Source organism: Impatiens glandulifera, chromosome 2 (genome assembly GCF_907164915.1).
Source record: "Impatiens glandulifera chromosome 2, dImpGla2.1, whole genome shotgun sequence".
Classification (NCBI taxonomy): Eukaryota; Viridiplantae; Streptophyta; class Magnoliopsida; order Ericales; family Balsaminaceae; genus Impatiens; species Impatiens glandulifera.
In genome coordinates, this window is record NC_061863.1 from 47025366 (window position 1) to 47097454 (window position 72089).

General features: G+C 29.6%; 4 protein-coding genes across 4 annotated transcripts; all 4 read right to left on the minus strand.

Annotated features, from left to right (window-relative positions):
* Positions 1-30779: 30779 nt before the first annotated feature.
* LOC124924752 (probable inactive receptor kinase At2g26730) lies at positions 30780-33982 on the minus strand. Its single transcript, XM_047464746.1, has 3 exons — positions 33694-33982; positions 32997-33628; positions 30780-30839 (listed from the first exon to the last, which is right to left on the minus strand). Exons 1-3 carry the CDS (start codon positions 33980-33982, stop codon positions 30780-30782), a joined length of 981 nt encoding a protein of 326 aa, XP_047320702.1.
* Positions 33983-47236: 13254 nt separating this feature from the next.
* Positions 47237-49482, minus strand: LOC124927735 (nucleolin-like). Its single transcript, XM_047468196.1, has 3 exons — positions 48785-49482; positions 47975-48233; positions 47237-47824 (listed from the first exon to the last, which is right to left on the minus strand). Exons 1-3 carry the CDS (start codon positions 49079-49081, stop codon positions 47472-47474), a joined length of 909 nt encoding a protein of 302 aa, XP_047324152.1. The 5' UTR covers positions 49082-49482; the 3' UTR covers positions 47237-47471.
* A 3821-nt stretch (positions 49483-53303) lies between these two features.
* Positions 53304-54455, minus strand: LOC124923648 (acetylserotonin O-methyltransferase-like). Its single transcript, XM_047463610.1, has 2 exons — positions 53691-54455; positions 53304-53609 (listed from the first exon to the last, which is right to left on the minus strand). The coding sequence occupies exons 1-2, from the start codon at positions 54396-54398 to the stop codon at positions 53304-53306; spliced, it is 1014 nt and encodes a 337-aa protein (XP_047319566.1). The 5' UTR covers positions 54399-54455.
* Positions 54456-68129: 13674 nt separating this feature from the next.
* Positions 68130-70583, minus strand: LOC124923720. The gene is made up of 3 exons (XM_047463684.1): positions 69369-70583; positions 69015-69283; positions 68130-68940 (listed from the first exon to the last, which is right to left on the minus strand). The coding sequence occupies exons 1-3, from the start codon at positions 70476-70478 to the stop codon at positions 68250-68252; spliced, it is 2070 nt and encodes a 689-aa protein (XP_047319640.1). The 5' UTR covers positions 70479-70583; the 3' UTR covers positions 68130-68249.
* Positions 70584-72089: the final 1506 nt, after the last annotated feature.

Consider the following 72089-nt stretch of genomic DNA (forward strand, 5'->3'; position numbering starts at 1 on the left):
TTTTATTTTTTTTAGTAGGTTAACATTTTAACTAATTAATATATATATATATATATATATATATATATATATATATATATATATATATATATATATATATATATTAGTTAAAAAAAAACATGTTTAGCTAATATTTTGTTTTTAAATTTAGAAAATAAAAATATCGGACAAATTTATTTTGTTTTTTAAATCTATGAAGTTAACATGTTAGCGATATTTTTTTTAATAAAAAATAAAATTTAAATAATATTTTAACATATGAGCTGTCTTAATTGGTTATTTCAAATCAATATTTTAATAAAATAAATAATGTATATTTAAATTATTTTTATTATATTTTTTTTCAAACATAAGGATTGAGATTAAGATTGAATTATAATTTTATAATTTTCCAAAAAATATAAGAATTGAATTCTAATTTAATGTTAACTCTCATTAAATTAGAATTAGAATTAAAATTCCAATCACAACTACAATTCCAATTCGAATTTTATTCATCCAAATATACCCTGAATATAAATGACAACGGTTGTTAATCAAACATATACTATTTCAATCACAAACAATTTAATGTCAATTCTCATTAAATTGGAAGTAGAATTAGAATTCCAATCACAATTCCAATTCCAATTTCACTCATCCATATATACCCTGAATATAAATGACAACGGCTGTTAATCAAACATATAATATTAAATCTCATTAAATTGGAAGTAAAATTAGAATTAGAATTCTAATCACAATTCCAATTCCAATTTCACTCATCCAAATATACCCTAAATATAAATGACAACGTTGTTAATCAAGCATATACTATTTAAAATGTATCAATGAAACCAGATAAACCCTAAATCCAAAATCCAAGGAGAGAAAAGCAAAACATACCGGCTGATTGTTGAATCTCTTCTGTAGCTGAAAAGAAGATTTACATTTTTGTAAGGAAGACCGGTGAAGAAGAAAAAGTTAATTTGATATCTTTATATTATTTTGAAGAAGAAAAGGTTAATTTGATATCTTTAAAAACACACAAATATTACTTTTTTCCATTAAAAAATATTTGTGTGTTTTTATGAAAAAAAAGGGTTTGTAAATGCGTTTCACTTGTCCTATCACTCACATATATAATTTTCTCTAAAAGGAAAAAAAGAATAAAAATATAAGGTAAATAAAAGGAAGGGCACTACAAAGTTTTGATCTAAGAAAAGGAATCCTTATCATTAAAGTCATTCATTATATTTTTTTTCAATATCTTTTGGTATTAGTTTAATTTGATGTGCTGCTTTTAGGTTGTGAGTCATGCTTTTGGCTGGCTAGTCACAATTTTTTATTTTTTTAATTATGTGTTTTGAGTTGTATTTTGAAATCTTATCATTAATTTGGTCTCAACTTGTATTAAAAAACTATTGAGTTTTTAATTATTTCCTAACAAAATTCACATTTTTTAATAAATAAAATTATTCTATCTTTATCTTTTTTTTATAGTTTATTGCTTACAAGCTAACTTTTCAATGAAAATAATGAATTTCTTCATTGAAAACTGAAATATTAAGGAATCTATCTCTTTCCTCCTTAACATTTTTGTCTTATTTTTTTTATAAGATTTAGTTCAGATGAAAATATAAAAATATACCTAACTAACTATAATAAAACACCTAAGATAAGAGTCTAAAAATATGTTTCAGAATGAAACCAATAATTTGGGCTCTGAGTGAAGGGGATAAGAAAAGTTTGATTTAATATATAGAAATGTAAAGTGAGCAAGGAAATGTCCTAATCAAACAACAATGTAGGGTCATATATGTGTGTGAGAATCATGTGTGTCCAATATATATTGAAGTTAATTAGAAAAGGGAGATACAAATCTATAAAAGTTAAAGTAGAGCATTGGAGCAAGATATATATGTTCTCCACTTTTTTTAGTGGATTTTTCTTTACTTTCATTTATTCACCTTGAAAATTCTATTAAATATATATATATATATATATATATATATATATTTAATTGTATAAATTAATAATAATCTTTAGTGGGTCTTCTGCTCATATCTTATAATTGTGTTGCTGATAATTTCTCGAGTCTGTATTCATATATTATTTTGTAGCAAATTAGATGGTGCTATCGGATTTGGAATTCTTTTTATTTTTTTTATAAAGTTTTTTAATTTATATTTTATCTCGAGGCCCTTTTACACGTATCTTTTTAATGATTTTTTATGAATCATTTGACATAACTTTTTCTGGAACCATCAGACAACAATAAATTTTACTGTCGTTCAGAATTCTGGATAGAGATTCTTCCGACACCACTTAATTGGTTTGATCGGTTTGCTCTATTTCATTATTCATTGTTATTGAATTCAAATGTGTTTGTATTTAAAATTTCATTACCATCTTAATATTTGTAAATTTATATTATGTAACTTATATAACTTTTTTTTATTATGTTATTTTCTATTATTTGTAAATAAATGTTTTATTTGTAACTATTTATTTGATTTAATAATAATTAAATCCTTATAAAAAATGGATTTATATGAGAATTATGAAGAAATAGATATACAAAACTTACAACCTTTTTAATAGATGTACAAAGCTTAGAACTCTCTATTTGCACCATTGGCTTCACACTTATTATCATCAAATAAATTTAGAGATAGACTTCAATTGTTACTAAAAGTATAATATTTTTCTTAGAAAACAATTATATACTAAGAATCTATTTCTCTCATTCTAAACACTTTTTGATTTTTTGAAACCATCAATAATTTTTGAATTTATATCCAAGTATTATGTACAAACCTGATGTAATCTATATTCAAATTAGACAAGAATCTAAAAACCAAAATAAAGTTTTTTCAAATGAAATAATGAGTTCAAAGAGGATGAGAAAAGTTTGATTTAATAAAAAAAAAAACTCAAGATAATTTGTTTTGTAATGTTTTTTTATTGGTTTTCAGTACCTTCTTATACACTGAAAAAAATATGATTAAATTACTGAAATTAGGTTCCATATTAATTTTTAAAAATATAAGTGTTTTCTAATGAAGCCATTATATGAACACTCATATTATAAAGAATCTATATATTTTCACCTAAACATTTTCTTGTATTTTTTTATTTAGACTTAGTTCAAATAAAAACTTGACAATAGTTTTTGAATCTATATATAACTAAGCAAGAAAATAAATAAGATCTTATTTAAATCCATCATAGATAAGAATCTCAAAAATTAAAAAGAGAAGTTTGATTTCAGAAAAAGGAAGGTCCTAATTCAAACACTGGCCACCATATGTGTGTGAGTGTTATGGTGACCATAATTATTGAAGTTAGTAGACCCGTGAATGGGGAAATGTTATGGTGACCATAATTATTGAAGTTAGTAGACCCATGAATGGGAAATGAGAAAAAATAAGGGAACATATAGGGTACAATAAAAGCTAAAGTGCATTAATTAGAGGATGATGAATATCTTGTCGTTTTCTCAATGTGGAATTTTTTTCTATCAATTATTCAACTGAGAATTCTAATATGAGAAACAAAGAGGAATATATACTTGAAACATTAATTCCATGGAGAATTTATACAGTTGTGCCAAGATATATCTTATAAATGGTTACTGCACCATATATATAGCCCTATTAAGACAAGTCGAGAATAAATGCAATGTAACCCACATTTCCCCTTATTTATCATTTTCATGGAAATCTTGTCACATAAAGTCATAGCTGCTAAGAACTCTAAGGAGTTCTATCATCTTTCTGGACAACACCGAATACCGAGAAAAGCTATATTGTTTTCTAAAAAAACTTCTTCTAGCTAATGCAAATCAAGAGGTGTTTTCAACACTAAATCTACAAAAGAAAATTATTATGGAAAATATCTTTCATATATGGAAAAAACAAGTTATCTAAATGAAACTACATTGTGTGGAATAAATGCAAAGGAAGCTCAAAACATGAAAAACAAATTATTTCCAACTTATAGTATCACACACCTACTCCCGACCTCTACTCCTAAGAAAATTGATAAGCATTGCAGAACTTTCCGGCACTAAAACTCAAGGAGATGTTCAAAGCCAATACCCACTACAACTACCAAAGCCAAACTTCCTTCACAAAATGCAAAACCACCTTTAATACATAAACTCAAAATCTGACAAAGTATTTGTTACTCATCTTGCCTAGAACGTTGCATATTTAACCAATTTAAACCTCGTACTTCTCCTAAAACAAATTAACTTACATTCTTCTAGTATTTTTAATCAAAAAATGACTACCAATTCAAGAATATCCTTTCAAGATGTACTATCTCTCTTCAATTGTCTTCACCAATGCTTCAAATGATCATCTATAGTTTCTCCGAAAAAAATCGTGAATATCTTTCAATTTGAATTGATCGACCCTCTCATCTATCCCCTTTTTCATTACTAGGAATTTCATTCAAAGACTCACTCCTCTCCTCAATAAGATGACAAGTCAATTATCTCATTAATCTAAACTATGATTCACAATGCATAGATAATTAAGATAGAACAAAAGAAGTAACAAAATCATCACATTCGAATTAACCGAGTCTCCCATCTAGCCCCTTTTTCATGACTAAGAATCTCACTCAAGGATTTATTTATCTTCTTACATTAGAAGACAATGCAATGATTTCTTCTTGATTCGTTTGAGAGTTTCTCTCAAGATATCTCTATCTCAACTTATAAGTGTCTTTCATTAGTCTTCCTCTTCCTAATCTTTCATTCATATTGTGTGTTAATTGAAATTATGTCCATCCTTAATCACCCTCCAACTCAATGCAATATTGCAATTTAGCCCGAATGATTTTTATCAACATGTCAACAATGTTATCATCGTTAAATACCTTTTTGATAGCAGATTTCCATACTCGATCATATTTTTGTCAAGTGTAAAGCACATAATCTCATCACCATCTTCATCTTGACTAGCTATTCTAATATGTTTCTTCAATAACCCTTTTCCAAAGAAAATATCTCCAAACTTATTTTAGCCGAGAATTTCTTCAAGTCAAAGCCCTAACATAATGATTTATTTTTGCTACTTTTGACTATCTCTATGAGTATATCAATAAGAGCTTCAAATAATGTTACTTATGTATGCCAAGACAACAGTTTGTTATAAAACCTCCAATTAATTTTCTACAAGCATAAAGATATATCATTTGTTCTCCATATTTTTCTAGCCAAAGCCTACATAGAAAGAGTCTAACAAACCATGTATATAATCAGTGCACCCTTAACTCATACCTTATAAATTATCATTCTTGGTAGAACTCTTGAGGCATCAACACCCACTTGACAACTTCGCACCAACACTTATCAAAGATTGTCAAACAAACATACTCACAAGGTTTGATGCAAATCCAAATCCGGCCTTTATACACACATATCAAAACCACACTCTTGTAAACAAATCTTAAAGCCACATGCTTTAATTAGAAAACCATTTATATGTTGTATCAAATGTCTTTCACAATCTACAACATCTAATAAGCACGTCACCTTCTTTTTCAACTCCAATTTTCAATCTCCATATTTATTTTATGTCTTTGTTGTAATCAAATGTAATTTGTTTTTGTAGACTACATTGCGAACTTCTATAGAAGAAGACCCGAGTAGGAATGAGATGTAGTTGACTGAGTACGCGTTTGGGTCTCAGGGACATGGGAGAGTCGTGGGTATAGGCTTAGGTGTCACACATACATCTTTTAGAGTAGATGCTCGTGGGAGTTCTTCTAGCACTCCGCGCAGTGACACGCAACAAATACGTGAGGAAAACCGTGCTTTACAAGAGGAGATGCAGAAAATGCGAGAGAAGCGTGAGACTGAGAGACACCAATCACGGATAGAGCGTAAGGAAGCACTAAGGGGCGTGAGGAAGCACAAAGGGAGAGACGACGATCAATAAAAGAGCGTGATCAAATGCAGAATGATATGATCGAGATGAGGGAGTAGATGTCCTTCATATTATCCAAGTATCCCTGTAACTTTCGCCCTCCACGTGCCCTCTTACTTGAGATGATTGAGTGATATTTAGATTGTGTGGTTTTGGATTATGTGGTTTCTAGATTCTGGTTTATGTTGTCTGGATTTAGGGTTTTTGTTTTTGGATTGTGTGGTTTTGGATTATGTGGTTTCTGGATTCTAGTTATGTTTTCTGGATTTTGGTTTTTGGATTGTGGATTGATGATTGATGATTGTGTTTTTTGGATTATATTAATATTTTTGGCAAGATGGATAATTATTATTGTTTATATTGGTACAAATATTAAATATTTAAAAAAAGCAAAAAAAAAAACGATTATGTTTTTTAGTAACGGTAGTAAGCATAATAAAATTATTACTAATACTTAATTAGTAACGATATTAAGCATAAGAAAATTGTTACTAATACTTTATTAGTAACATGATTAAACATAAGAAAATCGTTACAAATACTTTATCAGTAACGATATTAAGCATAAAAAAATCGTTACTAATACTTTATTAGTAACGGTTTTACCTTTGGTAAAACTCTTACTGATGTTAATATCAGTAACGGTTGTATATCCATTACTAATATGAGTTTCAATAACGATTTTAGAAGCCATTACTGATACTATTATATTATCAGTAACACTCGTTTCTGTAACGAATGGTAACAACGATAAATGTCGTTACAATGTCATTAGTAACGGTTGTAGAGGCTTTCAGTAACGACTTTCATCCTTACTAATATTCATTTTTTACTAGTAAAAATATCTAAAAATAAATCACAAAATTTTATTTATGAAAATTGAAATCAAACATGCTTTAAAATCATTTTGTGAAAATAAATGAGACTTAAAAGAAAAGTCTATATATGTGAAGAGAGGTATATTATTTCATTTTTATCGTGCCGATCATCTTCATCTAAATGTATCCACCTAAGTGATTTCTTGCCATCTTCAATTAAAAAGTTCCTTATAGTTGTTTCCACCCGAGAAATCTGGTTTTAATAAAATTAATGAATGGTCTATGTCTTGTTTCAGCCAGCTCTTTTAAACTCATCCAACTATTTACAGTAATTCTATTTGAACAAAATAATGTTTTTATCTATATAGTAAGAGCAAGTGAATCTATTACTCTAAACATAACTATCTATGCTATATTAGATTTTTTAATAAAAAAATCTTCAAAAAAGACCCTACATCAGTTAATATAAACATTAATTCTAAAATAGAAAATTCTAAAATTTTGACTCTCCTAGTTTAAATTTAGCATACCAAATACAAATTCTATAATTTTTTAATAATTCTTTCTCTCTCCTCTCTCTTCTATAATTTTTTAATAATTCTTTCTCTCTCCTGTCTCCTATATAATTTTTAATAATTCTTTCTTTCTCCTCTCTCTTCTTTACCATTTTTAATCTCTCATCTTTCTCTCTTATTATAATAACAGATTTTGGAGTGAATGAATATTTTATAATTTTGTAGGATATAATTGTAAAATTTAGAGTAACTTTGTAAAATTTAGAGTAACTGATGTATTGACTAGTTAAAATTTGAGATACTAAAATAAATGAATAATTGTTTTAAAAGGTGAAGACCCAACCTATCATTTTGTTGTGCTTAAAGCAGTTTGAAGCACCTGCACACTTCATCCTAGCCTTATGCTTTCAAACCTCCCATCATTGTTTTAATGTTTTTTGTTTTTATTGACTAGAATAATTAATTTTTAATAATATTTACGTTTAAATTAATGAATTATTCATTGTTCATCTTTCTAAATGAACTAGTCTTGCAACGGTGCAAGTCCATTTAGATAAAATTAATCTCTAACAAAAAAAATATTAAAAAATTATCGGTTTGATAACATTTCTAAAGTAAAAAAAGATTAAAAAAAATAATAATATCTTGGCACGATAGCCTTTAACCTAGATGAATATATATATATATATATATATATATATATATATATATATATATATATATATATAGTGTTTACTCATATTTAATTCCGAATTTACTAAAATTGTCCAATTTACTTATAAACCATTCTTTTGATGTTTATGTATACTTCACATTGACAAAAATATGTCATATTTATGCTATTAACAAAAAAAAATTACCAACTTTTATGTTATAATTTAACTTCATTATTTTATTTAAATAATAGTATAAGTAAATTAAAATTATTAATCACATTACAAAATCTCAATCCATGATTAGTTCAATTGGATAAGTGTTTGTATTAATTTAGTAATTATCTTAAATAAAATGTATTATATAAAGTTATATTTATAAATTAAAAATATATAATTATAACTGTAATTAATTTAACTTAAATATTTTTTAATGGATATTAAATTTATGATATTTTATCTTTTATTTTAAATTTCTATCACTCAAATATGGTGATTTATTAAACTACAAATCTAATAGGTTGTGAAAATTGATCATACTTATAGTTAGTATATATTTTATTGTTGTTATTAATTAATAAATGAATGAACACTTAAATAATATTTATGTGTGTGTATGAAAAAAGGGTTTGTAAATGCATTTCACTTGTGCTATAACATATATAATTTTCTCTAGAAGGAAAAAAAGAATAAGAATATAAGGTAAATAAAAGGAAGGGCACTACAAAGTTTGGATCTAAGAAAAGGAATCCTTATCATTAAAGTCATTCATTATATTTTTTATGTCAGTATCTTTTTGTTTTAGTTTAATTTGATGTGATGTTTTTAGGTTGTGAGTCATGCTTTTGGCTAATCACAATTTTTATTTTTTTAATTATGTGTTTTGAGTTGTATTTTGAAATCTTATCATGAATTTGGTCACAACTTATATTAAAAAACTATTGAGTTTTTAATTATTTCCTTACAAAATTCATAATTTTTTTAATAAATAAAATTATTTTATCTTTATCTTTTTGTTTATAGTTCATTGCTTAAAAGCTAACTTTTCAATGAAAATAATGAATTTCTTCCTACCAAATTGAAAACTGAATTGAAATAATAAGGAATCTATCTCTTTCCTCCTTAACATTTTTTTTTCTTATTTCTTATTAGATTTAGTTCAGATGAAAATATACAAATACATATAACTAACTATAATAAAACATATGAGATCTCATTTGATAGGAGACTTAAAAAAAATGTTTGGCTCTGAGTGAAAGGGGATAAGAAAAGTTTGATTTAATATATAGAAATGTAAAGTGAGCAAGGAAATGTCCTAATCAAACAACAATGTAGGGTCATATATGTGTGTGAGAATCATGTGTGTCCAATATATATTGAAGTTAATTAGAAAAGGGAGATACAAATCTATAAAAGTTAAAGTAGAGCATTGGAGCAAGATATATATGTTCTCCACTTTTTTTAGTGGATTTTTCTTTACTTTCATTTATTCACCTTGAAAATTCTATTAAATATATATATATATATATATATATATATATATATATATATATATATATATATATATATATATATATATATATATTTAATTGTATAAATTAATAATAATCTTTAGTGGGTCTTCTGCTCATATCTTATAATTGTGTTGCTGATAATTTCTCGAGTCTGTATTCATATATTATTTTGTAGCAAATTAGATGGTGCTATCGGATTTGGAATTCTTTTTATTTTTTTTATAAAGTTTTTTAATTTATATTTTATCTCGAGGCCCTTTTACACGTATCTTTTTAATGATTTTTTATGAATCATTTGACATAACTTTTTCTGGAACCATCAGACAACAATAAATTTTACTGTCGTTCAGAATTCTGGATAGAGATTCTTCCGACACCACTTAATTGGTTTGATCGGTTTGCTCTATTTCATTATTCATTGTTATTGAATTCAAATGTGTTTGTATTTAAAATTTCATTACCATCTTAATATTTGTAAATTTATATTATGTAACTTATATAACTTTTTTTTATTATGTTATTTTCTATTATTTGTAAATAAATGTTTTATTTGTAACTATTTATTTGATTTAATAATAATTAAATCCTTATAAAAAATGGATTTATATGAGAATTATGAAGAAATAGATATACAAAACTTACAACCTTTTTAATAGATGTACAAAGCTTAGAACTCTCTATTTGCACCATTGGCTTCACACTTATTATCATCAAATAAATTTAGAGATAGACTTCAATTGTTACTAAAAGTATAATATTTTTCTTAGAAAACAATTATATACTAAGAATCTATTTCTCTCATTCTAAACACTTTTTGATTTTTTGAAACCATCAATAATTTTTGAATTTATATCCAAGTATTATGTACAAACCTGATGTAATCTATATTCAAATTAGACAAGAATCTAAAAACCAAAATAAAGTTTTTTCAAATGAAATAATGAGTTCAAAGAGGATGAGAAAAGTTTGATTTAATAAAAAAAAAAACTCAAGATAATTTGTTTTGTAATGTTTTTTTATTGGTTTTCAGTACCTTCTTATACACTGAAAAAAATATGATTAAATTACTGAAATTAGGTTCCATATTAATTTTTAAAAATATAAGTGTTTTCTAATGAAGCCATTATATGAACACTCATATTATAAAGAATCTATATATTTTCACCTAAACATTTTCTTGTATTTTTTTATTTAGACTTAGTTCAAATAAAAACTTGACAATAGTTTTTGAATCTATATATAACTAAGCAAGAAAATAAATAAGATCTTATTTAAATCCATCATAGATAAGAATCTCAAAAATTAAAAAGAGAAGTTTGATTTCAGAAAAAGGAAGGTCCTAATTCAAACACTGGCCACCATATGTGTGTGAGTGTTATGGTGACCATAATTATTGAAGTTAGTAGACCCGTGAATGGGGAAATGTTATGGTGACCATAATTATTGAAGTTAGTAGACCCATGAATGGGAAATGAGAAAAAATAAGGGAACATATAGGGTACAATAAAAGCTAAAGTGCATTAATTAGAGGATGATGAATATCTTGTCGTTTTCTCAATGTGGAATTTTTTTCTATCAATTATTCAACTGAGAATTCTAATATGAGAAACAAAGAGGAATATATACTTGAAACATTAATTCCATGGAGAATTTATACAGTTGTGCCAAGATATATCTTATAAATGGTTACTGCACCATATATATAGCCCTATTAAGACAAGTCGAGAATAAATGCAATGTAACCCACATTTCCCCTTATTTATCATTTTCATGGAAATCTTGTCACATAAAGTCATAGCTGCTAAGAACTCTAAGGAGTTCTATCATCTTTCTGGACAACACCGAATACCGAGAAAAGCTATATTGTTTTCTAAAAAAACTTCTTCTAGCTAATGCAAATCAAGAGGTGTTTTCAACACTAAATCTACAAAAGAAAATTATTATGGAAAATATCTTTCATATATGGAAAAAAACAAGTTATCTAAATGAAACTACATTGTGTGGAATAAATGCAAAGGAAGCTCAAAACATGAAAAACAAATTATTTCCAACTTATAGTATCACACACCTACTCCCGACCTCTACTCCTAAGAAAATTGATAAGCATTGCAGAACTTTCCGGCACTAAAACTCAAGGAGATGTTCAAAGCCAATACCCACTACAACTACCAAAGCCAAACTTCCTTCACAAAATGCAAAACCACCTTTAATACATAAACTCAAAATCTGACAAAGTATTTGTTACTCATCTTGCCTAGAACGTTGCATATTTAACCAATTTAAACCTCGTACTTCTCCTAAAACAAATTAACTTACATTCTTCTAGTATTTTTAATCAAAAAATGACTACCAATTCAAGAATATCCTTTCAAGATGTACTATCTCTCTTCAATTGTCTTCACCAATGCTTCAAATGATCATCTATAGTTTCTCCGAAAAAAATCGTGAATATCTTTCAATTTGAATTGATCGACCCTCTCATCTATCCCCTTTTTCATTACTAGGAATTTCATTCAAAGACTCACTCCTCTCCTCAATAAGATGACAAGTCAATTATCTCATTAATCTAAACTATGATTCACAATGCATAGATAATTAAGATAGAACAAAAGAAGTAACAAAATCATCACATTCGAATTAACCGAGTCTCCCATCTAGCCCCTTTTTCATGACTAAGAATCTCACTCAAGGATTTATTTATCTTCTTACATTAGAAGACAATGCAATGATTTCTTCTTGATTCGTTTGAGAGTTTCTCTCAAGATATCTCTATCTCAACTTATAAGTGTCTTTCATTAGTCTTCCTCTTCCTAATCTTTCATTCATATTGTGTGTTAATTGAAATTATGTCCATCCTTAATCACCCTCCAACTCAATGCAATATTGCAATTTAGCCCGAATGATTTTTATCAACATGTCAACAATGTTATCATCGTTAAATACCTTTTTGATAGCAGATTTCCATACTCGATCATATTTTTGTCAAGTGTAAAGCACATAATCTCACCACCATCTTCATCTTGACTAGCTATTCTAATATGTTTCTTCAATAACCCTTTTCCAAAGAAAATATCTCCAAACTTATTTTAGCCGAGAATTTCTTCAAGTCAAAGCCCTAACATAATGATTTATTTTTGCTACTTTTGACTATCTCTATGAGTATATCAATAAGAGCTTCAAATAATGTTACTTATGTATGCCAAGACAACAGTTTGTTATAAAACCTCCAATTAATTTTCTACAAGCATAAAGATATATCATTTGTTCTCCATATTTTTCTAGCCAAAGCCTACATAGAAAGAGTCTAACAAACCATGTATATAATCAGTGCACCCTTAACTCATACCTTATAAATTATCATTCTTGGTAGAACTCTTGAGGCATCAACACCCACTTGACAACTTCGCACCAACACTTATCAAAGATTGTCAAACAAACATACTCACAAGGTTTGATGCAAATCCAAATCCGGCCTTTATACACACATATCAAAACCACACTCTTGTAAACAAATCTTAAAGCCACATGCTTTAATTAGAAAACCATTTATATGTTGTATCAAATGTCTTTCACAATCTACAACATCTAATAAGCACGTCACCTTCTTTTTCAACTCCAATTTTCAATCTCCATATTTATTTTATGTCTTTGTTGTAATCAAATGTAATTTGTTTTTGTAGACTACATTGCGAACTTCTATAGAAGAAGACCCGAGTAGGAATGAGATGTAGTTGACTGAGTACGCGTTTGGGTCTCAGGGACATGGGAGAGTCGTGGGTATAGGCTTAGGTGTCACACATACATCTTTTAGAGTAGATGCTCGTGGGAGTTCTTCTAGCACTCCGCGCAGTGACACGCAACAAATACGTGAGGAAAACCGTGCTTTACAAGAGGAGATGCAGAAAATGCGAGAGAAGCGTGAGACTGAGAGACACCAATCACGGATAGAGCGTAAGGAAGCACTAAGGGGCGTGAGGAAGCACAAAGGGAGAGACGACGATCAATAAAAGAGCGTGATCAAATGCAGAATGATATGATCGAGATGAGGGAGTAGATGTCCTTCATATTATCCAAGTATCCCTGTAACTTTCGCCCTCCACGTGCCCTCTTACTTGAGATGATTGAGTGATATTTAGATTGTGTGGTTTTGGATTATGTGGTTTCTAGATTCTGGTTTATGTTGTCTGGATTTAGGGTTTTTGTTTTTGGATTGTGTGGTTTTGGATTATGTGGTTTCTGGATTCTAGTTATGTTTTCTGGATTTTGGTTTTTGGATTGTGGATTGATGATTGATGATTGTGTTTTTTGGATTATATTAATATTTTTGGCAAGATGGATAATTATTATTGTTTATATTGGTACAAATATTAAATATTTAAAAAAAGCAAAAAAAAAAAACGATTATGTTTTTTAGTAACGGTAGTAAGCATAATAAAATTATTACTAATACTTAATTAGTAACGATATTAAGCATAAGAAAATTGTTACTAATACTTTATTAGTAACATGATTAAACATAAGAAAATCGTTACAAATACTTTATCAGTAACGATATTAAGCATAAAAAAATCGTTACTAATACTTTATTAGTAACGGTTTTACCTTTGGTAAAACTCTTACTGATGTTAATATCAGTAACGGTTGTATATCCATTACTAATATGAGTTTCAATAACGATTTTAGAAGCCATTACTGATACTATTATATTATCAGTAACACTCGTTTCTGTAACGAATGGTAACAACGATAAATGTCGTTACAATGTCATTAGTAACGGTTGTAGAGGCTTTCAGTAACGACTTTCATCCTTACTAATATTCATTTTTTACTAGTAAAAATATCTAAAAATAAATCACAAAATTTTATTTATGAAAATTGAAATCAAACATGCTTTAAAATCATTTTGTGAAAATAAATGAGACTTAAAAGAAAAGTCTATATATGTGAAGAGAGGTATATTATTTCATTTTTATCGTGCCGATCATCTTCATCTAAATGTATCCACCTAAGTGATTTCTTGCCATCTTCAATTAAAAAGTTCCTTATAGTTGTTTCCACCCGAGAAATCTGGTTTTAATAAAATTAATGAATGGTCTATGTCTTGTTTCAGCCAGCTCTTTTAAACTCATCCAACTATTTACAGTAATTCTATTTGAACAAAATAATGTTTTTATCTATATAGTAAGAGCAAGTGCATCTATTACTCTAAACATAACTATCTATGCTATATTAGATTTTTTAATAAAAAAATCTTCAAAAAAGACCCTACATCAGTTAATATAAACATTAATTCTAAAATAGAAAATTCTAAAATTTTGACTCTCCTAGTTTAAATTTAGCATACCAAATACAAATTCTATAATTTTTTAATAATTCTTTCTCTCTCCTCTCTCTTCTATAATTTTTTAATAATTTTTTCTCTCTCCTGTCTCCTATATAATTTTTTAATAATTCTTTCTTTCTCCTCTCTCTTCTTTACCATTTTTAATCTCTCATCTTTCTCTCTTATTATAATAACAGATTTTGGAGTGAATGAATATTTTATAATTTTGTAGGATATAATTGTAAAATTTAGAGTAACTTTGTAAAATTTAGAGTAACTGATGTATTGACTAGTTAAAATTTGAGATACTAAAATAAATGAATAATTGTTTTAAAAGGTGAAGACCCAACCTATCATTTTGTTGTGCTTAAAGCAGTTTGAAGCACCTGCACACTTCATCCTAGCCTTATGCTTTCAAACCTCCCATCATTGTTTTAATGTTTTTTGTTTTTATTGACTAGAATAATTAATTTTTAATAATATTTACGTTTAAATTAATGAATTATTCATTGTTCATCTTTCTAAATGAACTAGTCTTGCAACGGTGCAAGTCCATTTAGATAAAATTAATCTCTAACAAAAAAAAATATTAAAAAATTATCGGTTTGATAACATTTCTAAAGTAAAAAAAGATTAAAAAAAATAATAATATCTTGGCACGATAGCCTTTAACCTAGATGAATATATATATATATATATATATATATATATAGTGTTTACTCATATTTAATTCCGAATTTACTAAAATTGTCCAATTTACTTATAAACCATTCTTTTGATGTTTATGTATACTTCACATTGACAAAAATATGTCATATTTATGCTATTAACAAAAAAAAATTACCAACTTTTATGTTATAATTTAACTTCATTATTTTATTTAAATAATAGTATAAGTAAATTAAAATTATTAATCACATTACAAAATCTCAATCCATGATTAGTTCAATTGGATAAGTGTTTGTATTAATTTAGTAATTATCTTAAATAAAATGTATTATATAAAGTTATATTTATAAATTAAAAATATATAATTATAACTGTAATTAATTTAACTTAAATATTTTTTAATGGATATTAAATTTATGATATTTTATCTTTTATTTTAAATTTCTATCACTCAAATATGGTGATTTATTAAACTACAAATCTAATAGGTTGTGAAAATTGATCATACTTATAGTTAGTATATATTTTATTGTTGTTATTAATTAATAAATGAATGAACACTTAAATAATATTTATGTGTGTGTATGAAAAAAGGGTTTGTAAATGCATTTCACTTGTGCTATAACATATATAATTTTCTCTAGAAGGAAAAAAAGAATAAGAATATAAGGTAAATAAAAGGAAGGGCACTACAAAGTTTGGATCTAAGAAAAGGAATCCTTATCATTAAAGTCATTCATTATATTTTTATGTCAGTATCTTTTTGTTTTAGTTTAATTTGATGTGATGTTTTTAGGTTGTGAGTCATGCTTTTGGCTAATCACAATTTTTATTTTTTTAATTATGTGTTTTGAGTTGTATTTTGAAATCTTATCATGAATTTGGTCACAACTTATATTAAAAAACTATTGAGTTTTTAATTATTTCCTTACAAAATTCATAATTTTTTTAATAAATAAAATTATTTTATCTTTATCTTTTTGTTTATAGTTCATTGCTTAAAAGCTAACTTTTCAATGAAAATAATGAATTTCTTCCTACCAAATTGAAAACTGAATTGAAATAATAAGGAATCTATCTCTTTCCTCCTTAACATTTTTTTTTCTTATTTCTTATTAGATTTAGTTCAGATGAAAATATACAAATACATATAACTAACTATAATAAAACATATGAGATCTCATTTGATAGGAGACTTAAAAAAAATGTTTGGCTCTGAGTGAAAGAGGATAAGAAAAGTTTGATTTAATATATAGAAATGTAAAGTGAGCAAGGAAATGTCCTAATCAAACAACAATGTAGGGTCATATATGTGTGTGAGAATCATGTGTGTCCAATATATATTGAAGTTAATTAGAAAAGGGAGATTAAAGGAACAATGTAGGGTCATATATGTGTGTGAGAATCATGTGTGTCCAATATATATTGAAGTTAATTAGAAAAGGGAGATTAAAGGAACATATAAGTTACAACATATGAGGACGACAACAAGGAGATTAAAGGAACAATGTAGGGTCATATATGTGTGTGAGAATCATGTGTGTCCAATATATATTGAAGTTAATTAGAAAAGGGAGATTAAAGGAACATATAAGTTACAACATATGAGGACGACAACAAGGAGATTAAAGGAACAATGTAGGGTCATATATGTGTGTGAGAATCATGTGTGTCCAATATATATTGAAGTTAATTAGAAAAAGGGAGATTAAAGGAACATATAAGTTACAATAGACGAGGAAGACAAATCTATAAAAGTTAAGAGTAATGATATATACAGTACTTTGTATAACACTTTTATACAGCCCCTACCTCATTTAGCAAGAAAGAGTAAATATATTTTAAAAAAATATATAAAAGAGAAAAATATTTTATTTTTTTTAGCAAATGAGGTAGGTGTTGTATAAAGGTGTTGTAAAATGGTGTATGTATGATTACTCAAAAGTTAAAGTAGAGCATTGGAGCAAGATATATATGTTCTCCACTTTCTTTAGTGTTGATTTTTCATTTCTTTCTTTCCATTATTCACCTGAAAATTTTATTAATAGAAATATATATATATTTTTAATTCTACAATTTAATGTGAATGTGTAATATTATTTTTACATTAAATGATTTCTAAATTTATGTTCTTATAAATAGTTAGTTCATTGTCAAAACTCAAATTCATTATTTTGATGACAATATTTTTAACTATATCACTGAAGAATAGTCTCCACATACAAAGTCATACTTATAAGATCAAAGATCTCCTATTAAATTTCATTCAGTATGGGAGATGCTTTATTTTTATTTTTATCACTTATATTTGAGTTAATATTTTATTTTATTACGACAATTTATTTAAATGAATCGAATTTGTCGTCTTGAGTTTGTAATTTGAATAATACTCACAAATTTTGGTGGGTTTGTTACTCATATCCTACGATCGTATTGCTGACTATTTCTCAAGTATGTATTCCATCTCTTTCTTTGCAGCAAATTAGATGATGCTATCGAATTTGGAGTTTTTTTTCTTATAAAAAGTATTTAATTTATATTTTATCTCGAGGTCCTTTTACACGTATCTTTCAATGACTTTTATGAATTTCTCATTTTTTAAATCATATTTGTAGATGATCAGTTATTATTTGATAGAACTTTTTCAGGTGTTGATTACCAACCCTCAGACAATGATAAATTTTAGTGTCGCTCGAATTCCGGATAGAGATTCTTCTGACATCACTTAATTGGTTTGTTCAGTTTGCTCAGTTTGCTCTTTTTCATTACTCATAGTTACTCACACTAAGTTTCTGGGTTCGAACCCGTTAGACAACAAATTCTGCGTCTGGTTAAGTGTGTTTGCGGGCTACATACTTAATATGTTTTTCATTTCTTTTTTAAAATTTATATTTTGTAACATTTAATTTTTTTATTATGTTATTTTCTATTATTTGTAAATTAATGTTTTATTTATAACACTTTATTTAATTAATAATAATTAAATCCTTATAAAAAATCCAATTAAAACGAATTTATATGAGAATTATGAAGAAATAAATATACAAAACATACCATTTTTTTAATAGATGTACAAAGCGTAGAACTCTCTATTTGCAGCATTGGCTTCATATATATATATATATATATTATCATCATATTAATTTAGAGAGTGACTTCAATGGTTACTAAAAATATAATATTTTTCTTAGAAAATATTTATATACTAAGAATCTATTTCTCTAAGTCTAAACACTTTTTGATTTTTTTGAAACCATCAATAATTTTTGAATTTATATCCAAGTATTATGTACAAACCTGATGTAATCTATATTCAAACTAGACAAGTGTTAGACTATGTTATATTAGTTGATATTTTATTATTATATATGATTAAATGAGCCGGAGATACGGCTCATTAGGTTATAGAATGTTCATGTATACATATACTCTACACAAACTCTATTCAGAGTTAAAAATGAAATTACATTTGACATGGTATTAGAGCCTATCTAAATATTAAACCCTACCGAATATTTTGTCCAATCACCGCCAATATGTCAAATGGTGATGATATTTCTGGCATCTTCGACGCGGAGTTGCAGTCTTCCAATGGCCCGGCCGCGGAGACGAGTTTCGCTCAGCAGCTTGCGACGTTGCTGCAACAAGCAGCGTTTGGTGGAACTGCTGGTTGGGTTCTTACAGGCGCGGCTGGTGGAAGTCAGCCTCCGAATGACCCATTTTTTTAGCAGTACTGATTTGCCCGGTCTCGTTATTACTCCTGTTGTTTTGAAGGATAATAATTATGTTGAGTGGTCAAAATCGTTTCATTTATCTTTGGTGGCTCGTCGTAAGATGGGTTTTTTAAATGGTACTATGGTGAAACCAGGGTGATTTGGCACGATTGGAGGATTGACATGTTGTTTAGGCAATATTAGTTCAATGGGTATTAAACACCATTGATCCTAAGTTGCGTGGTGAGATTCCTTACTGTGATGAGGTGGGCCCTTTATGGAGTCTACTTGAGGAGCATTATGCTGTTTCGAATGGAACCCGTCAGAACTCCTTTCTTCGTGAATTGTCTTCTTGTAACCAGTCTGCGACGATGTCCATCTCTTCTTACTTTGGCGCATTACAACGTATATGGGAGGAGCAAGCTGTCTTATTTCCTCTTCCAATATGTGAGTGTGGCAGACCTCCGACATAGTTGCAGAGTTTACGTGATACAAAACATTATCATCAGTTTTGGGGGGCTTGAGCTCTGAGTATTCTGCTACTCGTTCTGCTTTATTGGCGCAGAAACTCCCCCCATGTTGAACAGTGTTTATCAGACGCTTCGTGAAGCTGAGGATGTCCGTAATGCTGATCAAAATGTCGTCTCGCATGAACTCTTTGCTTTATCTTCTCGCCCTTCTAATGTGGTAGATAAATCAAAGTTGGTGTTTTCTCACTCTAAGAAACTAGGACATGATGTTGCTGATTGTTTTGATAAGCATGGGTTTCCGGAGTGGTTTCTTGAACGACAGCGTAAAGGGTGAGGTGGTGATCTCAGGCGCAGAGGCGCGACAGTTGGAGGTGCCTCAGTTGGAGGTGTGCAGGCTATTGCCGCGGTTCCGAGTTTCGTTGGAGGCTTTGGCGCGGGTTCAACTGGTGTGCAGGGTTTGGTGGCGCAGCCCCCTTCACCCCAACATGGTTCATTCCTTATTCCTGGATTGACTTCCACACAGTGGTAGAATCTCCTTCGCCTAGCTGGTAACGAAAGTTCTTGCACTGATCGTTTGAGTGGTAAGTATCATTTATCTTGGATTATTGATTCAGGGGATACCTTACATGCCACTGGGGTCCAAGACTATTTAGTTGATTGCTTTGTGGGGACGGAGTGTCCTATTTCTCTACCCAATGGTAGCATTATTACTACTCATATATGGGGTTCTGTGTACTTATCTCTTGAGATTACTCTGAAAAATGTTTTATTTGTCCCATCTTTGACCTGTAACTTGATTTTTGTTACTTAGTTGATTGATGATTATCATGGTGATATCTCATTCTCATCTGATTTATGTACTTTTTAGGACCGCAGTACCAGGAAGGTGATTGGAGCAAGTGAACGAAGGGGGGGTCTCTACTACTGGTGCAGTGTTCTGGCGTCACTTTTTGTCTGCTCAACTGAGAGTCTGGGGATTTGGCACAGTAGGATGGGGCATCCTTCAGATAGTGTGCTGCAACATTTACCTGGTGTTAGTGTTACTCGTCATTCTCCTAGTGTTATCCCTTGTGATATCTATCATCAGGACAAACAGTCTAGGAGTATTTTTTATGACAATGATTCATATGCTAGGAGTATTTTTGATTTAGTATGCTGTGACCTTTGGGGTCCTTATGATGTTCCCTCCTCTAATGGAGCACGTTATTTTCTTACTTTAGTTGATGATTTTAGTCGAGTTGTATAAATAATTCTTTTATCTACTAAAACTAAAATTTTCATTGTCTTTATAAAGTTTATTGATATGGTCAAAAGACAATTTGGAGTTGATATTAGACATGTAAAAACTGACAATGGAACATAATTTAATTATTTGAAATCTTATTTTTCTAAGGCTAGTGTATTATTTCAAACTTCTTGTGTGCATACTCCTCAACAAAATAATAGAGTAGAGAGGAAACATCGACATATCTTGAATGTTGCACGGGCTGTCATGTTCCAGAGTTCTATTCTTATTGATTATTGGGGGAATGTGTTCTTACTGCATGTTACTTGATAAATAGGACTCATTCTCGTGTTTTGGGCTTTCGTACTCCTTATAAGGTGTTATATGGTATCGCTCCCACTCTGTCTAACGTGCGTGTTTTTGGTTGCCTCTATTATGCCTTTGATTTACACTCTTGTCGTGACAAGTTTGCTAGTCGTAGTCGTAAGTGTGTGTTTTTGGGTTATCCCCTTGATAAGAAGGGGTGAAGATTATTAGATTGGGAAACTAAGGAGGTTTTTGTGTCTCGTGATGTTGTTTTCTATGAAAATAAGTTTCCTTTTGCCCCTATAGATTGTCTTGTCTCTATTCCTCCCATTAGTGTTGTGAAGGAGGCACTAGACCAAGTTTCGGTAGGAGAGTTCATTGTGTCTAATGAGCTAGAGAGGGATTTGGGCGAAGAGGCTGGTGTGTAGGATTCGGTGGAGGAGACTAATGCGCAGGGCTCTGTTGAGGAGCCTGGTTCGCCGGTTGTGCAGCACGCAAGCGAGTCTAGCGTTGAACAACTGCAATCGAGCGTCAAGCAGCCATAGTTGGGCAAAGGTATGAGGACTCAGACTTCTTCTTCTTGGTTGACTGATTATATTACCCCTCCCCCCCCCTTCGACATCATTCATCTGGCTCCGACCCTTCTTCAGGTACTCAGTATCCTCTTACACATCATTTGAGTTATGATTTATTCTCTGTGAGACATTGGAATTTTTTGGCTGCAATTTTTATAGGCGTTGAGCCCAAATCTTACAAGACAAGCCTCTCGTGATCTTGGATGGCGTGCAGCCATGCAGAGTGAGATATGAGCCTTGGAGGACAATGGAACGTGGAGTTTGGAGGATTTACCTCAGGGGAAGAAGGCATTGGGCAGTCGCTGGGTCTACAAGATCAAGCACAATTCTTATGGGTCAATTAAGCGCTTGAAGGCACGTCTGGTTGTCTTTGCAACCATTAGCTTGAGGGGATTGACTACTCTGAGACCTTTGCTCTATTTGTCAAAATGAGTACTACTCGGGCCTTCCTTGCAGTTGTTGTTGTTCGGGGTTGGCACTTGCACTAGATGGATGTTCAAAATGCCTTTCTCCATGGTGATCTGACAGAGGAAATATACATGCGTCTACCACCAGGTTTTGAGTTCGGTCATACTAACAAAGTGTGTCGCTTGCGTAAGTTTGTCTATGGACTGAAACAGGCGCCTCGTTGTTGGTTTGCCAAACTGACAACTTCCTTGTTTTCTTATGGTTTATTTAGTCTCGTTTGGATCATTTTCTATTTTCCTTTGTGAGCAGTGATGTTGTCTTACATGTCTTAATATATGTGGATGGTATGATAGTATCAGGGAGTGATTTGGGGACACTAGAGGCCTTCAAGCAATATTTATCATCATTTTTCATATGAAAGACTTGGGGATCTGAAGCACTTTTTGGGGGTTGAGGTTGCTAGGAGTACTGAGGGCATTTCTTTGTGTCAACGAAAAAACGTTCTAGATATTATTTCCGAGTGTGGTTTTCTGGGTGCTAAGCCTGCTGGTTTTCCTATGGAGTAGAATCATAAGTTAGGGGAGTTAGTGAGTGCGCAGATGGAGGATTCGTAGAGCTATTGATAGTTGGTGGGGAGATTGATATATTTGTTTTTCACAAGACCTGATATAGCTTACTCTGTACATATATTATCTCAATTTATGTATGACCCATTACAGGATCACTATCAGGCAGCATTACGGGTTATGAGATATCTGAAGAATGCCCCAGGACAGGATATACTCTTAAGGAGTGATTGTGATCTTCGGTTATTTGGATGGTGTGATTTGGACTGAGCATCATGTCTCAAGTCTTGCAGATCGGTTACTGGGTGGTTGGTGTTTCTTGGCTCTTCTCTCGTGTCCTAGAAGTCCAAGAAACAGCCAACTGTGGCCTTATCTTTCGCTGAGGCTGAGTATCGATCTTTACCAGCTTTGATTTGTGAGTTGAAGTGGCTACAAGGGGTCATGGTGTTCCTTGGAGTACCTCAATCGGGTATGCATGTGTACTCAGACATCCAATCAGCTCTTCATATGGCTCAGAATCTAGTGTTTCATGAGCGTAGCAAGCACATTGAAGTGGATTTACATTTCTTACAGGATCATATCCAGGATGGGACTATTGTTGCTTCGCATGTTCCCACGACTTCTCAATTGGCTGATATTCTCACTAAGCCTCTTGAGAAACAATTATTCGACCATTTTAGATCCAAGTTGGGCATCTTTGATTTGCATGCTCCAACTTGAGGAGGGGGTGTTAGACTATGTTATATTAGTTGATATTCTATTATTATATATGATTAAATGGGCCAGAGATACGACCCATTAGGTTATAGAATATTCATGTATATATATATACTCTACACAAACCCTATTCAGGGTTAAGAATGAAATTACATTTAACAACAAGAATCTAAAAACCAAAATAAAGTTTTTTCAAATGAAATAATGAGTTCAAAGAGGATGAGATAACTTTGATTTAATAAAAAAAACTCAAGATAATTTGTTTTGTAATGTTTTTTTATTGGTTTTCAGTACCTTTTTATACACTGAAAAAAATATGATTACTGAAATTGGGTTCCATATTATTTTTTAAAAATATAAGTGTTTTCTAATGAAACAATTATATGAACACTCTATTATAAAGAATCTATATATTTTCTCCTAAACATTTTCTTGTATTTTTTTATTTAGACTTAGTTCAAATAAAAACATGTCAATAGTTTTTGAATCTATATATAACTAAGCAAGAAAATGAATAAGATCTTATTTAAATCAATAATAGATAAGAATCTCCAAAATTAAAAAGAGAAGTTTGATTTCATAGAAAGTTAAAGGGAAAAAGGAAGGTCCTAATTCAAACACTGGCCACCATATTGTGTGTGAGTGTTATGGTGACCATAATTATTGAAGTTAGTAGACCCGTGAATGGGGAAATGTTATGGTGACCATAATTATTGAAGTTAGTAGACCCATGAATGGGGAAATGAGAGAAAATAAGGGAACATATAGGGTACAATAAAAGTTAAAGTAGTAGAGCATTATAGGATGATGAATATCTTGTCGTTTTCTCAATGTGGAATTTTTTTCTCTCAGATATTCAACTGAGAATTCTAATATGAGAATGAAACATGAATTCCATGGAGAATTTATAAAGTTGTGTCAAGATATATCTAATAAAAATCTCTCATTCTCATTACATTCAAAATTTATTGATCTTGAAATGCATTGTTAAGTATTTCCATTGCAACAGATAATAATATTGACTTTGTGCCTTAAAAATATGTTTTTTTCTATAAAACTTTATTTGCAGCATATCAATCATGATATCTTGTCCATTCAGTTCTGTTATGAAGGGAAATGAACCCAACTTATATTTGTCTAATTCCCAAAAATGAAAATGCATATAAAGTGGAGAAATTTCTTCCAATTAGTTTATGTAATGTATGTTATAAGATCATTTCTAAACTATTAGCATTGAGAACTAGAAAAGTTATTTCAATTTTTTTTACTCAGGAGTCAGGACAAGGAGCTTTCAGGTGCATCTCATCTACAACCATTTCAGTTCTTGTAAATGGTTACTGCATCATATATATATATATATAGCCCTATTAAGACAAGTCGAGAATGAAGGCAATGTAACCCATATTTCACCTTATTTATCATTCTCGTGGAAATCTTGTCACATAAGTAATAGCTACTAAGAACTCTAAGGAGTTCTATCATCTTTCTGGACAAGCACTGAATAACGAGAAAAGCCATATTATTTTCTAAAAATCTTCTTCTAGCTAATGCAAATCAAGAGGTGTTTTCACCCTTAAATCTAAGAAAAGAAAATAATTTTGGAAAATATCTTTCATATATGATGGGAAAAACAAGCTATCTAAATAAAATTAAAACAAAATGTGAACACAAGGGGTTAAACACATAGCCCGCAAACACACTTAATCATTTTAACAGGCGCAGAACATGTCGTCTAACGGGCTCGAACCCAAGACCTCTCAAGGAGACCGAGGATATCCACCTCTTGCAAAGGAATCTCAAAACATGAATTTTTTATTTCCAACTTATAGTATGATGACACACCTACTCCCGACCTCAACCCCTAAGAAAATTGAAAAGCATTGCAGAACCTCCTGGCACTAAAACTCAAGGATATGTTCAAACCCACTAAAACTACCAAATCCAACTTCCTTCACAAAATGAAATACCACCTTTCATACATACAACTTGTCATGAAAAAGGGGCTAGATGGTATGATACAAGCAAGAATTTGTCACCCATCTTGCCTTGAATATTGTATATTCAACCAACTTGAGCCTCATACTTATCCTTGAACGAATTAACTTACAATCAACTAGTTTTCTTAATCCAAAAACGACTAGCAATTCAAAAATATCATTTTAAGATTCACCATCTCTCTTCAATTGTCTTCACCAATGCTTAAAATGATCATATGTACTTTCTTTGAAAAAATCGCGAAGATCCTTCAATTTGAATTGATCGAACCTTTCATCTAGCTCTTTTTTTATGATAAGGAATTCCATTCAAAGTCACAATCCTCTCCTCAATAAGATGACAAATAAATCATCTAATTCATTTAACTATGATCCACAATGCATAAACAATTAAGATAGAACAAAAGAGGTAACAAAATTATCACATTTGAATTAACCCAGTATCCCATCTAGCCCCTTTTTCATGACTAGAAATTTCACTCATGGCTTTATTTATCTTCTTACATTAGAAGATAATGCAATAATTTTTTCTTGGTTCGTTTGAGAGTTTCTCTCAAAATGTCTCCGTCACCTCAACTTATAAGTTTCTTTCACTAGTTTTCCTCTTCATGGTCTTTCATGCATATTGTGTGTTTACTGGAATTGTATCAATCGTTAATCACCCGCTAACTCAATGCAATATTGTAATTTAGCCTAAAGAATCTCTATCAACATGTCAACAATGTTGTCATTGATAAACACCATTTTGATAACAACTTTCCATACTCGATCATGCTATTGTCAAGTGTAAATCACATAATGTCACCACTCTTTTTATCTTGATTAACTCTTCCAATATGTTTCTTCAATAACCCTTTTCCAAAGAAAATCTCTCCAAACTCATTTTAGACGAGAATTTCTTCAAGTCAAAGCCCTAACATAGTGATTTTGTTTTGCTATTTTTGACTATCTTTAAGAGTATGTCAATAAGAGCTTCAAAATAATCCCACTCATGTATGTCAAGACTACAATCAGTTATAAAATCTTCAATTAATTTTCTACAAGCATGAAGATGTATCGTTTGTTCTCCACATTCTTCTAGTCAAATCCCGCATAGAAAGAATATAACAAACCATGTATATAATTAGTGCACCCTCAATTCATACATTAGAAATGATCATTTTTAGTAGAACTCTTGAGGCATCAACACCCACTTGACAACTTCGTATCAATACTTACCAGATATTATCAAACAAACCTATTCATAAGGTTTGATGCAAATCCAAATCCGACCTTTACACACACATATCAAAACCATACTCTTGCAAACAAATCTTAAAGTCAAATTCTGTAATTAGAAAACACTTTACATGTTGCATCAAATGTTTTCCACAATTTGCAACATCGAATAAGCACTCCACCTTCTTTTTCAACTCTAATTTTCAATCTACACATTAACAAATATCAAATCTCTTAAGAGATAAATCATAAATCTCCATTTGTGAAAATTGGAATCAAATAGGCTGTAAACCCATTTTGTGAAAACAAACGAGATTTCATGAAAAAGTCTTAGTTGTTGATTACTTTAAAGTTTCTTATTGAGTCTTTATCTCTATATATTGTATTATACCATAATATAATATAATATCTATATATAAACATATTTTTTTCCTTTTATATATTTTAATAGATCATATGTCCAAATTAAAATAAGTCAAAAGAATAAACCACATCTTCTTCGTTCTGGTATTGTTGCCTACCCGACAACTTTTCATCATTTGCGCCCATTGGTACTTTCAAGAAGAACAAAATACATGTTGTCTTCTTCTCTCTTCTTCTCAATTAATCGTCACTCAAAACTAATAAATATTTTAACGACTGTTGACATCACCTTAGAAACTGAAGATTTTGACTCATATCTTCACAACGGTTAATTTTTCTGCACCCAATGTCGTTTTCTCAAATAACCAACAATCTTCAACAACAAAAAAATCCAACAACAAAAAAATCCAACAACTTCTTCAATGGCGGCTAGAGTTTCTATTATATATTCATAAATAGATTATGTTAAATATTCTCAAAACATGCTTTTATACAATTTGTTGAGAAAATATATAATTTAAACACAAAATATAAATATAAAGAGATAAATAATAATAAAGAATACAAGATATAATAAGGTTCTGTCAATAAATGCCTACATCCTCAGGGAGTTGTTCATTCTATTAATTTTCCATGGAATAATAGTCCAAGTAATTCTAGGTTATAATGTCTTTATTTATAAGAGTATATCAAAGTCATAAATACTAAACTACTAATCCTGAGACCGTTAAAAGCTTAAAGCACATTATAATATATAAACTCTAATAAAATATGAACCCAAATCCAACAATATCACGTTCAAAAAAGACCTAAAAATTCTTATAATTGAAGTCTAAACAACTTAAAATGTAAAAGATTTTCTTTAAGTTATGTATTTTTTCTAACTCTAATCATTAAAATTTCATATATTTATTTGTGATTACTTTTCTCCTATTATTCTCTATTTAATTTTCACGCTCCATAACTATAACTTAGACACATGAACCATAAATATAGCTTAGACGCATGACTAGGGGCAGAATGGTACTGAAATTAGACACATGGTAGTATTGAAATATTATATACCTTTAGATGCATGTTAAGACGTGGATAAAATAACATCTAAATTTTTTATTTTTAATAAATGGTCAAATAGTTTTAGTAGGGACCACCCTTCGGGGTGGCACATGGGATATATTACCGAGACACTTTCACATGCATAACTAAGCACCCAACCCTTAAAATAGAGTTTTAAAAAAAATTCCTAATATTTTAAGAATCAAATTAGGTGGCGACTCTTACTTGAGCCATCTACGTCATGCTTTCGTTAAAAAATCTACATCTGGTTGCTCATTTCACTTTAGGACGAGACAATTCTTAAGAGAGCGGTCTTTTCACCCATTTTTACGAAATTCGAGAGGAAGTTAAGTCAATGGATTATCTATCTGAGTTATATTAATAAACTTATTTTCTACAACACAGTGCTCAGGTCAGACCAACCATTTAAATCCTTCATCACTGCCCACGGGACGCGAGCGGAATGGAAGGCATTAGGTTCCGACCAATTTCTAATATGAATTCCTTAAAGATGGGGCGTCGATTTTATAAGAAAACAAAAACTGATGACTTTTTTGGGAACGTTATATGCTTATTTTGAAACAAATATTTGGCCATTTAAAAAATACACTTTTTACACAAACAAAATAAAACAAAAGGGGCATAACTCGAAACTTGTTTGACGATGTGGGTGGTTTCACCATTTAGGGTATATGGCCATTTGCCTTGAGATAGCGTCAAGGCGTGCATTGTGAGGTGTCGCCTATGCATCTATTGGTATATGTTTATTTGAATTTATTCGACTAGATCTCACGACCCCTATTGGTCGTTAGAACCTCTTACATTAAAAGTCATAAACGTGACTTCTTTGTTAGTGTCCAAAGACATTGTCAACAATTTCGCAAAATCACGCCAAAAAAAGTGGGTAAATAAAAAATTAAAGGACTTTGCTTTTGAGTGCAGGCCGAGCCCATCTCAAAGGACAAGTCCCATCCCGCAACCCAGCCAAATTATGCCCAATTCGAAGCTCTACGGGTGAAAAAATATAAAGAAAAAAAGAAAAACCCTGATGAAGGAAAACCCTAAACCTCTTTTTAAAAAAAGTATAAAAGTAATCCTTAAATAAAAGGTGAATAAGACCAAAGGATCAATTTCTAATTGGGATAAACTTTGACACGAAGACTTAAATAAACCATGGGAAGAATGTCAATTGTGTTTACAAAGTTGGAGCAATGTGTCAATTTTATTTACAAAGTCGCAAAATTCTATTTTTGTATAAAAAAAGTTGTCAAATGTGTCAAAAATAAATAAAATAACGAAAGTCATCTAACGGGGTTAAATTTTATCCACGTGGCATCCACGTATTTATTTTATATGTTTTTTAAAGTTTTTTTTATTTCAAACGAACCTAAGTCAGTAATTAAAATTACCATGTCTTTTTTTTACTGACCTAATTTACCTCCATCAGTTCACCAGCAACCGCCATCGTCAATCTCTTCATCAGCAATCGACGTCGCTGCCCTCTTTACCAGCAGTGGTCGTCGTCGCCCTCTTCACCAGCAGTGGTCCTCATCGCCCTCTTCACCCTCTTTACAAGCAACCGTCGTCGTAACCCTCTTTGCAGCATCCCTAATAATATGGACGGACGAGAAGAAATGTTAGTTTTATCATACCTAATTTCTCTTGATGAATGTATAAATTAGTTACAGAAATCTACTATGTTTAGAAAAAAGTAGTTACAAAAACCTGAATCTTCACATTTGAGGGTCTTTTGGGCAAGCAATTTTTGTTCAGGAATCGTTCTTTTAAATCTTTATGTTTGCTGCCAAGACTCGATTTGTTTCATAAACTTTTGCATTTGTTCTTCTTGAAATGTACTTTTTGGTGTTTGTTGTTATTGTTGTTCTTAAACCTAAATCTTCACATTTGAGGGTCTCTTGGGCAAGAAATTTTTGTTCAGAAATCGTTCTTTTAAATTTTTCTGTTTGCTGCCAAGATTCGAATTTTTTCTTGCACTTTTGCATCATAGACACACAATTTATTTAGGAACTGAAAGATGCTCATGCATATCATGGAATATTAGTGGCATTCCATGTGTACATGTTGTCCGTGCAATAGGCCAAACCAATGGGAGTTTAAAAAACCTGTCTCTCATTGGTATAAGAAGGATACACATTTAAAGGCGTATATGTTTGACATAAAACCTATGCAGGGACCAGAGGCTTGGTATAGTAACATTCAAGTTTTACCGCCAAAAAATATCATGAAATCAGCAGGTAGACTAAAGAGGTGTAGATGAAAAACTCCAGATGAGCCAAAATCACATGGTAAAAGGTGAAAGAGGGGATCCATAATGCATTGTAGTAAGTGTGGACAAGAAGGTCATAATAAGAAAGGATGCATAAATAATTTTGGTGGCATAGTTAGTGCTCCTCCGAGAGACAATGCAGGTACGTTGTATTATTTAAAACAAATTTTGTATGTTATGAATGTGTTGAGTTCATTTTTTTAATTATGCAGGTCAATCATCTCAAGGACAATCCTCCCAAGGTCAATCATATCAAGGACAATCCTCCTAATGTCCATCTTCTCAAGCAAATATTCAAGGAAGATTCTCTATTCTACTACAAAATATTATAGCTAGGTATTATTTTTAACATATTAATATAGCAAAATCATTTATAAATAATTCATTTGTTTGTTGGTTAAGGTGCAGGTACAAGTATTAGTTCAACTGTACCTGTTACTGTTGGTGCAACTGAGATAAATCATAGAATTAGGCCACCTGGTTTAATGTGGAGAATTGTTCCTGCAATTTCAAGTAATCAACTTCAAACTGCAGTTAGAGAAATAAGAAGAAAATTTTTGGGGAAAAACAAACTAGTATAAATTACTGTTATATTATGTTCTTTTATAAGCATTATGTATTTTTGGTGATACTGAAGTTCTTCTCTATCTTCTACTACTGTTGGTCTTATCTTGGTTAAAAAAATTCTTATTGTGAACTCAGCTTTAGAGAAGCCTATTTTGGTGGTTTTGTTTGAATTTGGTATTTCGGAGAAGCCTATTTTGTTGGTTTTGTTTGAATTTGGTATTTCTTGGTTATACTATTTTGATAGTTTTGTTTGAATTTAGTATTTCTTGGTTATACTATATTGATAGTTTTGTTTGAATTTGGTATTTCTTGGTTATACTATTTTGGTGGCTTAATTTCAGGTTCAGATTTCTCTATTGTGGATTAACATATTTCATTTCAAGTATAAATATTAGATTGGAAACTAAGTTGCATAAATGAACTTTAAGTAAAGGAAATTCTAGGTTAGAAAAAGCAGCACAAAAAAGGTTTCCACATATCACCTAATATCTTTTATAATATTAGAATGGCAACACTAAACATATCCTCAACTAGAACTTATGCTCTTGTTGCAACTCCAACATGAGGTCATTGAGGCTAGAAAAATGAAAAGGGGTCATAAAAAATAAAACTAGATATTAGACTTCTTGACAAAATGATTCAATTAAGGAAAATCCATAGGTCCAAAAATATATGCCGAAGTTAGAGCAAAGTTAGGACTTGGAATCACTAACTAAGAAGCCAACAACCAACTTAAGAGGAGAAAACTATATATTATACTCGATTTGATTCTGCAAAGTTTTTAGGACTTGGAAGGGGGTGTTGTTTTGAAATGCTTAAAGACATAACATTTTCAGCAGATGTGTATGGTGAAAATAATTATTCCTAAAAAATTACCCACTAACTCAATTACTATTCTCTAACCAATCTTGACCACAAATCTAAGTGCTATTAGAAAACTCCATAATTCGAGAGATCAAGCACACAATATAAACACATAAATCTGTTTGCACCAGAGTTTTGGTCTCTATAGGGATTCAAACATACATAAATCTTCTGCATTTCAATTAGTTGTTCTTGAAATGAGGATAAAGAGACAAATCTAACATAATACTTCAACATAGGTCTTTCATAATAGATAATACAATACAAAATAAAATGATAATTCATCGTTAAGAATTGATTCACAACTTTCAATATTTGAATCTTCATCTTAAGTTCCTTCACTTTAGTCTTCAATTCGCCCATATTAGGGTTGCGGCAGAGAATGTTTGCGACGGTTGTTGTGGAGAGAGCGTCGACGGGGACTGTTGGTGAAGAGGTCGACAAACGAAGGTTGCTGGTGAAGAGGTCGGCGGACGGCGGTTGCTGGTGAAGAGGTCCGACGGCTGATGAGGATTGGGCGAGACGGCTGTCGAGGAATGGAAAGGAATTGAGTAGATTAGGTCTGTAAAAAATAAAGGAATTTTATTTATTTATTTTAGACTTAGGTTCGTTTGAAATAAAAAAAAACTCTAAAAAATATATATATAATAAATAAGTGGATGTCACGTGGATACAAATTTAACCCCATTAAATGGCTTCCGTTATTTTATTTATTTTTGACACATTTTGACAACTTTATATAAAAAAATAGAATTTTGCGAATTTGTAAATAACATTGACACCTCGTTCCAACTTTGTTAACAAAATTGACATTCTTCCCAATAAACCATGAGTTAATGCACTCCAGTTACGAGACTTCATTCTTATATGTTGTTCTCTTATTCAATACTATCAAAGTAAAACATATACATAAATCCTAACACTCAAAGTCTCAAACCTACTAAAAAATAACAAACACCTCTTTGCAAGAGTCTATGGCAGAACCCGCAGAAGTGTTGAAGAATTATAGAGAGACATAGTATCGGATTTTGACGCACTTGCGGGAACGTGAAAAAAAGTTCCAAGTTCTCTTACACTCGTGTCTTTTTTCCCGTTTTTGAGATTTTTTATGAAATTACGCTGAGTCGTTTTTAAAAATAAATAAATAAATAAAATAACCTCTGTCTAATTAAAAAGCCCCTAAGCTACTTTGAAAGCACTTAAATATTAAAGCATTAAAGTTTACATTCAAATAAAATAAATAAAAGTAAATACACATATATTATAATAATAATGTCGAGTATGTAGAGCGGCAGGTCCTCCCGACGTTGGAAGGGTGGTGGTGACCTTGGGATGATTCCGATGAGAGGACATTAAGGCAGGGCAGTACGACGGCCTGATAGAGATGCATGGCGATGGCGAGGGAGACGGAGACGGCGATGGAGACGGAGACGACGGAGACGACGGAGACGGCGATGGCGATGGAAACTGCAACGATTGAGGCTTGCCACACATTAGAGGGTTTCCGGTGAAGGCTTGGACTGGCAAGTGGGAGAGGGTGGTGGGAACAGTCCCAGTGATGTTGTTGTTTGCCACACTGAAATTAGCCGAGTTACGGAGATGAAGTCCAGGTAGAATACCTGTAAAATTATTGTTATCGAGTCGTAGGTATAGGAGACTGGTCATATTTTGGATTTCACATGGAATCTTTCCGAAAAAGCTATTTCCTGCTAGATCTACGAATTTCAACCGCTTTAACTGGGTGATTACAATGGGAAAATTCCCAGAAAATTTGTTGTTCCGCAGGATTAGTGTCCTCAGCAGTTGTAGGTTTGAAAAGTCCGATGGAAGAGTGCCCAAGAAACCATTGTTCGGGAGACTCAGTACTCGAATGTTACTCAATAAACCTGTTTTTTACACCAAGGTTAAAACATGTTTGCATAGTTAATTCATGTTTATTTCATTTACATACCGATGGTTTTATCTTCGATCTGACCAATGAAACCTTTTTGTGGGAACATAAGATACTTGACCTGGTTAGTGTCGTAGCAGGTGACTCCGACCCAATTGCAAACGTTGGGTGTGTCAGCAGTCCAATTAACTTCTGGTTTGTGTTTGGTATTTTGGAAGAGAGTGTAAAGGGCTTTCTTTTCCTCTTCCGGCGTTGCGGAATCAACCAAATGGTGATTCTGTAGCACCAGCAGCGACATCCATGTAATCATCAAGAGATAATAACAAACACTTTGGACATTTGATGCCATTGATTTTGATGCCGCGCGACAAGAAAGAAAAAAATAAAAAATAAAAACAAGATCAAGATCAGCTTATCTAGCTGAAGGATGTATATAGTGGAATGTAAGACTCTCTCATTCTCACTCTCACTCACTCACTTAGATGGATCGATCATATATAGAAATAGAACAAACATAGTTTTAATTAGATTAATAAAGTTGTTTTTACACAAATGTAAGGGCACTCAAAATTTGAATAATGCTTATCATTAAAGTGACTACTGTGTTTTGTTTTACAACGTTTCATTGTTAATATATATCAGCATAGTCAATTTGCTTTCCAGATAATTAATCGTAAACATCATATTTTATATTACAATTTTTAAAATAAAAAATTTATTTTCAAATTAATAATCAAGATAAAATGTTTCAAAAATCATTTCATAAATATTCAATTAAATTGATAAATATTATATGTTAAAAATTAATTGTAAAATAGAAAAAAAAATCAAATAATTAAATAATTATATACACATATAAATTAAAAGTATATTATTTTGTTAAATAATATAATAGGTTTAAGTTTACCGTACTTAAACAAATATTTTTTCCACTTAATCATTTATATCGGTTAATACAATTTATAATTATATATATATATATATATGGTATAAAAGCTCTTGATCATTCAATTAATTCATAATTTTTCAATAAAAACATATTAATTAAGTTAAAAGTTATGAATGCGAAATAATATATTTAGGTCATAAATCACTCTCTTAATTTAAACTATCATTTAATTATCTCTAAAATTCGGGCTCACATATACCGTCATATGAAATTCATATGCATCACACTCAATTTGAACCATCATTCCCTTCATCCCAAAATTTGCAATTCACACCTACAATCATCATTGTCATTTTAAAGTTTATAATACACCTAAAATTCTATCATCTCGACTCGAACTCTAATTTAAGTTTGAAATATTAACATTTTCATCGCTTAATTAATTATGATGGTTGAATTCAATTAATAATTATATATATATATATAATATATATATAAGTTCTTGATCATTTGGTTAATCCATAATTTTTATCACTAAAACACATTAATTAAGTTAGAAGGTTATGAATGCGAAATTATATATTTAGGGCATAAATCACTCTCTCAATTTGAACTATGGTTACCCCATTCCTTAAATTCAGACTCACATATACCATCCTTTCAAACATGCATTATCCCTCTCAGTTTGAACTATCATTCCCTTAATCCTCAAATTTGCAACCACATATACCATCATTGTTGTTTTAATCTTTATAATACTCTCTCTAAATTTCGACTATTCTCTTAATCCCTCAAATTTTTACTCACATATACCACCATAATTAACAGTTTAATCTTTATAATAGCCCCTCTAAAATATGTATAAACAGATACTCGAACCCTTATCTTAAGATTGAAATGTGAATACTTTAACCATTAAACTATTTGTGATTATTGAATTTAATTTATAATTTTATGCCCGTATAAGTTTTGTATATAAGTTCTCAATCCTCTAGTTAATCCATAATTTATATCACTAAAAACACATTAATTATGTTAGAAGGTTATAGATATAAAATGATATATCATTTACTTAATGCAACACATAATTTAGATAATTATCATATATATTTTCTTTATTAAAAAATAGTTATTTAAATATTGAATATTTTTTAATTTTTTTTTTAAAATAATTCATTTAATAAAAAATTGTTTAAGCACAACGATAAACGCATAGCATGAAAAAAAATTATGTACAAATTGAATACATTAAAATAATTAATTAACTTAAAAATTTTCAAGAAGAGCAATAAGATCTTCACACGAATCCACAGATTTTCTAGATCTAATCTCCGACGTGACAGTGTAAGAGTAAATGAGAAGTCGTCTCAACCTCTTTATAACACATACGACAACGACTCACAATAATCATGCATTTTTCATACATCTATTGTCGGTGAGAATTTTGCCATGAATAATACTCATCTGATATGCATATTAGACTCCCATAAATTTTCCCAACAAAGATCAATCGGGCTAACTTTATTGAACAAAGTATAACAATGTTCCACATGAAAGTTATTCAGATCATATCGCCGCATAGAATCTCGAGAAGACATGTTTAACCCCTTATTTCTAACCATGAACAAAAGTCTATCGGACATGCTTTCATCACTGTTCAATCTTCTTCTATATCTGATACGGCTAGCAAAATCACTAGATCGAATGTCAAACATATCTTTGACTAATGCATCTCTACAAATAGAAATAGAAGCAAGCTCGGTAAAATCTTTCGTCAAACATTTACCACCACACAAGTGTCGTCTCAAAAACTAATCGAACTTCCATCACCCACAATAAAAATTGAATGCTCCGGATAAACCTTCCACATAATATTAATACCACCTTAAATGTTGTATTCCATGGGTCTATAAAAATTCTTGGTGAACCCAACCAGACTTGTCATTACCACATTTACATTTAATCAATTTATCTCAAATACTCTCTTGCTCAGATTTAAATCTACTACACTATTTGGATAATAAGGCTTTATTAAAAGAAACAAGATCGTGGATTTCCAGTCCTCCATGCTCTTTTATTAATTTAACCTTATCACAACTCACTAAATGAGAAAATTAAGAATCAGGCGATCCTCATAAGAATTACACATAATTCTCTCCATCTTCACGGTCACACACTTTGGGAGGACAAAAGGAGACATCATATAAGTTGACATTGAAGAAAGAACGTTCTTGATAAGGACTAAATGACCTCCCTTAAAAATTATCTTTCTTTTTCAAATGGAAAGCTTCCTCTTCATCTTATTGATGATCGGGTCCCAAGAAGATTTGGAGTTAGCTTTAGTCCCTAGTGGGAACCCAAGATACATAGACAAAATTTACCAATTTTAAATCACATAATACATGTTAATCTAATCTTTCTCCTAGAAGAAACTAAATTAGAGAAATAGTTATCAGACTTATATAAATTAAAATGCAGTCTCAAACATGCTCCAAATAACCAAAGAATATCACGAACGTGTTTGACATTTCCCTTAGTAGCCTGAATCATGCAAAGAGTGTCATCTGCAAATAATAAGTGAGACATATAAAACATAGATCGTCTCGCACCGCACTCCATCCCACGAAATAAACCCGCATTTTCGGCAAACATCATCATTCTAGAAAGGTCTTCCATAACAATAACAAATAATCGGATGTCGTCACCTTTGACAAACCGTTATGTAATTCATTTTGCTCCTTTTGTTAGTATTAATCATCATGGATAGTCTATTTTTTCTAAGATGTCGCTTACTATTTAATGAGGATTCAAAACCATTTACTTGGCTTTTTAACACCAGATTAACATTTATGCATGGACGTGCTCCAAAGATAATAATCATTAACAAATGTCGATCAATGGTCATTGTTATTAAAAAGGTGTTTTCGATCATCAATCATCGTTATTGTCTTTGGCATATCATAAAGAAACTCCCTGCAAAATTGGATACTCACGTTCAATATAAAAGTATAAAAAAGACATTGAAGAACATTGTCTATAACTCAATCACAATTGAGCAGTGTGAAGAGAATTTGACGAAAATGATAAAGGAGTTTTAGTTGGAAGACAATGATTGACTAAACTTCTTGCACGTTGAACGATTTAAATGGATTGATTTGTATGTTAAATACTACTTCTAGGTAGGCATGTCAACATCGCAAAGAAGTGAAAGTATGAATGTTTTTTTGATGACTTAGTTCATTCGAAAACATCCTTAAAATAGTTTGTTGAGCAATATGACAAAGCAATGAAGAATAATATAGAGAAGGAAAAGAAACTGGATTTTTAGTCTTTTAATTTCACAATTCCAATTGTTAGTGGCTATGCCTTAAAAATGCAATTTTAAAGTGTATATACTAACGAAAATTTTAAGTTTTTCTAGAATGAATCATAGGGTTGATGTTTTGCGACACCTCCGTAGTTGAAGACGATGGGACAACTACTATATTTAGATTATTGGAGACCATTCTTGGAATTCATGGAGAACATTTGAGAGATATTTCATTCAAGGTACACTACACCTCGGTGGAGAGTTTTGAAAACTGTCAAATGTTTGAGTTTAGAGGACTTTTGCGTAGGCATATTTTGGCAGTTTTGAAAAGAATGAAAATGAATTAGGTGTCCGTGAATTATATCTTTGACCACTAACGTAAAGATTTGAAGGGAGGTTATCAAAGTATCACTAATATTTTTGATTTTGATGTATGTGAGAGTGAAAAATCGTTATAACTATCTAACTTTAATGATGCAAGAGGTCCAACAGCTTGCAATAAAATCTGAAGATAATACTTCTATTTTGGCTGAAGTGTTGAAAGACATGAATGAAAAATTTATGATAGATTCGACAATAACTTCTACACTGATAACTCGTATATCAACAGTTTTTGTACCAACAGAAAAAATGATTCACTCTTCCGTGAGAGTAAGGTCCGAAGGTCAACCACCAACAAAATAGAAACCATTTGTCACTAAAAAAGTTATGAATAAATCGGCTACAAGGCTCAAAATAAGGTTAGTTTATGCATTGTCATGTTGTTTATACCGCATTGTCATATTTCTCAAACTGCATTGTCATGTTGTTTATTCTATATTGTCATGTTGTATAAACTACATTATAAAGTTGTGAATATTGCAATGTCATGTTGTTTATATTGCATTGTCATGTTGTTTATAATACATTGTCATGTTGTGCTTATAACTCAATTTTCGTTATTTTGTTTTAGGCAAATTCGGTGACAGTAACCGCAATAGTGCATGATTCATTATCAACGCAACAATAATGGAATAATCCAGTCTCGACTCAAATTTCCTTCACATCACATTTATTTTCTCAACTTTATCATGTATCCGATACAATATTTCTTGAAGATAATACATGTGGTGACAACATTCAATAAAGATAGTAGTTGTATGAACATGTTATATGTTGTAATATATTTAGATATTTGAAAAGATAAAGTTATGTGTTGAGATAGAATTCTAGTTTAATAAACATGACGTTTCAGTTTAAGAAGCATGAAATTCCAGTTTAATAAATATGACATTTCAGTTTAAGAAACATGACGTGTCAAACTGACTACATTATTGTTTACATTTTAGAGACAGTTTGTGGTGTGTGGAAAAAAGCATGGCATTGATGTTTAATAAACATTAAGTGTGTCAGTTGCGCCTTGAGATTATTTCTCTTTGAGTGAATGATTCAGGAAATGTAATGGATCATCAACCAATGAAGTTTTTTCTTTGCATTTCCAAACGTGATGATACACTCCCAATTATTCGCATCGCCCATGTAATAAGTCTCCATATGATGCTTGAGGTACACTTCACAATCGTTATAGTTCGTATTATCTTATCATGGCATTGTAAGAACTTTCAGCTTATACATGGAGAGCATATGAGCTATGGGAGACTCCAATAAGCGCAAAAACAAAACATAAGCTTCTTAAGTATCTTCAAAACCTACCCAAATTTGTCATCGGAGGTAATACCCTCCAGGACTGTCTTATTGTCAATTATTTCACTTTCTTGTTTGTTTCTGTTATATACGGCCAAGAAAAAATGAGAGCTTGCACATAAAAGCACAAAAATTTGCACACAAAAAACATGACAATTTAGTTTTAGACACATAATAACGCAGTTTAATAAACATGACAATTTAGTTTTAGACAAATGAACGCAATTTAATAAACATGACAATTTAGTTTATTGCACATGACAATGCAGTTTTATAAACATGACAACAATTTTATAAAATGACAACGTTGTTTTATAAACATGATAGAGCATCTTTATAAGAACACTTACAAGGTCTGTTTGATCGAGTTCTCAAAGTGTAGTAATTCTGAATGACTTAAGTTCATTGGTTAGTGAATCATTATATAAAGTGTCTTCATATTCAAGGAGGGACTGTGGATCATGAGAATGTGCTAGAAACATAGGTGCAACAAAGAAATGACATTTGGAGTATAGCTTATATTGTGTATGGTTGAGAAGAAGATCTGTCGTTTGCAAATGTTGGGTTGATTTTGTGCATTTATGTTCATTTCCATTTCCTAGGAATCGATAATCATGTCTTCTAGTCACAGGCTTTGTTGTCTACAACTCCCTCCGTGATAGGCTCGTGTTATTGTTTGAGTACAGGGTCTCATTTAAATCCTACTCTTCATCGAAAACTAGATCGGCATTAGTTTTATTTGTGACCCTCAATTGAGTAACTTCTTTGCCGATTTTTGTAATATATGGAGATCTCAATCTCGTCGATAGTGTGGACAGTTTTCTCCTTGGACGAGGAGATCTCTTCGATGTAGCTGGTTTTGCAAGATGATTAGACATTTCCACAGAAAGAGACTCGTGTATTGATAGATTCCTCAGGCTTAGGCATTGATAGAGAAGTTGATGGGACTCGATTGGAGTAGTTTGGTAGGGCTCAATTGGTGTGGATGAGGACTTTTGAGGTGGTGGAAAATGACTATTGAGGTCACCTTGATTGTCGGCTCTTTGATTAGTTTCTTTTTTTAAGCCTCTTTAGGAAAAAAAAAAGTTCACCATGTCACTCCGTATGATTGTGTGGATCAAGGGTTGGATACACGATTCAACATATGAAGTATTGTTGGTTGCCTCGGCCCTCGTAGAAGGTTGAGATTTTCGTTAAGTTTTTTGTTACATCTTCCATCTCTTCTATAGCCCTTGACAACTAGAGTGTTGCATCTGTCATTCTCTTTCATGCAGCACCAACACTTGAATTTAAGGACTCGGGTTGAAGCTCATTCTCCATGGCTAGGAGTGCAATCCTATCAACCACTCTCCCTAGACTGAACACTCGCAGTCCTTCTTTGATATGTATTCTCTCATATATCATCTTATCATCCCAACATGACAAGATGAGGAACTGTCTCTTGTATTTTATCTTACTGTACAATTTGTTACAATGTTCATATAGCATAACTTAAAAATAAATGTAAAGTGTCTACAAAAAAGAAATGTTATTATATGTGCATAAATAAATCAATTACCAATAAGAACGTGAGTGATCTGTGGTAATATGAGGCTTCGTTTGCCTACCATTTTTTCACACTATCAACAAGTCTATATAGTGTGAACTTGCACCAGTTCAGGTCCTTTAGTCTATTAACATCCATTAATGATTTTAAAAAAAATTAACTTATAATTTTGAATACAAGAGCATTTGGTTTAAACAACATGAAAATTAAGTTTTCACAACATAATAATACAATATTTATAACATGACAATTCAATTTTCACAAGACAATGAAGTATTTATAACATAACAATGCAGTATTTATAACATGACAACGTAGTATTCATAACATGACAATGCAATATTCATAACATGACTATGCAATATTCATAACATGACAATACAGTATTCTTAAAATGACAACGCAATATTCATAACATTAAATTACTAATTTTAAGAACAAGAGTTGTTGTTTACATGTATTATGAATTTAATTTTTTTGGAAAAACGACTTAACGTCATTTCATTAAAAATTCCCAAAAAGGGAAGAAAATAAAACAAATGTGGTAGACTATTGTACTGAATCCGCTTTTGAAAACATTTGACCTGAATATTATGAATTTTGTGTTGTTCACATAAAGTTGGAGACGACGTATACAACGAAGTTGCGTTTGAAGTCACCATTTGCATTTGTGTTTGTTATAATTCTCTCTATCATCGAGAGATTTGTAGGAGATTATCTATTATCACTCGCCTCCATCATCTCCTCCAAGCCCTCAGCATTTAGAGGTACTCGGGTCCATTAGAGTTTTGTTAATTCGACTTTGTTATTTTGACGTCACCTTTGGGGTGGTTCAGTACACACTAAATATCCTCTTCGTCGATTCTTAATGTCTCCTTGTTTCTTAGAATCAGAGCACTTCTTCTAGTATCGAATGTGCTCAAGAGGTGACGGGATAGTTCGAAATGGCATTTTGAGATACCCAATGACAAGAAGGAGCCGAAACTGATGGCCTTTACAGCCTCTTTTTGAACGTCTGAGAGTTTTCGAACAAGTTTATAAAGGCCTTTTGGCAAAGTTCGGATGTTTATAATAAATAGTTTCCTTGCTTTTTGTTTCTTGGAAGAAGCGGGAGGTGGAAAAAGCTTCATCTTAGATACATTTGCACTACAATAAAAAAGATTTGAACGGTTAGACATCATCGTATAATTATGAAAAGACATGACATTCCAGTTTTGAGAACATAACATTTCAGTTTGAGAACATGACAATTCAGTTTTCAGAACATGACATTCCAATTTTGAGAACATAACAATTCAGTTTTGAGAACATGACATTCCAATCTTAAGAAAATGATAGTTGGAAACTTACCTAAACAATATCAACAACGTCTTATACACAATACTAAGACATTTTTGCATAGTTCAATCTAAGACTAACTCAAAACAGAGTCGAATTTATAGTTTAAAATCACATTACATTGACATTTTCAGAACATGACAACGCAATTTATACAACATGACAATGCAGTACTCAAAACATGTAATTTTTGGTTTTCAGAGAATGACATTTTTAACACTTAGATAAACAACATCAACATAGTTTCAAAACGTTTCTAAAACATTTTGAGACTGTTTCTAAACGTTTTAAGGCATGAAGATACTTAAACAAAACATAGTCATTCAACTTCTACAATAGTTCTAATTGAAACACTATTAAATCTTGTTTGTTATTTTTCAACTTTGTCAAACAACTTTTTATTCATTGTCTTACACTTCTTCGCTTCGTTCGTTCTTCATTGATGCATCAAAGGGCACCATTTGTGTATGTGATTCCTAAACATCATAGAAGGTCGCAAGTTAGACAACATCACTCAATACACGAAGAAAGTAGTTCAAAGGATGAATGAGTTTATCATCTTTGAAGCAATGTTTGCGAAGTGAATACAGTCTGAACTTTCGATGGAGATTGAAGAACGATAGTCGAAGAGAACGGAGTACGGGGAATGGATAACGAAAACGTAGGTGGCAAGGGGAAGAGAAAAGGCGCTAATTTTGTCCAAAAAAATATTCTCTTTTTCCAGATAAAAATAATCAGGATGGTTATAGAATACTAACACGAATATTATAACAGATGGATTTTTTTTAATATTTTTTTTTTTTTTGTATGAATTGGAGATTTAAAAAAATGAATTAAATTAAAAAAAAAATAACGAAAATAAATAATAATGTCACATTTTACGGTAAAAAATAAATTATTTCGGAATACGTCCGAGGAGGATTTACGTCAGAATTGAGATGGGCTAGCCTAGGCCCACTAAAAACAAAAGGGGAGATGTGATATAAACCTTTAAAATTTTAATTTAATTCACTATTGATTTTTTTATAATTCTCAAAGTAATAAAAATTTATAATCTGCACCAATAATTTTTTCAGACCCACCCAAATTATAAGTCCCCACATTGGCCAATAAATATATATATAAATAAAGTAAGACAAAAAAAAAATAACCAATGTGTAAAGTTTTAAATTTCAACTTCTTATCATTTTTACTTGTAAACTACTTTTTCTTTTGTTGTTTATATATGTACTTACTTTGGAAAAAAAATACTCATATTTATGCTATTAACAAAAATATGTCATATTTATACTATTAACAAAAAAAAATAATAATAACAATTACCACCTTTTATGATATATTTAATTTAACTTTATGATTTTATTTAAATAATATATTATAAATATATATATATATGTAAATTAATATTATTAATCACGTCACAAAATCTATATCCATGATTGACTCAGTATTAATTTAGTAAATATCTTAAATAAAATTATATTAAATTTATGATATTTGATCTTTTATTTTAAATTGTTATCACTCAACACTAGGGAGTTATTAAACTATGAATCTAATAGGATGTGAAAATTGATCATACTTGATTACTATATATTTTATTGCTTTTATTACTTTATAAACAAATTAACATTTAAGTAATATTTGTGTGTTTTATTGAAAAATAAGTTTGTAAATGCATTTCGTATGGTGCTATCACATGAAAGATCGAACTCAAAAAAGAACTATTATAATTTTCTCTAAAAGGTAAAAAAAATTAATAAAAAGATAAGGTCAACAAAAGGAAGGGCACTACAAAATTTGAATAAGAAAAGGAATCCTTATCATTAAAGTCATTCATTTTGTTACTTTATGTGAATATCTTTCTTTTTGTTTTAGTTTAATTTGATGTATCATGTTTTGGGTTGTGAATCATGTGTTTTGAGTTGTATATTGAAATCTTATCATTAATTTGGTCTTAACATGTATTAATTTTTTGTTTATTGAGTTTTTAATTATTTCCTATACAAAATACACAAAACTTATGAATAAATAAAATTATTTTCTTTTTGTTTATAGTTTATTCTTATAAGCAAACTTTTCAATGAAAATAATGAAATTCTCCATACCAAATTGAAAACTGAAATATTAAGGACTTTGTATCTTTCCTCAACATTTTTTTCTCAGATTTTCAGTTCAGATGAAAATATACAAATAATTTTTGAATATATATATATATATATATGAGATAAGTCTAAAATCTAAAAATAATATAAACTGTTTCTTTAATCAAGAGTCGAATTAAGAGACCCGAAATCATAGGTTCAATTTCATCTGAAAGCATTTTGAGTTTAAACGGGATCATGAATGTGGAGTTTCATGTTAGTTCTCCTTTATTCTTAAAAAGAAAAATAATTTGACAATGAGTGAGAGTGGATAAAGAAAATTTTGATTTAATAGAAATATAAATTGAGCAAGGAAATGTCCTAATCAAACAACAATGTAGAACCATATATAAAAGTTAAAGTAGAGCATTGGCCCAAGATATGTTCTCCATTTTCTTCAGATTTTTCTTTACTTTCTTTCAATTATTCTCCTGAAAATTATAATAATAGAAATATATTTTTTTTTAATTCTACAAACTAATGCAAATGTGTAATATTCTTTTAATATTAAATACTTCAAAATTTATGTTTTTAAAAACTGTTTGGCGACAATACACGAACTCATGATTTTGAATACATAAATTTTTGCACTATATATTGAAAAGTATATATAATCTCCCCATAAAAAGTAATATTTATGAGATCAAAAATTTCATTAAAACGAATTTAAATAAGAGTTAAAAGAAAAATAGGCATACAAAACTTACCAATTTTTTTTTAATAGATACAAAAATTAGAAATCTTTATTTGCACCATTGGCTCTACACTTACTATCATCAAATTAAATTAGAGATAACTTCAATTGTTACTAAAAATATAATATTTTTCTAAGAAAATATGCATAAATTAAGAATCTATTTATTTCATTCTAAACATTTCTTTTTATTTTTTGAAAGCATCAATAATTTTTTAATTTATATCCAAGTATTATGTACAAACCTGATGTAATCTAGATTCAAATTAGACAAGAATCTAAATCCTAAAATAATGTTTTTCCAAATGAATATTGAGTGCAAAGAGGATGTGAAAAGTTTGACTTAATATAAGTGTTTTCTAATGAAATCATTATATGAACACTAATATTATAAAGAATCTATCTCTTTTCTCCTAAACATTTTCTTCTTCTTTTTTATTTAGACTTAGTTCAAATAAAAATTTGCCAATAATTTTTGAATCTATATATAACTAAGCAAGAAAATAAATTAAATCTTATTTAAATCCATAATAGATAAGAATCTCAAAAATTAAAAAGAAAAGTTTGATTTAATAGAAAGTTAAAAGTGAAAAATGAAGGGTCCTAATCAAACATTGCCCACCAAATATGTGAGTGTTATGGGTGACCATAATTATTGAAGATAGTAGACCCATGAATGGGGAAATGAGAAAAAATAAAGGGAACATATAGGGTACAATAAAAGTTAAAAGTAGAGCATTATAAGAGGATGAATATCTATTTTCTCAGTTTCCATGTTTTCTTTTCTCTCAATTATTCTCCAAAAGTATTTTTTCTATAAAACTTATTGGCAGCATATCAATCATGTTGTTATGAAGGGAAATGAACCCAACTTATATTTGTCTAATTCTCAAAAATGAAAATGCATATAAAGAAAGTGGAGCAATTTTGTCTAATTAGTTTATGTAATGTATGTTATAAGATCATTTCTAAACTATTAGCATTGAGAACTAGAAAAGTTATTTCAAAAAATCATCTACTCAGGAGTCAGGACAAGGAGCTTTCATTTCAGGAAGAAAAATCACATATAATATATTATAGTAGTGAAAAGAGAGATTACTAACTTCCTATATCAAACCAAAATCAAAAATAAAAGGATTTTGCAGCAAAACTAGATATGGCCAAAGCTTTTGATTCAGTTCAGTGTAAAGGGATTTTCTTATTAAAGATATGCAAGCCTTAGGATTTTCTACGGCTAATATATGGGTGCATCTCATCTACAACCATTTCAGTTCTTGTAAATGGTTACTGCACCATATATATAGCCCTATTAACACAAGTCGAGAATCCACATTTCCCCTTATTTATCCTTCTCATGGAAATATTGTCACATAAAGTCATAGCTGCTAAGAACTCTAAGGAGTTCTATCATCTATCTGGACAAGCACTGAATAGCGAGAAAAAAACACTTCTACTGCAAATCAAGCGGTGTGTTCAACACTTGATCTCCAAAAAGAAAGTGATTTTGGCAAAAATCTTTGGTTGCCTTTCATAGATGGGAAAAAACAAGTTATCTAAATGAAACTACATTGTGGAAGAAATGCAAAGGAAACTCCAAACATGAAAAAGTTTTTTCCATATTATAGTATGATGACACACCTAAAGAAAATTGATGAGCTTTGCAGAACCTCAACTCCTAAGCAAGGAGATGTTCAAAGCCAACACCCTTCACTACCAAAACCAACCTCCTTCACTAAATGCCCAATTCCAGAAAAACCACCTTTCATACATATACACTTCCCCCAAACCTTTATTAAACATCGTCATAAACCCTCAATGGATAATGTTATTCTTATATGTGATGGCAGCCTGGTTCCAGAACTGAATAAATAATCCCATGTATGCATTCTCCTACTGAAGAAATAGATCTCATGTGGCAGTTTAAAAAATTTCAGTTGTTTTATATGACAGGATATGGCAGACGAAAAAGAAAAGAAAAATGGAACATAAAAACAGTATATGTTAAATAAATTGATGTCTACATAAAAGTTCAAAAATATTCTAGTGCATATGAAGAAAAAGAAAATCCCAGAAGTTTAAAGGAGAAGTCTATGAAAGAACTTTACATCTTTTAGATGTGTTTTCTAACCTCAAGAGTGTACCAAACAAAACTATTATGATGTAGTCCCAACAACAAAGGCAGAATGCTGTTTAACGAAATAAACAATGGAAGAACTGCGACAATCATCATAATCTTACCGTACTGGCTGCTGATTGTAGTGGTTCTTCTCCTTTTTCTTGGCGGCAGCCAGCTTAGCACTTCTAGCTGCAGCCTCACTTGCCGCAGCTCTGGCTGCACCATCCATTTCCTTGCTTGATTTCTTCTTCTTCATCGACGCTACTTTCTTTATTTTCTCTTTCACGTCCACTATGTTTGTATCATCTGCTCCACTCCCTGTATTATTATTATTATTGTCATTCGACTCTTCCACCTGTTGTTCTTTAGCCTCCTTCCTCACCTTCTCCTTCTTTTTCTTCTTTTTTGCTGCTTTCTTCTCTTCCTCCCCATTCGGGATCTCCATCTTCTTCTCCTCCTCTTGTATACCACCTGCAGATCCACATATCAACATGATACATGGATCAGATCAACTTGGAAACACTTTGGATCCGTTTTCAGATACATAAATGTTTGCTTGGAAACTAAATTTATTTGTTTCTTGAATTTTGTTTAATCAACATTAACATCAATACACAATACCTTGAGAATCAACTTTCTCACCACCAGCCTCAGAATTAGTTAAACCCAATTCGGCAAGCACAGCGTCAAGCTCTGCAAGCTCTTTTTTCTTCAGCTCCTTCTTTGAGAGCTGCCTCTCTGCATCCTTAGGTGCCGGCAAAGAAACTTCGGTAACAACTGGATCTTTCTCAACTGGCAAATCAACTTCATGATCATTGTCTTCTTCGTTTTCATCATCATCAACTTCGTCGAAGCCTTCTTCTTCTTCACTTTCACTTCCCTGGAAATCATAGAAATCAGACAACCTAATCTTCAGACCTCTACATAATATTGAGAAAATGGAAATCATAGCTTCCAGAGTGGAGTCATACTTCAGAGTGCATGGACAACATATGTAAACACTTGTAATTTTTGTTTCAATCTATGTTGTGTTTTCAAACATAATCTCATCCAAATTCATTTGTTGATTCAAAATTATTGTATCCAGATGTTTCCAAATGGAGCCTTTACAAGAACAAGATAGCAACATGGTAAATAGCACATGACAAACAAAACACAGTTTTCCAAGAAGCTAGGCTACACAGGATAAGCTCATATGGATAAGAATAAATCCAGGAGCCAGCATGATGCCTTCAGGATGGACTTCAGATAAAATTGGGTTGATCTTTTGATATATGTAAATTAGTGTAGATGCATATGAATCTTTGTTGGTAAGAGGAGAACTGGAGAAGGCATTTGAGCAATAAAACAATAAAATTTGTAAAGTCTATCTAGCTAGTCACGGCTGGGAAACCAAATGCATGAAAAAAGAATCAAATCAAGATTTCTCACCTCTACAAGTGCAGGGTTCTGTTCCTTATCCGGAGAATCAGCCCAAAGGACTTGAGGGGGAGCCGTGTTTGCATAGTAATCATCATCATCCTCATCATCAACATCAGCCCAAGATGTTGCCGTCAACTTGGTTGGAGTCCAGAAAGCCTGCGGATCGATCACTTTCTCCTCTTGTTTCTTCTTCGCAGAACCTTTTCCCTTCGATGGCCCCGACTCCTTCTTCTTTCTCAAAGCCGCGAAAACGTTAGTACTGTTCAAAACCAAAGAATCGTCCTTTCTGTTTCCACCTCCAACCATTTTCAACTGGGAATCACAGCAACTTCTTCTCTGATCAAACAAAATTGTATCTATATCTGTATGTTTTCACCTGAGAAATCGCCAAAGGGGAAAAGAACATGCACTAGATTCTAATGAAAACAGAGAAAGAGGGATTCCTAATCAAACTTCTTGAAGAAATAGGATTGAGAACCGACAATCCAATGAACAATTTAAAAGAATGTCAAATCTTCTCGATTAAGTGCAAGATATGATGGGATTCAACAGAAAATACACTAGAGAAGGCAAGAACAGCAGCGATAAACGAGATTTGACTTGTTCTCACGAGTTCTGATCGGTTCGCCGTGGACCAGAGAGGAATTTGATTTCCATCCACGGAAACGGCTAAACTGGAGACTGCAGAGAGAAAATAAAATATATATTTAGGGTTTGAGGAGAAACAATCACAAAGACAATGCTATGTGCCGTTTTTGGGTCCACGGCAAAGAAAATAACATGTTTTTTTTTATTATTATTATAAAATTAATAGAATCACTTAATTAATACAAATAATATTTATATTATTAAATTATTAAATAATATTAACTAGAAAATGCATTATTAGTTTATCACATGTGGTTTGATATATATATATATAAGAGAAATGATTAGGTGAGGGAATTTGGTGAGGGAATTTGGTGAGGAAATAACGTGTCATAATTTTATTCGCTGAAAAAATCAAATAATTTCTCTCTTTTTTCTCTTTCCTCTCACTTTTACATTTTCCAACCAATGAAGGTGTTGCTAAGTCATTCCCTCATCAAATTCCCTCACCAAATTCCCTCACCAAATTCCCTCACCAAATTCCCTCCCTCTATCACTCCTCTATATATATATATAATGTGATATTAATAAGTATTTATATACTCTTTAAAATTAAATTATATTAGTTTTAAGAATAATTAATTAATTAGTAATAATAATTTGATTTAAAATTATAATATAATTTTAATTAAAAAATATAGAAATTTTAATTACCATTAAATAAAAAACAACAAAGTTTATAAAAATTGTGTTACTATAAATTTGTCAATATTATTTTATTTAAAAAAAAATCTAGCTCACTTTTATTTTGTTTCTCATTTTTGTTAAATAATATAATAAGTTCATGATGTAGGGTTAGAATACAGGTAATATATATTATAATCATAATTAATTTTAAATAATAATTTAATAATATAACAAAAATAATTATATATAATATATATTTTATTATTAATATAATTATAACTCACTAAATTAATTTAAGTAATAAAAAATAAATGAACTAGTACTTAGTACAGTAAAGGAAACTTGGTTCAAATAAGGGAATTTGAATATGAATGAGATTTATATATGTGTGAAATGGAAATGGATACACAATCATAAAAGTGTAGTGTTTGGTTATAAGTATTAATTATTCTCAATCTCATAAATAACGTTTGAATATTTTCATTCTATTGATAGATGTTTAGATTTATTAGAGAGAAATTATTAATATTATTTTATAATTGAAATTAGATTAATATTTATATTTTATTATTATTATATTTTATTTAATTAAAAATATAAAATATTATCATTTTTATATTATAATGGTTTAAAATATATAAATTATTAAAGTGTGTGCTAATTTAATAAAATATAAATATCTAATATTTTATTATATTATATAAATATATATATATATTTTTTAAAATACATATAAAAAATAATTGAATGATTCAATTTTTTTATTTATAAATAAAAATTATCTATCAAAACAATATAAAATTTTAAAAATATTATATATTATTAATTAATCAAATTAAATATAATATTTTACTTAATAATATATATACTATAACATTAAATAATATTTTTAATAACATTTTTAATTAAAATATTTCATATTTAATTTTTTTAATATTTATTTTATATAAAATTGTTATTTTATTTTTAAGTTTTTATATTTAATTAATTTATTATAATTTTATTATTAATATATAATATATAAATTAATTATATAAAAATAATTTTATTATTTTTAGTTATTATAATTATTATAAAATTATTATTTTATTTTATTAATTATATTTTAAATAATTTCTAGATTTGGGCGTTAAATATTGAAGTATTTTAATACAAATAATTTAACATAAATATTATATTATAGGCTAAAACTTATTTCATTTAAATTAATATCTAGAAATTATTTAAATGAAATAAGTTTTAGCTTATAATATAATATTTATGTTAAATTATTTGTATAAAAATACTTCAATATTTAACGCCCAAATCTTATTTTTTTCACATAAATTTATATAAGTCTCAGATGTTATGATTTCAACTATGATATTTAATTTAATGATTTAATTGTTAGATAATCTATTAAGCATCCCACAAATTGCATAGCAGATTCCCAATGTGATTTTAATAATTAATAACATATTGAACTCAAAATCATTAACATTGTTTACAGAATAATGAAAAAGATCCATCAAGGAAATAATGGCTTTAAATCCTTATTGATGTGTTTTGCTTATGTTCCTAGTATGAATCAACTGAGAAATTACAGTCCCTTTTGGAATCCTCAATCAATTTAGCCACAGGTTGTAAAAGATGGAGCATATGAAACATGGGAAGTGCTTTTCCCACCCTTCCCATATTCTCACCCCCTCCCTCACTCTTTACTTAACTCCAAAATGATTTATTTATCCCTACCACCTTTATATATTTATATTTCTTATTTTATTTTATTTAATTATTAAGTTTTTTTTATTAAATAAAATTAATTAATTAATTTTTAGTATTTTTTTAACTTTATTTTTTTAATTAAAAATACAAAATATTATTATTTTTATATTATAATTATTTAAAATATATTAAATATTTAAATGTTTACTAATTTAATAAAATATAAATATTTAATATTTTATTATATTAATTATATATATATTATTTTAATACTTATAAAAATAATTTTTTTTTATAATATTTGACTAATTATTAAAATATAATATCATCAAGTAAAATATTATGATTAGATTAATTATTAATTATTATTTAATAGATAATTTTATTTATAAAAATATTAATAATTATTAATATTATGTTTGACTAATTATTAATATATAATATTATTAATTAAAATTAAAAATAATTATTAATATATAATATTATTAATTAAAATTAAAAATATTATGTTTGACTAATTATTAGTATATAATATTATTAATTAAAATATTATGATTAGACTAATTATTAATTATTATTTAATAAATAATTTTTATAAGTATTTTAATATATATAATTAATATAATAAAATATTAAATATTTATATTTTATGAAATTAATACACATTTTAATATTTAATATATTTTAAATAATTATAATATAAAAAAAATAATATTTTGTATTTTTAATTAAATAAAGTTAAAAAATATTAAAAATTAATTAATTATATTTAATAAAAAAAACTTAATAATTAAATAAAATAAAATAAGTAAAATAAATAAAAATAAGAAATGTAAATATATAAAGGTGGTAGGGATAAATAAGTCATTTTTGAATTAATTAAAGAGTGAAGCGGGAGGTGGGAATATGGGAGGGGGTGGGAAAAGCAATTTGCATGAAACATAGAGTGTATCGGAAATCAATAAATCCTGCTTCTACTGGATTCATCAGCTAAGAAAACAAGTTTGTGTTTATTTAGTTTGTTAGTGAAAACATGACATGATGCACCCGAATCAATGACCCATTTGTTTGAAATTTTTAAGAGTTCATATCTACTCAGGTTAAAGTAAAAAAATGATTCTATTTGGAACCGTTTGTAGTTTAAGCGAGGTCATGTCGGCCGATTGTGATGTTAGTTCTCCTTTAATTCAAAAAAAAGATGAATTAACTAAGGAATTGAAGTTAATTAGGGTACTTATTACCTGCTCCAATGTGAGATGAAGATCTTCCGGATTTTGTTTTAACATCCCTCATGTTTTCAGAAACTCTTTGTACATGATCTAGCTTCTAGATCAAAGGACATATATATATATATGTGTGAGTTGTGTTAAGTGCCCTTTTTTTCTTGACAATCTCTTTGAATTGCTTTCACAAATTGGGATATATCATAATCTTGAAGCATAAAACACAAATTAAAACATGATATACATTATAAATTTAAAGCAAAAGTCTTGAACCATCAGACTTAAATTGCTTCATTATTCTCAATATTTATGAAACATGATTTGACTCAAGGATAAGCCACGATCACAGATTGAACGGCTTGAATGGAGTGGAATGTATGATGGGAGAAGCCAGCTTGGTCAAGGACATGTTCCCATTCTTTCGATGTCCTTTGTTTGCCGGTCTCAGTTTCCGCCATCATCACCATGTCCAACATTAGCTTCACATACTCAAAACTTTCACTTTTCCTCTCATCTTCTTCACTAATCACTGCCTCCACTATTATAACTTTTCCTTTATCCTTTGGTATGGCATCTTTACAGTTTTTCAAGATCTTAATGCACTCTTCGTCTCCCCAGTCATGCAGAACCCACTGCATGCATGCATGCACATTAATTTAGTGGTAGAGTACAATAACTCGTGAATATATTATTTGAAATCGATAAAAAAAAACCTTGATGAAGACGGAATCAGCCTTGGGAATAGCGTGAAACATGTCACCCGCAATGTAGTCTAGGCCAACATGATATTCTTCTTTTGCATGTGCAATAACATGAGGAAGATCAAAGACTATGCCACGAATCCATGGAAAAGCCTCCACAAGCAGCCTCATTGTCGTGCCATTCCCTCCTCCAACGTCCACAACCGACTCTAGCCCAAGGAACAGCTCAGAGCAACCATCAATCACGGCTGGGACTACCAACCGGGAATCACAAGCCATTGCATCATTCAACAACTTGTTGTGCTCGGAGTTAGCTTCCGCATAGCTCCATATGTCCTTGCCATTGGCAGCCTCAAAAGCATGTGACTTGCAGTCGGTCAGAACGCGCTTGCTTAGGCCTAGCCATGGGGCCAACATGGAAGGACTAGTGTGCAGCACGACAAAAGCGGCCATGCTTTTATCACCATTTTTTGTGAGAAGACTGGAAAGGGCAGTTTTGACGTAGCCATTGGAATTGGATGATGTAGATTTCTGGTCTATTGTCGACTTCTCGTGGTGGTGGAAGATGCGACGGTTGACTAAAAACCGCATGATGCGATGGAGGGTAGACGGAGAACATCCAATGTTGGAGGATAGATCGGAGAGGGACATGGGACGGCCATCTTGGTTTTCGAGGATGTCGGGTATGCCAAGATCGATAGCGCATCTAACTACGGCCATGTCTGTGAAGCCAAAGATGTACTTCCAAATCTCAACTTGGGCTTCAGCTTCTTCTACTTGCTCCATCATCTCTTCTCTCTTTAAAAATCTATTCGTTTGCTATAAATATACTTATACGGTTAGGTTTATCTTCTAAATTAATTAATAAAGTGGTTCAAATGTCTATTTAGACATTATTTAGACATTTAGTAGTAGCCAAAATGTCATATTTGATTAAGCTACTTCACTTGTCCAAACAGGGAAGCAACACATATTTATAACTTTATTGATGGAGAGAAGTTTCTAGATTACTTCCATGGTTGGTATATAAAAGGTCTCTAGGCTCATTTTTCATTAAGTCTTGTACACCATCTAAGAAAGAAAAACAAGAGCTTAAAAATAACAAAGAAAATCATAGAAGAAGGTTTAAGGGATTAAGCAATGGCTTGATCTATTTTCCGCTTCCGCGTTAATTGCATGATTTGACCAAATTGTGACCTACTTATACTATTAGTAAGTGCTATGGTTATAAAGTATTAAGGTGAAATAACTTACCATTTTGTGTTTTTATATTGGAATTAGTTGTATAGATTTTATAATTATGTGTTTGTTATTGTTCCTTGTATATAGATTTTATAATTTTATGTTTGTTACATGGATTAGTGGTATAAATTTTATAATTTTATAGTGGATTAGTGGTATAAATTTTATAATTTTGGGTTTGTTAGATTGGAATAAGTTGTATAAATTTTATAATTTTGTGTTTGTTAGATGGGAATAAGTTGTATATATTTTATAATTTTGTGTTTGTTATATAATTATAATAACTCGTTATAAGTATAAAATATAAATTAAAATATGAGTTTGAAATTGTTTTTTATTATTATTTTTTTCTTAATTTATTTATTATTACAAATTATTATGTTATTATTACTAAATATTTTAATAATTAATCAATTTTTAATTCATTAGTGTAATAAAATGAATATAAAACAAAATAATAATATATATAAATAGATAACATTGTTTGTCATTTAATTAAATTATATTTTTTTATAATTATATTTTTAATAATGAAATTATAGTATTAAAAGTATAAGAAATGATATAAAAATAGAATTTAAAAGAGAATAAGAGAAGAAATGGGGATGATTTACGTATTAAAATAAAAAATAAAAAATAAATAATGTCAGGTTATTCCTTCTTATATTCTCCCTCCATTTTCCTGGTATATCCCTCCTCTAAAATTAATTATATTAAGATATATTATATATAATAATATAAAATAAAATAAAATATATATTTAATATATTATATAAACATAAGTTATATAAAATAATCAAAATTAATAAATGGTATAATAAAAAATTAAATTTATATATATATTTAATATAAAATGATTGCTACGTGTGTATGTATACATATATATCATTGATAAATAGATAGACAAAAAGAGAGAGGACACAAAGTAAGAAATGAATAATTACAAAAACACTCAATAATTAATTTGTAAATACTCTAACTCATCCTCCACTAATTGTTAAACAACCATGCTTAACAAATCAAAAAACTTTAAAAATATTGTACTAAAAATTAAATAAAGGTTAATCAAAAATATTAATACCTAACTTATTCTTATTTATAAATTAAAAAAAAAGTAATATAATTATATATATGATATAAATAACTTTGATTAAATTCTATCAAAGATTAATCAAAATAGATATAAAAATGTAACTCATTCTTATTTTTTATTTTCATTATATAATATGTGTTTAAATACTATTTATTTATTGAATATATATATATATATATATATATATATATATATATTAAAAAGAATATTTTTAAAATACGATATATATTAAAAAAAAATATAAATTTAATAATTATTTTTATATTAATAAATTAAATATATTTTTGAAAGAAATATTAAATTAAATCTCATATATTTTTTTCTTTAATTAAATTACATATAAATATGATTGTAATGCCAAAAATCGACCTTCTAGAAGGATTTTTATACTCGATTATTGCGCTCCATAACTCACCTCCTCTCGGGTCTCGAGTCTCGAGTGAGACGATGAATCAAAATGGTATAATTGACTATAGTGCTTTTAAAAACATTTAGACTGTCTTTGACATTTTAGAGTCGCCACCTAATTTATTACTCGAGGAAAAAAAAGAAAAATATTTTGCGTGTTCAAATGTAGGGGTGTTCAATATTTGGTCTAAACCGAATATTCGACCGAATTCATATACACAAAATTCAAATTACATTTTCGGTTTTCGAATCGAATTCTAAACCGATTCGAATTCAAATACGGTTTTCGGTTTTGTTTTCGAATTTAGGTTTCAACTCGAAAACCGAATTCAATTTTTATTATTTAATTTTATTATATATTATATAATTTATTACATATTATATATTAAATTATTATGGGCCACATATTATATCCCTAATATTCAACCCAATAATTCAATAAATTCATAATCCCTTATTCTTTTTCCTTTTTTTCTAGTCGTCCACCTTCCTGGCATTTGTGATTCTTTCATTTGTCCACATCATCTCTAACTTTAAGAATATCTAAATTATTTACCTATCTAACTATTTCACTAGTAATATCTCCAACGCCTTATATTGTCGTCGTCAACACTATTTATTTTCGTCTTTCAATTATCGAATACTAACTGTGAGTCACTAAGCTTAGTTTGAGTGATTTATACCTTTTTTTTATAATTTAAATATATAAAATTTCTTTAAAAACTTATTTATTTTGTTAACTCTTTTTTAAAAAAAAAATCTTTTATCTTATGGGTATGTGATGCTCAATATATGGTTTAAACCGAATATCCGACCGAATTCGATTTTACCGAATTCGAATTTATTCTAATCGGTTCGGTTTTTGAATTTTCTTTAAAAAATAAAATTCGAAGAACGTGAACCGAAAATTTAAATAACCCGAAAACCAAACCGATGAAAAACCATATTTAAATAAATATTAAAAATTTAATTCTAAAGAAATTATATTTATTTTTATAATTTATTGTATATGAATTCATTATTTATTTTCTAAAACTGACATCACAATCCTCACAATTCATTATTATCATTATCTATAATGATCATTACATCTCACAAATCCAAACCTTACTATTACTCAATTATCCATCACAAGTTCACAATACATTTCATATTTAGGGGTGTTCAATATTAAGTCTGAACCGAATATCCGACCGAATTCGAATTTATCGAATTCGAATAAATCGAATTCAAATTTTATTTTCGGTTTTCGAATTGAATTTTAAACCAATTCGAATTCAAATACGGTTTTTGGATTAGTTTTCGAGTTCAGGTTTCAACTCAAAAACCAAATAGATAACTGAATTTAGTTTTTTATTTTATTTTATTATATATTATATAATTTATAATTTATAATAAATAATATATAAGTATTATCTCCTATTTTTATTCACTAAACCTAATTTTTCAACAGCTTCTCTAAACCTCATCCCTCTTTTTATTTTTTTCACTCAGCCGCTCAATTCTCTAAACCTAATTTCTCTTTTTATTCTTTTATCCTAATCAACTTTTTTTATTCTTTTCAGCCGCTAGCATAGCAAATTCTCTAAACCTAATCCTCTTTTAACCTAATCAACTTTTTTTTTAGTCTTTTAGCCTAATCAAATAATCTCTTATTTAAGTTCAAGTTCAGGCCACCTCCATCTCTCATCTCTTTTCATCACTAGCTCTTCATTCTTTCCCTTTTTCATGCAACTTGCTTTATCTACTTTTTCAACACTACAATTTGAAGTTACCAAATCAAGATAATATTTCTAAGGTAATTCTACAAATTATTCCTTCAACTTTACAAACATACTAATTAACATATGTTTTTGTTTTGTTCATCTACTAATTCTGTTATATTGTTCTTTTGATGATATTCTTATGTTGTTGAATATTTATATTGTTATTTGTATATTTTCATTATTTAGATAAATAAAATGTCTAAACAAAATAAAAGTGAAGGTTTAGGAGGAGAAGGTCAAGGATTTTGCTTACCGAAAAACGTAAAGATTATAACAAAAGGTCAGTGGTTTGGCAATATTTTTTAAAATTTGTTAATAGTGAGGTAAAAAAAATGCAAGCACAATTATTGTAACAAAGAGTATAATTGTGCATTTAAATCATGTGAGACTTCTACTTTTTGAACCCGTATGAAATCTTGTCCACTAAATCCTATGAATAAAACTTCAAGCCAAAGACATTTAACATTAAATATAGATTGGCATAATGTGGTATGGTCTCCAAAGATTATTCCTCGTCACCAATTTATTCTCTAGCTGGTATACAGGAAAAGGTTAACAACAAAAGACAGAATTCGAAAATATATAAACATTCCTAATATCAATTGTGTCCTATATTCGGGAGTTGAGGAAGACATAAACTATTTATTTGGGGAATGCTATTTTGTAATATAAATCTGGAGGATGTATGCTGCAACACATGAACATCATCAACTTTCCAAGAATATGGGAAGAAATCCAAGAATGGATGAAGAATAAAGTAAAAGGAATATCCTTCTATGTAAGTATTTTGAAATGCTACTTTAGAGCAGTAATCTATAATATCTGGAAAGAAAGAAATTCAAGAACTCACAGTGGAAGAAGTAGAACCGCTGAAGATATTTGGAGAGATATAACTTTAGATGGAAATGCACTCATTCAATCCTGGAGAGGAATCGAAAAGAATGAAGAGAATAGAAAGCTCTGCCATATATGGGATATTTCGTTTGAGAAGGTCACAAGTACAATAAAAATAAAAACGTTGTAGGCGCTAATTGATTGTTGTTATTGTCTGTAATTCAATTATTGTTTCATTGTTAAATCTAGAAATTGTCTAGATCTGATCTTAAACTTTTTTATTTTTTCCCTCTTTTAGGTTTTTTTAATGAAATGACACTAAGTTGTTTTAAAAAAAACATTAAATACTTCAATAAATGGAGCAATTGGGAAGGAAATGTTAATTTATTGGCTTGGAAGTTTGATCAACAAGCTGCTAGGAAGTCTATAATTGAGATGATTATTATTGATGAACTTCCATTTAAGTTTGTTGAAAATACTGGGTTTAGACGATGTATGAAAACTTGTCAGCCTTCACTTTTTGTGCCATCTAGAAGTATTGTGACTAGGGATTGTTATCAACTATTTATGGATGAAAAGGCTAAACTTAAGGCTCAACTTAAACGGACAACTCTTAGAGTTAGTTTGACGACGGATTCTTGGACATCTTTGCAAAAGATTAACTACATGTGTCTCACTACACATTTTGTTAATAATGATTAGAAATTACATAAAAAAGTTGTTAAATTTTCATCATATATCAAGTCATAAGGGTCAAGATATTGGAATAACTATCGAATTATGCTTGGTTGATTGGGGTTTATGCAATGTGTTTACTGTTTTAGTTGATAATGCAAGTTCTAATGATGTTGCAATTGAATATTTGAAAAGAAAATGTGCTAGTTGGGGAGGACTTTGTGTTTTACAAGGAAAATGGTTGCATGTTAGATGTATTGCCCATATCATAAATTTAATTGTACAAGATGGCTTAAAAGAAGTTAATGACTCAATTGAAAGAGTTAGGGCAGTAATTAAATATGTGAGGCAATCACCATCTAGACTGAAAAATTTTATGTGATTTGTAGATTTAGAAAAATGTGATTGTAACAAATCATTGTGTTTGGATGTCCCAAAGAGATGGAATTCTACTTATTTGATGTTGAGTGTGGGGTTAATATATGAGAAAACTTTTAAGAGTTATTTTTGGAGGATGATTGTTATATATGATCTTGTCAAACATGGTAATGGGGTTCCAACTAGTTACAATTGGAAACATGTTAAGAGTCTCTCTATTTACTTTCAAAAAATTTATCTTTTCACTTTAAAGGTTTCTAGTTCAAAATATATTACTGTTAGTACATGCTTGGATGATATTTTTGGGATTTATGGAGTATTGAAAGAATATTTGTCACATAAAGATGATGACTTTAGAAATATGGCAGTAAAGATTAGGGGTGTTCATCGATTCATTTTTTGGGTTATTCGAGTTCCTCGGTTCGGGTTCTTTGAATTTTTTATTTTTTTTAATTAATTCGAAAACTAAACCGAATTCGAATAAATTTTATTAAAACCAAACCGAATTCAAATTCGATTTTTCGGTTTGAATTCAATTTTTTTATTTATTGCCAAATTTTGAATTCGAATTATTATAATTAAAACAAAATTTGAAAAAAAATCAATTAAATTACAAAAAACAATTAAATTAACATTAAAACAAATTACATATATTATTATATCATAATTATCATATTTAAAATATAATCCATCATTAAATAAAACATCAACTAGCCATAAATCATCACATCATCATTTTTTGGCCACCAAAATTTAGATGTTTCACTGAACATCAACCTCATTGGACTCCAACATCGATTGTTTCAATTTTGCAATAAATTAAAAAATATATATTTTAGAACTTATTCAACTTATAAAATATACTAATAATTAAATAAGAGATAAAAGAATTACCTTATTTAAAATTTTTAAGCTCCTCCTTATTTTCTTCTATGTTTATTGGAGATTCACAAGAACAAATCCAATTTTATCCACATATCAATGTTTGTGCACTTGTAGGAGTTAAAGAACTCCTAAATGCATCAAGAATTCTTCCTCCGGTACTAAAGAACAACTTAGAAGCAACAGTAGAAACGAGAATAGCTAAAATATAACGAGCAAGTAATGACAATACATGAAACGTTGGACTCTTTTTCTTCCACCAATCCAAAAGACTAAAGGATGCATTCTCAAGTATACATTTATATTTTCCTTCATCATCGGTCAAATATTTATTCAACTCTGACTTAGTATCCCTAGTTACACCATTTGATGTCTTTCTCCTTTTCAATTCAGCCAAATTTTTTTGTCTCATTTTTATCATAAGATCAACATCATTACCAACCTTAAAAGAACTTGGAACAATTAAAACAGATTTAGAAAATACAATGAAAGATAATATCCAACAGTTATAGAATGAATCTCTTATAATCAATAAATAGTTCATATAAGGCACTCTTCACAATTTTAGTAATCTTCTTACCTTCCTCTTCACCATACATATTGCAAAGAACAATTTTACAATAGTCAAATTTTTGCCTAGGATTAAATGCACAAGCAATGAAAACCAGCATATTAAACTTCTCTACATTCCCTTAATATTTATCAAAAAAATTCTTCATCTTTACTGCCATATTTCTAAAGTCACAAAAGCCTAGAAATAGGGAACTCGTATGGTATAATCCTAAGAAGATTGTCTTAAATAATTTCATCATTTTGTTTTGGAATTTTAAAATTTTCGGGTCGTGCCACTTTTTTTTTCAAGAAATCATTTTTCATCATGATTTCAAGTTTCTCTTTTTATTTGAAAACTTCGATGCTTTTTTTTTGTAAAATGCCTTTAGTGCATGACTTAGGTTTTTTCTTTCTTTTTTTGGAGAATTCTCTTAGTGCATTACTTGGGGTTTTTCACTTGTTTCCATTTTGAAGACTCTTACACTTCATTTATTTTAAAAAATGCCTCTAGTGCATGACTTAGGGTTTATTTTTTCATTTTTGGAAAATGTTCCTAGTACTTGTCTAGGTCTTGTTTTTCAATTTTTCTTTTTTTTTTGAAAAATTCCCCTAGCGCTTGTTTAGGATTTTTCACTTTTATTGCAAGTTAAGTTGTGAATTGATCTCTCTCGTTTTAGAACGAATCCCAGAATAAAAATATGTTCGGAATCTAACTTCGATGTCGCTTTTTGACTGTCTCAAAAGGAGACCGGTTTCCTTATATTTTGACACGGATGTCATCAATAATGCACATGAATCTGTGTTCTTGCAATTATTTTGATTTTTTTTGTGAACGAGAATTTTCTGCCTAAACATCATTTCTAACGTCTAAATTAAGATTTCACTTTGCGCCACGTGATTTAGAATTTGACCTGCTTCCTATATTAATTTGTTTTTATTGGAGTGATTATTCGTCATTTTCGACTTGAGAGAGCTCTTATTGTACTCGGGATACTATCTGACAGAATCGGTACACTCATGTTGCTTTTGAGACACATCAAGACGTGAGTCTAAGTAACATCGAGTGGTAATTTCAATGTCTCATTCACTTTGAGTATTATTATATACTTTTTGTTTTGTTTTGTTTTGTTTTGTGGCGACTCGGTATATCTGATAGAATCAATATACATATGCTTTTAGTAATTAGGACAAGAGTTTGGGTGAGCACTATGTGGAGATTTTAAAATCTCAACCATGAGGGAATCATTTTTTTTAGTAGCATTTGTATATTTGATATAATCGATACACTCGCATTACTGTCTTTGGGTAATAAATAGAAATTTCTAGATAAACATGCAGTGGTGATTTCAAAGTTTCAACTTTCATGACTACTTTGGCTCATTTATTATTATTTATTTATTTTCAAACTTAGATTTTTGAGTAATCTCTCTTTTTTTTTAAACATTTTTTCTATTATTTTAGAAATTTATATTTAATCATGTTTAATCTAATATTTTGGAAGTGTATTATACACTCCATCCACAATCATCTATACTCAGAGCCGGTCCCGAGGTTTGGGCTACCTCAGTAGAAAAATTTCGATATATTTACTAAAAAAGTTCGATATATTTTTTGTTGCCTTAAGTCTAGTTTTAAAAATCGATAAAAAAAATGAAAAAAGCTCACTTAGACGTATGTACTTGTACAACTAGCTCACTTAAACGTATGTACTAATAAAAGTTCATTTAAACATATGTACTATCAAAAATTGGCTCATTTAGCCTCTTTTAATAACCATGATTAATTCTTATTTTTAAATTTATATATTTATTAATTAAAAAACTTTAAATATATAACTTTAACCACCAAACTACAACCATTTATATTTAAAATTGTAAAAATTATATCTAAATATTTTTATATTTTTAACAAATGGTCTGCGCTTAAAATAATAATTATTTTCTTTAAATAATTATTAGTTTCTCTCTTTTAATTAATTTTTTATTATTTTTTATTTTCTTTCTCCTAAAATATATATATAATAATAATAATAATATATTATTTTTTATATTTTATCTCTCATTATTTATATATATATATATAAATTTTTGTTTTTTTTAAATATATTTTATCTTTTAATAATAAAAATAAATATATATAATGAGAGAGAAAATTTAATTAAAAATAAATAAAAAGTTTTATATATATATATATATATATATAAAATGAGGGATAATATTTAAATAAATTAAAGAGAAAAATTAGTTATTATTATTGATTTTATAAGTTAAGTGTATTTATAAAAAAAAATTGTCTAGACTCTCTTGAAATAATTATTCATTTCTCTCTCCTAATTATTTTTTTTATTGTTTTTTTATTTTTACTATCCTACCATATATATATATATATAATAATATTTTATATTTTATATTTTATCTCTTATTATTATATATATATATATATAATTTTATTTTTTTAAATATATTTTATCTCTTAATAATAAAGAGAATATATATATATATATATATATATATAATTAATGAGATAAAAAAGTTAATTAAAAATATAAAAATTAAATATAATATATATATAATATAATGAGAGATAAAATATATACATAAATTAAAAAAAAATAGTTATTGTTATTAATTTTATAAATTAAGTGTATTTATAAAAACGTCTAAATTCTCTTTTTTAATTATTTAGTACTTCTATATATATATATATAATTTTTTTCTCACTAATTATATAAAATATAAATTTTTAGATAAATAATTTATATATATATATATATATATATATATATATATAATAACACTGCATAAAAAAATTAAATAAACAAAGTTCATATATAAATACAATTACTTTATATATATTATATTATTTTTTATCATTAATTATATATAAATATATTTATCTTTTATCCTATATAATATTTAATTTTATGAATATAAATATTTTGTTAATTAATATAAAAATTAACTAATTAATAATAAATATTAAATACAAATTATAAAAATTATATAAACAAAATTCTTATAAATGTAATTACTTTATATATATTATATTATTTTTTATCATTAATTTTATATAAATATATTTTATCTTTTTTTATAGTATATAATATATAATATTTACTTTTATGAGTATGAATATTTTTGTTAGTTAATATAAAAATTAAATATGGATAATAAATATTTAATATAAAATATATATTTATATATAAAATTATTTTAATAATTTCAAGTAGTCTAGTGGTTAAAGTGTTCACATGTCATGACTCATGCTTAAGACCTAGGGTTCGAATCCCAACGAATTGATGGTTGGTTTGACGAAGTAAGGGTGTGAAAGTGTGTGAGATCATGAGATGAGAGATTCGATTAAGATTTAGTGTGGGTGGTTTGCCTCATGAGATGAGATTGAGATTGAGATTTAGTGGGTGGTTTGCCAAAGTGAGGGTAAATATAAAAGGTTTTAACAAATTAGATATTAGTGGTTAAAATATATGAATAAAATGTTGATTGACCGAGTATATGAATTAAATGTTGACCATGAGATGAGATTTGATCGGGTAGTTTGTCGGTCAAGGGATAAAGAGGCGTATAAAAAGTGTGAGTCACAATAGATTGACTAAGATTGTAGGTGGTTTGCCGATGGGATAAAAGAGGCATATGAAAATGTGTGAGTCACAAGATGAGGATTGATGGTTGGTTTGGCGAGGGATAAGTGTGTGAAAGTGTGTGAGTTCATGAGATGAGATTCGATTGAGATTTAGTGGGTGGTTTGCCGAAGTAAGGGTAAATATAAAATATTTTTAACAAATGAGATATTAGTGGTTAAAAATATATGAATGAAATATTGATTGACCGAGTATATGAATTAAATGTTGTTTGACTGAGGTTGTCGATTGAGATTGGTTATTGATTTATTGAAGTAGGGGTTAAGATTGATGGGTGATTTGTTGACGAGATAAAAAGTCATATGAAAAAGTGTGAGTCAAAAGAGATCTCGATAAGATTGATGCGTGATTTGTCGAGAGATAAAGAGACATATAAAAAAGTGTGAGTCACAAAAATATGGTCGATTGGGGGGATTGATGGTTGGTTTGACGGGGGGATGAAAAGTGTGTAAAAATGAGTGATGTCACGAGATGAAATGTTGATTGAAATTTGGTGGTTGATTTGCTGAAATGAAAGTAAATATAATAGTGTAAAGCACGTCTAACGTTACTTTAGATAAGAGAAAAATGTATGACACAAATTTAAGTAAAATTTACAAATCAATTTATTGTATCTTAACTAAATAAATAAATGGTGTAATTTTGATTTTTACCCAGAAGAAATTTATATTTCTTTTAACTGTTTTCCAACCACATAAATTAGTTTTTATTTTTTTAGATATTTTATGAATTTTAAAATATATATTAACATTAAATTTTTTGAATTGAACTTAAATTTACAAACTAAATATAATTTTAAATTAATAAAATTTGAATAATATTAATTTTATCTAAAATATTTATAGATAAATAATATTTTGTTTATATTATTAGTAATGCAAATGCACGAGATTAATGCTAGTCGGAATAATTTTCTTTATTAACGTGATTTAAGCTTAGGCTTTGGGTTTTTTTTTCCATGAGTTTCCCTTTTCTTTTTTTAGAATTATTCGTGAGTACACGAAACGATGCTATCAGATATCCTTTGCTCGAATCGTCTAGGAAATTATCGAGTTCCTTTTGAAACGGCCGTCGAATGGACATTCTCATATCGACTCGTACTTGTTTTCTAATATTCGTTTTTATTTTTATTTTCCTTATCTTCCTTTTTTAGAAAAGGATCTTGGTGACATTTCCTCACATTTTTTCGGAAAACGAATGGTCACAACCGAGCGTCAAGATAAGGCTTCCTACGTATCCTCTTAAGAGAGAGATCAGGTCAAAACGTAGTTCAAGGGTGTAAAAATATCGATTTTATTTTGAAAATGCCAATAGTGTGAACTAGGGTTTTATTTATTTTTTGGAATGCCCTAGTGTGAACTAATGTTTTATTCTCTTTTTTTGTTCGTTTTTTTATTTTATGAATGCCCTAGTGTGAACTAGGTTTATTTTTTATTTTGAATGAGTTAGAATGCGCTACTACGGTAAACGACTTAATTTTCATAATCATTTTTTTTAAATGACTTACAACGCGTTATCGAGGATATACGTCTTACACTGCATCTTTTTTTCTTTATCTTTTTGTTTGGATGATTTAGAATGTGTTATCGGTGATAGACGTCTTACACCACATCTCTCTTTATTATTTTATTTTTTTAGATGACTTAGAATGCGTTATTGGGGATAAACATTTTACATCGAATTAGATGAAAATATTTACTATTTAGAGTCCAATATGATACAACGAAGATTGATTCCAATTTAGTTTTTTTTTTAAGTAAGGAGAACTACCATGACACCCATATTCATGGCCTTCGATTCAACTCAGCGCTTCTAGTTGGAATCGAACTCGTGATATTTTGGTATCTTAAGCCGACTCTAACCACTAGGCTACCTTGGTGGGTTCAAACTAAGGAGCCAAGTTCAAACTTAGGTTTTTACTAGTTTACTAATATAATGAGCTTACAGACCTATTTACTATTTAAACTAATAACCCTAACCCAATTCATACATATAAAGCCTTACAGGTACATCTATGAATCTAACAGAATATCAGCAAATCATGAAAGTAGATAAACTGGCTGAGGGAAGATTGGCAAATAATTGAAAAAAGAGTGAAGGCAATAAAATCACATGTTACCTGATCATCAACTTGGGAGGTTCACATGTACAGAAGTGTGGAGGAGAATGATGCAGCATTATAAATAATATGATGAAATGCCGACCGGAGACTGATCAGCACTATCCTCCCATCTTGATCTACAGAATTTGATTGCTTCCTGATCAGCAAGTGCTTCAAGTATGATTATGCAATGAACCAATAGAAGGTGGTGGATGAATACTGACATTGAAATATATTCACAAGAGAACTATAAATAAAAGTAGCAGTAATTAAGCCAAGAATAACATAACTAGACAAATTAAGTGGGCAAGCTGTAGCTAAACAAAATGATAGACAAGTGACAATAAAACTTAGTTTAATTAAGCAGTTCTGGCAAAAAGTCCATGCCAAGGATTCTAGTCAATTACTAATTAAAGGAGCTAAGGCAAGAGAAATGAACCATGTTTACATAGCCAGCACAATTACCTGCACTAAACGAATATCAAATGCCCGATGCCCGTCTATTAGCAGGATCACCAACCAACTGCAATGGTCTTTATGTCTGAGAACATCTTTTCTGCCCTTTCAACATTTACATCAACTGCATTTCTACAAACTTAAATGGGCCCTCATTCAATTTTGATTTACACTATTCATTTTTTGCATCAGAAACAGCAGAAAGAATTCAACATATATAGAGAGTGATTAGTCAAATTCACAAGACATGGAAAGAGAATAACAAATAGGAATAATGAACATTCTATGGTTCATTTCAAGATCATTCATCTAGAATGAGTTTCAAGTACTAATCAAAAGCAGAAACATGGACTGTATAGCATCTTTTTTCTACCAAAAGTAAATTTTATTTGGGAAGCACAAGACAAGCACAAGAACAAAGATGTCACTTAATTTAAAATTTGTAGTTATAGATAATCATCAATCAAATAACTGATTGACTAACCAAGGATAGATCGAAAATAAGAATAGAAAAACACATAAAAAATTAATTGAGAGTTGTGCCAACATGCTGGATAACAAATCCATAAATCTTCCTCTTAAGCTGCTCAATCTTTTGAGAAAGCACTTGATCCCTTTTCAATATTACATGATCCAACCAGTCGTTCACCCTCTTTAGCTGGGACAAGATCGCAGCAAGTGGTCTTCCACGGTCAGACCCACCACCATCAGACGAAGGCGACGACGACGGCGACTTGTCAAACACACGGAAACCAGCATCAAGCGATTCTTCCACAAACTTCAGAAACCATTTTTGCATCTCCGTTTGCAAATTCTTCCCAAGTTCCACATTTTCGTTCATCCCATATCCCCTTGTCCATTTACCAGCAGCAGAATCCGAAGGTGTCGCAGTTGTGTTCCTGCTGCTAATAGATTGTCGTCTTAAGGAACCCTTCTTCTGTGTTGTAGAAGCCCGAGGAAGAATGTTCTGGTCAGTTAGAAGAGATACTATTTCAAGGTCAGTAGCCAGAGCAGCTTCCACCCAAAGAGAAAAAGAGGATTTTGAATTATCCACCACTGAGACAATATCCTCGCTTTGGCTAATGTGGGTGCGGCTGTTGAAAACTAATTCAGAAACTGTTGTTGCTTTCGTTACTTCATCATAAATTGTAAAGAATCGATCAATTGTGGGTAATGGGTTTGCTGCCTTTGATGCAGAACAAAGATCTGAAAACATACTGAAATAACACAATACTTGTATAAGAAGAAGAATGAATGAATGAAAGAGGGGGGTTCTGTGTTCACAGCTCACCTCAAGCATCTTATAATAGATTCAGTTGCAATTGCTTCCTCCAGAGCTTCGGCTGCAGCTGTAGCACTTACACCTCTTCTTTTCATAGCATCCTTTCCAAGTCTAGCAAGGTTAGAAGAGATGGTTGAGTCTAAAGAAATACTACCATCAGTCCATTTCTTTTCATGAACTGTGATGACCGGAGATGACTTTTCTTTTTGATTGCCGTCTGAATCATATTGAAAAGGCTTGTGATCATTCACATCACTTAGACGCCTAGAGATTGCAGCCTGAAAACCCATTTCAAATTATATTAGAAGTTTGCAATAGCTAAAATGATGTTAATTCTTTTGAAATATCAAATGAATGGCATACCTGAGTCCTCAAAATAGCTTGAATATCCAGTTGCTTATTCTTTGTATTTGTTTTCTCTTTCTGTTCATCTTCAATGGCATGTGATGATTCATCCCAGCTCTTCCTATTCACTTTTGCCGATCCAATAATTGCTTCCGATGCCTTTGAAATTCCAGGAGTAACATTAGCCAATTTCTTCTTAGTTGAAGAATCAGAAACACTCTTCAATCCACCTGATAGCCTTCTAGCAGGTGAATTAGACATTCTTCTTGGAGTAGGGGATCCTTGTCTACGAGACCCATTTGGCGATGGCTGTCTGTACCGCGAAGGAACGATAATCGCAGCCTCTCTTGAAGTTTTTCGATTCTCTTCCCGAGCTGCAGCTAAACTCGGCACAACGCATTTAGATGGTGGAACGGGTGAAGCTGATCTCTTCACCTGTACAGAAGGGGAAGGATCTCTTCTTTTCTCCATAGTCGGTGGAATCTTTTTCCCTACAGATAAAGATCTTTGTTGCTTCGCCGTACATGGAGAGGAAAACCTATTAGGTTTATCAGAACTCTTCGATTCATCTTCTCTAGTAGCTTCAGAAACATTGTTTTCTCTTGGAGTTAAAACACGTCTACTGAAATACTTATCATTCTTACCTTCCGATTTCGCTACTTCCGATTTCTTACTCTCTAACATCGCTGCAACCGGATCGATCGAAGATCCAGAACCAGAGTCAGATTCAGAGTGAATGGTGAATTCGCGAGTTGATGATGAAATCTTAGCGATAAGAGGTTCAGGAGTTCCAACGAACTGATGACGACCAGAAATAGGGCGAATTCCAGACGCGCGAGGGACAGGCGAATCGAATTCGAAACGATCAACGTAGATAAACTGACCTAGGTGCAACCGATTAGCAAGGATGAGATCTGTATCGCTTTCGGATAGTGAGACGTAAGTAGAGTTGAGTGAATCAGAAAGTTGAACAAAGAATCCTTGATTTGTCCATAAATCGGAACCTGAAAGAGCTGGAACTATTCCGATAACTTGTAGAAGTGGAGATCGATGGTCGCCGGAAACTCTGCTGTTGGAGTTGATAGATTGAAGGAGCTTAAGAAGGATTCCTGGTGTTAGAGTTGCCATTTCTTCGTTTCTTGGTGAAGAAGAGGAAGAGAGAATTAAGGGTTTATGTGTTCTGATGAGGAAGGAAGGAGATATGGTATAATGAAGGAGAAGGGGATGTGGGCCCATTTGAATCGAACGTTACAAAATCTTGATTTTACGGGAGTTTTTCAAATTTTGAATTCAGATGAACGGACACATGTGACATCAACGGCTCTACCTCTCTTTTTTTCAAAACAATAATAAAAAGTTCTATATAGTAAAATATATTTTAAAAAGTCAAGTCCTGTTAAAACATTTATATGTATTTTCAAATGAGAGCTTTATCTATTATTATATTTGATAATAAAAAATAGTTTTTTTTTGTAAGACTTTTTTATCTTCGTCTTTTAAAAAAATACATATATGATTGTTAAATGAATATTTAATAATATGATAATTACACTTAAATTATGAGTTCCAGTTTTGATAATAATTTTTAAAAAAATAGTTAGCTAGACTTTATGTGTTGGTGGTAAGACAGGTGATGTAATTAAGATCATTTTTATATTTCAAGTTCATTAAAATTTAAAACTCATTGTATATGTCATGCTATTTAAAACATTTGTTTTTATTTTGACTTTTGAGCTATTTTTATAATAAAATATTAAAGATTATATCATATATGTAATTAGATTTTTATTTAATGTATTATCAACATTATAATATTATTATTTAATAAAAAAAATAATTAATTGACTATTTATCTAGTAGGATACATTCATTTAGATAATATAGCAAATAAATAACTTTTTATTATGGATCTAATAAATCAAACCAAACTAATAACTTTTTATTAAGGGTATAATAAATCAAACCAACCGAATTGAAACCATTCAAACAAAAATTGAATATTAAATTGAAATAGTGAATCCCAATTTGTTATTGTTCTAACAATTCGTATATAAGTTAAAGTGTTGTCGAATCCGTTTAAATCGATCAAATATTTAAAATATAACGATTAAATAAGACTCTGACTAGAATCAAATCTTAATAGGATTTGGAGAATAATATTTATTGGTGCACATTATTAGCTATATTATTTGTTTAAATATGCCTTTGGTTCTGCTATGCTTGGAAGAAATGAACAAAGAAGAACTAGGTTAAGAAAAGCACAATAACTAGAAGGTTGTATTGAGTATATTATAATGTACATGTTGTTTGATAAATGGTTTTTATAATTTGAATGGAATGGACTAAAATTTAGTTAAGAAATCGAGAAATAATTTATTGATATATTTCGGATCACATTTAGTATAAATAAGCGTAACCCTGAAAATTAATTTTTTATTTATAAATTTAATATTTAATTTATTAGTTTTGTTAATATGTATATTAATTTTAAATTTTAAAATATATTTATTTAATTAAAAATATATATATATATTTTATTATAATTTAATAATATAATAAAAAAAAATTATTTTTAAAAGATAATCTTACATTATATTTTAAATTTATAATATTAATGAGTAATAGTTTGATAATCACAATATTACTCATGTTTTAAATTTGTCTGCATATACACAATTTTGATTAAACATGTTATAAAAAAATTACTTTTAAAATATTTAATTCTTAATAAATAAAATA

Excerpts from the sequence above, each read along its gene's own strand:
- LOC124924752 (XM_047464746.1), bottom strand. The coding sequence starts at position 33,982 with ATGGCATCAAATGTCCAAAGTGTTTGTTATTATCTCTTGATGATTACA. Across the intron at positions 33,629-33,693 it reads GATCGAAGATAAAACCATCG|GTTTATTGAGTAACATTCGA; the intron begins GTATGTAAATGA and ends TGTAAAAAACAG. Across the intron at positions 30,840-32,996 it reads ATTATTATTATAATATATGT|TTTGAAGTTGATTACTTGAA; the intron begins GTATTTACTTTT and ends CTCTAACTGCAG.
- LOC124927735 (XM_047468196.1), bottom strand. The coding sequence starts at position 49,081 with ATGGTTGGAGGTGGAAACAGAAAGGACGATTCTTTGGTTTTGAACAGT. Across the intron at positions 48,234-48,784 it reads AGAACCCTGCACTTGTAGAG|GGAAGTGAAAGTGAAGAAGA; the intron begins GTGAGAAATCTT and ends TATGATTTCCAG. Across the intron at positions 47,825-47,974 it reads TGAGAAAGTTGATTCTCAAG|GTGGTATACAAGAGGAGGAG; the intron begins GTATTGTGTATT and ends GTGGATCTGCAG.
- LOC124923648 (XM_047463610.1), bottom strand. The coding sequence starts at position 54,398 with ATGGCCGTAGTTAGATGCGCTATCGATCTTGGCATACCCGACATCCTC. Across the intron at positions 53,610-53,690 it reads CTGATTCCGTCTTCATCAAG|TGGGTTCTGCATGACTGGGG; the intron begins GTTTTTTTTTAT and ends GCATGCATGCAG.
- LOC124923720 (XM_047463684.1), bottom strand. The coding sequence starts at position 70,478 with ATGGCAACTCTAACACCAGGAATCCTTCTTAAGCTCCTTCAATCTATC. Across the intron at positions 69,284-69,368 it reads AAGCTATTTTGAGGACTCAG|GCTGCAATCTCTAGGCGTCT; the intron begins GTATGCCATTCA and ends ATGGGTTTTCAG. Across the intron at positions 68,941-69,014 it reads TCTATTATAAGATGCTTGAG|TATGTTTTCAGATCTTTGTT; the intron begins GTGAGCTGTGAA and ends GTGTTATTTCAG.